Source organism: Hyaena hyaena, unplaced genomic scaffold (genome assembly GCF_003009895.1).
Source record: "Hyaena hyaena isolate Hyena2069 unplaced genomic scaffold, ASM300989v1 scaffold_455, whole genome shotgun sequence".
Taxonomy (NCBI): Eukaryota; Metazoa; Chordata; class Mammalia; order Carnivora; family Hyaenidae; genus Hyaena; species Hyaena hyaena.
In genome coordinates, this window is record NW_024081089.1 from 1,383,813 (window position 1) to 1,455,901 (window position 72,089).

At 38.7% G+C, this 72,089-nt stretch overlaps 1 protein-coding gene and 1 pseudogene across 6 annotated transcripts; both read left to right on the forward strand.

Moving 5' to 3' along the window:
* The first annotated feature begins 17,930 nt into the window (after positions 1 to 17,930).
* On the forward strand, positions 17,931 to 44,501 carry SLC35B3 (solute carrier family 35 member B3). Of its 6 annotated transcripts, none has more exons than XM_039253660.1 (11): positions 17,931 to 18,011; positions 21,901 to 22,037; positions 23,559 to 23,852; positions 26,269 to 26,390; positions 29,747 to 29,901; positions 31,151 to 31,258; positions 36,192 to 36,289; positions 38,714 to 38,806; positions 39,218 to 39,329; positions 42,496 to 42,565; positions 43,873 to 44,501. In XM_039253660.1, exons 3-11 carry the CDS (start codon positions 23,652 to 23,654, stop codon positions 44,021 to 44,023), a joined length of 1,110 nt encoding a protein of 369 aa, XP_039109591.1. In that variant the 5' UTR covers positions 17,931 to 18,011; positions 21,901 to 22,037; positions 23,559 to 23,651; the 3' UTR covers positions 44,024 to 44,501. The 6 variants fall into 6 exon arrangements, with proteins under 6 accessions (XP_039109591.1, XP_039109590.1, XP_039109594.1 ...); XM_039253659.1 differs by having other exon boundaries at positions 17,937 to 18,087; XM_039253661.1 differs by lacking the exon at positions 17,931 to 18,011 and adding an exon at positions 18,106 to 18,217.
* Positions 32,271 to 33,302, forward strand: LOC120246217 (annotated as a pseudogene).
* Positions 44,502 to 72,089: the final 27,588 nt, after the last annotated feature.

The window sequence follows — 72,089 nt, forward strand, 5'->3', positions numbered from 1 at the left end:
TGATATATATTATGTGTGCACATATAGTCTCACATAGAAGTTAACAGCTATGCATAGCTAGTATTAAGTGTTATTCCAAACCACAAGTCCAATACAGCTTATTTATAATCACTTTGGTGCTGAAAGCTTATTAACTAACCAGCTGTCAGACAGCGTTGCTACAAAACTCTTATCCCGGGAGAACATGTAGATTAGAAGCAAGGATGAATCTTTTCATTATTGCTGTGTCTCTTATTTAATGGAATGTGTTTCAGAGAGATTCTCTGGTTTAATGCAGCTAATTCAATATAAAACTGAGTTGGCTACTTGGAATGTCCAAATAGCCTCTTCTCGTCAAATGTGTGCAAAGCAGTGAAAACCTCTGTTATGTTTGATAAGAAGTGAAGTATTAGAGCATGCCACATGTCAATTCCCAACAGATAGCAAAAGACCAACTTTGGTCTTGGTCTTGGTCTTGGTCTTGGTCTTGGTCTTGGTCGATGTAATAGATAACTTTTACGCTTTCAGATAACTGAAAATACCATGGCAACCCACTAGCTTTAAAGGAATAATGATACTGTATTCATGTGCTGAGCCGATAGTAATAATAATGACTAAGGATCAGTATTGCCACCCATTGTAATGAGGAGATGCAGTTTGTACACAGCTATTGGTATTCTCAAAGCCCCTATCAAGAATGGCCTTTAAAGACAAATACCATATGATTTTAATTCTATCTGAAATTTAAGAAACAAAACAGATGAACATAGGAGAAGGAAAAAAAGAGACAGTGAGAGAGGCAAACTATAAGAGACTCAACTACAGAGAACAAACTGAGGGTTGATGGGGGCTGTGAGGGAATGGGCTAGACAATGTGATGGGCATTAAGAAGGGCACTTATTGGGATGAGCACTGGGTGTTGTATATAAGTGACAAATCACTAAATTCTACTCCCAAAACCAATGTTGCCACATATCTTAACTAACTAGAATTTAAATAAAACCTTGGGGGGGAAAGAATGGCTTTTAAGGACATTTAAGTATTATTTGTTAAAGTGATGTGGACTACATCTTCCAAGAATCAGATATTTGTCACAGAGGTTCTATTCAGCAACGTGACCTTGGAAATAAAGCTTGTGTATAATGTTTAAGTACATCATGGCGCTAACAAGGCTCATTCCTCAGTTCATCAGCCTTTTACACTGTCACACGTGCAGATGAAACTTCTCGTGTCATCTAATGAGCCTCGTTTTATTCCATCATCTTGAGGAAATTTAAGACAAACATCAGGGGAACAACAGTAAGGAAAAGCACTCTATTCTACATCACAGTGTGCTAGAGTACAATAAACCAAAATGCTATAATTTTTCTCCAAGCTGTGTTGGTCCCCAGCCTTATTTATTTGGTGGATCCAATAGAATATGGTCACGAGAAGCTCTCTAAGTAAATTTCTCTTTTTATATTAGTTCAGTTGCAGATAATACTACAAGTCTAAATGAATGAAAGCTAGCCATTTTATTTCTAAAAGAGTTATATTACTAAGACCTAAAGCACATTAAAATAATCATACATGGGATAAGCAGAAAAACAGAAATAAATACACAGGATATATATGAAATGAAAATTTAGCTCGTGAAAAATTATTGTGATGAAATCAAACTCAGGAATCACATATGACTTATTTGTGATGAAAATTGATTCAGAGGCTCCTGAGTGTCCCAGTCAGTTAAGTATCTGACTTTGATTCAGGTCATGATCTTGAGGTTCATGAGTTTGAGCCCTGCATTGGGCTCTGTGCTGCCAGCTCAGAGCCTGGAGCCTGCTTTAGATACTGTGTCTCTCTCTCTGCGCCTCCCCTGCTCATGCTCTGTCTCTCAAAAATAAATAAATAAATAAATATATAAAAATCAATTTTAAAGAAAATTGATTCAAAGAACTTCAGATGAAGGGAGGAGATTTGCTAAAAGGGTTATAAAAAAATATCTCAAATAGTTGTTTAAACTCAATAGTCATGTTAGCAATTTATGGACTGGATTATACTTTCAAAATGAACAATAGCCCAGTAACAACTCTCATAGAAGGAAACTAGATTTTTCTGATATGGGGTAATAAGATTGGCAACCATACATAATAGACTTGATTCAAAGAAAAAACAATACATGGTAACAAATTTGTTATAGGAAAAGACAAACTTTCATTTCTAAGACTAATTCAAATAACTGTGAAAAGCAATCATCACATTAAACCTCATCGTAGCATTTCATTCTTACTCTGTTTAAGGATAATAAGAATTTGGAGCACCTGGGTGGCTCAGTTGGTTAAACATCTGACTTCAGCTGAGGTCATGATCGTACAGTTTGTGAGTTCAAGTCCTGCATCAGACTCTGTGCTGATAGTTCAGAGTCTGGAGCCTGCTTTGGATTCTGTGTCTTCCTCTCTACCTGCCCCTCCCCCACTCACACTCTGTCTCACTCAAAAATAAATAAACATTAAAAGTTTTTTTGAAAAAGATTAATAAGAATTGGTATGAATATCTTTTTTTTTTTTACAAATAGTTTATTGTCAAATTAGTTTCCACATAACACCCAGTGCTCATCCCCACAAGTGCCCTCCTCCATGCCCATCCCCCCTCCCCCCCACATCCATCAGTCCTCAGTTTTTGTCAGCATTCAAGAGTCTCTCATGGTTTGCCTCTCTCCCTTTCCCCCACCATTTCCGCCCTTCTTCTCCCCCTTGTTCCTCCGTCAAGTTCCTCCTAATCCTCCTATACGTGCAAACATATGATATTTGTCCTTCTCTGCCTGACTTATTTCGCTCAGCATAACACCCTCAAGGTCCATCCATGTTGCTACACATGGCCAGATTTCATTGTTTCTCATTGCCATGTAGTATTCCATGGTATAGATAAACCACATCTTCTTGATCCATTCATCTGTTGATGGACACTTAGGCTCTTTCCATGTTTTAGCTATTGTGGAGAGTGCTGCTATGAACATTGGGGTACATGTGCTCCTATGCCTCAGCATTTCTGTATCCCTTGGGTAAATTCCTAGCAGTGCTATTGCTGGGTCATAAGGGAGTTCTATTGTTAGTTTCCTGAGGAACCTCCACACTGTTTTCCAGAGGGGCTGTACCAGTTTACATTCCCACCAACAGTGTAGGAGGGTGCCCGTTTCTCCACATCCTCGCCAGCATCTAGAGTTCTCTGATTTGCTCATTTTAGCCACTCTGACTGGCGTGAGGTGGTATCTCAGTGTGGTTTTGATTTGTATTTCCCTGATGAGGAGGGATGCTGAGCATCGTTTCATGTGTCTGTTGGCCATCTGGATGTCCTCTTTGGAGAAGTGTCTGTTCATGTCTTCTGCCCATTTCTTCACTGGGTTGTTTGTTTTTCGGGCGTGTAGTTTGGTGAGTTCCTTATAGATTCTGGATATTAACCCTTTATCTGATATGTCATTTGCAACTATCTTTTCCCATTCCGTTGGTTGCCTATTAATTTTCTGGGTTGTTTCCTTGGCTGTGCAGAAGCTTTTAATCTTGATGAGGTCCCAACAGTTTATTTTTGCTCTTGATTCCCTTGCTTTTGGGGATGTGTCAAGTAAGAAGTTGCTGCGGTGGAGGTCAAGGAGGTTGTTTCCTGCTTTCTCCTCTAGGGTGTTGATAGTTTCCTGTCTCACGTTCAGGTCCTTTATCCATTTTGAGTTGATTTTTGTGCATGGTGTGAGAAAATGATCTAGTTTCATTCTTCTGCATGTTGCTGTCCAGTTCTCCCAACACCATCTGTTAAAAAGGCTGTCTTTTTTCCATTGGATATTCTTTCCTGCTTTGTCAAAGATCAGTTGGCTGTATACTTTTGGGTCCACTTCTGAGTTCTCAATTCTGTTCCATTGGTCTATGTGTCTGTTTTTGTGCCAATACCATACTGTCTTGAGGATGACAGCTTTGTAGTAGAGGCTAAAGTCTGGGATGGTGATACCTCCCATTTTGGTTTTATTTTTCATATGGGCTAATATTTTTCTAAAGTTGTAAATTTATCATTATATTTTTTGGACTGTTTTTCTGGTCATTGATTATGAAATTTCATTTAAGCTTTTAAGCCAAAAGAAGTAATTATTTCTTTAAAACTTACATATAATACCTTAAAATACTAAGGAAAATAGTCATGTCACAGACCTCTCCAGACTTCATTTAATTATATTTATTTAACTATAGAAACTTATTGTCTGGAGTATAGAGAAAATAAAAGTAAGTAAAAACATATCTCTCTGTCATGAATTGGTCCAATTAATATTAGCTCTGAACAGAAATAGTATAGAATAGAAAAAGTTCCCCCAGCTCTTTGATTCTTTGTTTCTTTGAATTGCAAAAAATGCAGTGTATTTATAAAGTAGTTTTTATGTCAATTATACATGGGTATTATTTAATATATTATAATATTAAATGTATCTGTATATTATACTATTAGTTTCTTGGCAGAGCTTCAGAATGCATTTTGGATGCTGATTTAAGACTTTTACTTATTTCTAATATTAAATGTAGCAAATTGCCTCTAACCACAATTACAATTAGCCAAATATGAGTGTGACTTCCACAAATCAGGCTAGTATCACAAAATCTTTCAGCTTATTTATTACAGAAGTCAGTAAAAAAAAACCCTAAAATAACAAACTATGATAAATTTTATAGAGAAATCAAAGCTTTGATATGAACTATAAACTTTTACTTATTCAATTGTATCAGTGAATCAAAACTTACCATTTCCCTAAACATCTTGGGAGACATTTGTTGATAAAGATCCCCTTTCAATAGTTCTCCCTTGAAATAGGTATAAGACTAATTTGCCCAGCACTAGAGTTTGCTAAGCAGTGACTATTTTAGCCCTGCTGTGATACTGTCTCCTAAAACAGCAACATATGAAGCCTGGGAGTTGTACAATGTGGTTCAGGGCATATCCAAAACTCTAAGTTCTTTATATCTCATGAGGACCATTTCTACTGAACTCACTTGAAAATAGAAAGCAATCGTTTTTGGCCAGAAATTTAAGTTTAACTTGTTTGAAAAAAGTGTAGCTTTCTATTGTTGAATGGTCATGATCTGTGTCCAAAATATATAGCAGCAATAAAAAACAAAACTCCACAAGAATAATGTCTATCTTCAGGGTGTAGAATTACAAATTAAATACTTCATTTGTAACTAATTCCTTCCAATGAGATATTTGATTTGTTCCCCCAACCCCTTCTTAGCCAGATCACCCTGATGATCCTCCCTTCAGCTTGGATCTGTGCTCCTGAATTTTCCCTAGCACTCTAAACTCGGTTTCCCTCCAAATATACCATCAGAATTCACTAAAATGCTCTAAAACTGCTCTAATATGCTCTAATAGCCAGTGGTCCTATGCTACCTGAAACATGGCTAGTGTGAACTGAGATGTGATGGAAGTGTAAAATTTACACTCAATTCTTAAGACTTTATGTAAAAACTATAATACTAAAACACCTCATTGATAATTGTTTATATTATTAAAATAAAAGCACAGGCCCAAGATGGAGTCACTTATGCTAGGCCAAGTCACCAAAGTGGGGCTTAATACCTAAGCTAATTGCAGTTTCATCCTCCCCCAGAAGTGGACTTTGAACTGGTCAGTCAGGATTTTTCTGGTAAGTAATCTGACACATGGGCCCAATCTATCCCTCAAAGGTAGATGAAGCAGTCACCTAATCAGACCCTCTGTTCTTCCCCCTAAGGGAAGGTGACCTTGTTTGAACCCATCCTTTCTTTTCTTTTGCTGATAACTTCTTGCCCCACCCTCCTTCCTATAAAAACCTTCATTTTGTACAACTCCTCCAGGCACTCCCTTCTAGGTGCTGCATGGGATGCTGTGTGATTCATGAATGGCTTAATATAGCCAAATAGATCTTCAAATTTGAAATTTCAAATTCAAATTTGAATTTCTACTAAATTGAATGTTTGTTCCACAACACTGACTACAGGTTGAAATCACACTCTTTTGCCTATATTGGGTTCAATGAAACATTATTAAAATTAATTTCACTTTTTCCGTTTTACCATTTAGTGTAACTAGCAAGAAATTTAAAATTGCATATGTAGGGCTCCCTGGTGGCTCAGTACGCTAAGCATCCAACTTCAACTCAGGTCATGATCTCATGGTTCGCGGATTCAAGCCCCGTGTCGGGCTCTGTGCTGGCAGCTCAGAGTCTGGAGCCTGCTTTGGATTCTGTTTCTCCCTCTCTCTCAACACCTCCCACACTCGCACTCTGTTCTCTCTCTATCTCAGAAATAAATAAAGATTAAAAGTTAATTAATTAATTAAAAAACAAAATTGCATACATAGTGTTGTATTTCTAGTGGCACTGTTCTAAGAAGTAAAAGAAACTGAATATTAAAAAGACCAACACCTCGGGGCGCCTGGGTGGCTTAGTCGGTTGAGCGTCCGACTTTCGCTTAGGTCATGATCTCGCGGTTCGTGGGTTCGGGCCCCGCGTCGGGCTCTGTGCTGACTGCCAGCTCAGAGCCTGGAGCCTGTTTCAGTCTGTGACTCCCTCTCTCTCTGACCCTCCCCTGCTCACGCTGTCTCTCTCTCTCTCCTAGAAATAAATAAAAACATTAAAAAAAAAAAAAAAGACCAACCCCTCTAGGGGCACCAGGGTAGCCCAGTTGGTTGAGCCTCTGACTCTTGATATCAGCTCAGGTCTTAATCTCAGGGTAGTGAGTTCAAGCCCCACGTTGGTCCCCCACATTGGGTGTGAACCCAATTAAAAAAAACAAAAACAAAAACCGCAAACCAACCCTACACAGAAAGCATTTTAGGAATAATCTTGTAAAAGGCTTATCAAATTACTCATTATAAAAAAAATTTTTGTCCAAAAAGGGATTCTCAAACTAGGGACTAAACAAGTAAAATATTTCTCCATCTCATTACACATGCGAATTCTTCATGTAAAATTTTGCACCACTCAAATTATTAATGCTGAGAAAGAAGGGGTGTGGGGGCTAGTATCTACAAGTGGCCCAGCTCTGTGAACCTCTGCATTTGGGAGAGAGCAGAGCAAACCTGTAGCCCTGGAAGTCAGCCGTCCTCCAGGGGAATTGTGTGGATAACCAGAGCCTTATTAGCGTAGCCTACAGTTCCCGTCACATCCTATAGCTAATTCTCCTATCATTAACACTAATCACATTGTAATTACTTGTGCAAGTAACTGTCTCCTGCACAAGACTATGAGCTTTGTGAGGGTAAGAATCCACATCTGTCTTACTCGCGGACATGTCCACAATGCCCAGCAGCATGTATAGTAAGGATTCAATCATTATTTACTAAATAAATGTTCAATAAAAATTAAATCAACTGGTTTTTCTGTCCGGTGCACTGGGAGCCACACATCTACCAATGAGTGGCTTAGCTTGAAAATGCTATCAAACTTTTCTTTTAGCAGAGATAGAAAAGGGGCAACTGATAATAATAATAATACATAAATGATGATATAGAGCAGGCAGCTAGCTAGATATGGGTGGAGAACTGGATTCTCTGACTATGAAAAAGAAATCACCAATACCTCCTCACTGTACTCAGGGAAAACCTGGGGGAGCTCACATGCGCCCTTCCCTATAATCGCTGCCCTAAAGTAACCAAGAACTTCATTATAATACATTTACAATGGAGTTTTGACTCTCCTCTCAGGAAATGACTGCCATGACAATTCCAACAGAGGACCATGAAGGGCCAAAATCTCCCCCTCCCAACTAGTAGGAGAGATCTCTTAGATGATTGGAGGCAACCTCAGTCAGAGATAGCCCTAGCTTGTACCCATAACCCATACAAATATTAAAAAACAAGACAACCCTGACCCTGACCCTCAGCTTCCACCTCTGGGTCTGCCCATCCCCTACCTTTAGAGCGCACTTCACTCTCGCCACTATCAAGGGATTCCTTGCTTGTGAGTTTGGCTCTAAATTCTTTCTTGGCCAAACTCAGGAACCAACGCTGGACAACAGGACTCACTAGTAACAATGATATTAATAATTAACAATGTAATATTTAATATAATATTTATATAATATATATCAGTATAATTAATATAATAATAATAAAAGTGCTTTTAATAAAAATGATAATGGGGCGCCTGGCTGGTTCAGTCAGTTGAGCATCCAGCTCTTGATTTTGGCTCAGGTCATGATCTCAGGGTTGTGGGATCGAGCATCAGGCTCCAAGGAACCTGTCTGGGATTCTCTCTCTCTCTCTCTCTCTCTCTCTCTCTCTCTCCCACTGCCCTATTTCCCCATTCACTCTCTCTCTCTAAATAAAAAATTAATAATAATAATAATAATAGCTAACATTTACTGAGGGCTTACCAGATGATATCCATTGTGCTAACCATTTGACCACATTTAATCCTTTTTCATTTAGTACTACACTGGATAAGTACTATTATCATCCTCATTTTACACACTGGAAGACTGGAATTTAGAAGATTTAAATAATTTGCCCAAAGATATCCAACAAGCAAGTACTAGTACAAGGATATAAATTTAGTTTGAGTCTAGAACTTAAGTATTAACACTATGCAAGATGATTCCCAAGGACATTTGAGAACCTGAAGAGCAAAATGTCTCCCAAAATTGTCCTGAGGGGTAGAATGCAGGAGGATTTATCCATAGGTGTCCATCTCCCACAGAGGGCCATTGCTCTGTCAGGCCTCCACAGCATGAGAAAAGCAGAAAGCAAAAAAACACAATGCAAGCATGAGGCCAGACCCTGTCAGCAAGAAGTAATTGGGTGAGATTGAGAACTTAGAGATTCATCTCTACAGAATATCTAATTCCGAAAGCTTAGTAGAATCAGTGAAAGAGCCAGCTGCTGCAACATACACTAAGGCCATAGTTGACAGCCATCTTCTTCCTTTTTCAACTTTCATTCTAGATATACTTCACCCTTGGCCAGCACCACAGCTGACTGCTTGCCTAGTGGGGTGACTGAGACATTTGAGCCCTTAGTTTTTTTGCCCTCCTCAGGCTACTGTTGCTGCAATTGCCTTTACCAACATGGAAATACCAAGAGACACCTCCGTGAATCCCCTAGCTTTGTAGATATAGGTTTTCCTTGTCCTTGATCAATAGAGTAGCATTCATAATGAACAGGTCTTAGAAGAACCCAGGTCTCTTCCCTACCTGCTTGCCTCACTAGCATGAAGTACCCACTAATCAACCTGTAGTCATAACTCCAGTTTCAGTGGCTTCTCCTATGGTCCCTGGTGGAAGAGTTCTTCCATGGAGATCAGAACCTCTAGCAGAAGAATAGGAAGCAGAAATTCTGCAGTTAAGTCACTGGGAGACAGTGTGAGAAAGGCCAATATTATTTCCACATCTTCGTTCCCAGACTCATATATTCTAGCTCTTTGGGGCACAAGATCATATCTATCAGCTGTTTTTGCTTTGTGTATGTAAGCATCCTGGATGATGGCCTTCCAACTGGAGCAGGGTTCCTGAGCAGGAGATTTAATGTTTGTTAGACCATGCCAATGTCCTATTAGGCCAGCTGCCTCCAGGAGATGCAATATACAGTAGAGCCCACAGAACCCATGATCATGTATCCATTGTGACACCTCCTTACCATAAAGTGGGTCCCTTACTCAAAGACAACATGTCAGAAAATCAGGTATTTTGTAAGTCCATCATATTGTAGTGTTGGCACAGGCACTGTGAAGAGGACAAATCCATAACAAGGAAGGTGTCAATTCTGAAAGGACATATCACTTCTCTCTCCAGGAAAGATGGGCTCTTCTGTAATCAGTCAAGTGGCTGGCTGCTCTTCTTTCAGCATTTACCATCCATCTTTGCTGCTAACACACTGGACATTCCAAAACTTATACTAGCTTTAGTAAGCAGGAGCTTTAGCTGCTGAGCCAGACATGCACTCCCTCCCTAACATATGGGTCCTCTGTTTAGGAGCATATCAGGCAAGCACTGAAGCAGCTGAGAACAAAAGCTAACTAACACACTGGACTTGCTTGCTGAGTGCCTCCTCTGTGATAAAGATTCTACATGGGGCATACAAATAAGATACAAAGATTCATGAAGTTTTGTGTAGACACCCTCAGATCTATCCATAAGCCTTCTCCAAAGCTCCTTGTCTCCAATCTGCCAAATTTGTACCTTCTTGACCCCTGACCAGAAGTAGACACTAATTAGGAGGGAGAGGCCATTTTTCCCTCCATACTAGGTGAACACTCAAGTGCTCACAGCTCTGTTCAAGGGGGAAATGCCACCCAAATGTCTTATTAGGGCCATCCTTGAGTAGGGCTGCAGAGAAGCAATAATACCTTTTCAGACCAAACCAAACTATTCAGCCAACCAATGCTTGTATAAGGTCTGTGTTATTGCTGTTGCTATTGTTATCTCTTTCATTAATTCATCTTGGGAAACCTGTCCTAAGGCCATAGATGTGAGCTGGCTGAGAGGCACTGGGAGAACAGAGGTAGGTGCCATCCAACTTACTTTGCCCTCTGGACCTGCTCAGGCCTGATCCTTAATGTACCATTTTCCTCTTACATCAGAATTGCCATTCTACTTGTCCAACCTTATGACTCAGTGGGTCTGAATTTGACAACAGCCAGTTCATGATGGGCACCAACCAGTGCTTTCATAGCCTCTTGATATCCCTAGTTAAAACCCAGTCTCTACTAGGCCCCAGGAGCATTGCAAGAGCTTATCAAAATCAAGCAGGTCTCTTCAGTCTACACCTTGATTCTTCTACTGCTGTTCTCCAGAAGTTCCACTCAACATCGTTATCTACGATAGATGCTTCCAGTCCCAGGGAATCTACTGGGTCATATAGCTCAAGTGCAGAGTAGTTTATACTCCAGGACTGCCTGGATATGCTACAGGGTAGACCTGGGCCACATTCAGAGCTGAAGGTTTTTTTGAGTCATCTAATGAATGGATTGAAGCAGATTTCCTAAATGTGGCATACATGGGCTCCAAAATCAAGGTGTCATCAGTGCAATTTCTGTCTCTCGCTCTCCAATAGGTACTGCAAAGTGCAATCAATTTTCCTTCACTTGAAAGGATGTAGCCAGTACTTCTATTTACACGATGTAACATCCTGTCAGCAAATCTCTGACTTCAGCCACAGCTCTGGTGAACATGTTTGTGGGAGCTCAGATCGAGTTTGCATCTGTAATGTTTCAGCTCAAGCAGACACTGTGATGCTCTCTGCTTCCTGTCCCACTGTCTCCTTTGATATGACAGGTGTCTTTCAGACAGTGCTCATGTTATGTTCTGAAATTTGGAGGAATGGGAGCTGTGGATAAAAGAGCCAAACTCCAGTCCTTAACACGTTCCATCCCTGAGAGAACTGAGTGCTGTTGCCCAGAGCAACCACCTCTATATGAACCCTAGTACTAGTACTGCCTCTCCTCACTCTCCCTCTTTCTCTCCTTCTTGTTTACCCTCTACTTCCTTGGATGGCTTTCCAGACGAAATACCTGCTCACAAGCGCTTGTCTCAAGGTCTTATTTCAGGTGAAACCAAACTAAGAGAGGATGCCACCGATGTCATTAGATGCCCCCAAGTCAGGCAGATTCTAAATCCTCATAAATGTTATCTCCCATTCTGTGGCACTCTTCCTAAAATATCTTCCTAGAACATCCAGCACTTGCCTCCTTTTATCTCTGCCCAACGAGCATGATGTCAATGATATAGAGGACTTCATGACAGTCGAAGTTCCTTCAGGACTCGATGCTGACAGAAAGCAGGAAGGTCATCCTAACCCTAAAGAAAGACAGTGAATGTGTACTGACATCCTTTTCACAAAGGAGTGAAATGCTTTTGTTTTGCTTTATGGATGGAACATTTGCCAGCTCAATAACCAAACAACAAGTATGAAAAGCTGTTTTCTATTAGCTATTTTAATAAAAATATCACATCTGGCACAATAGCAGCTGTTATTGGAGCTACCGCTTGGTTAGGTTTACAAAATCTACCAAAATACACCTTGATACTACTAATTTGTTCAAACACCAAAAAGATGAAATAAGTGGGTTATAACAGAGATCATCATCTCTCCATTTTTTAAGTGTTTACTGGTGCAATCTCTACAATCCCTCATGGGTGCAATAAGCTTCTGTTTTATTATTCTGGTTCAGGGAGGCAAAATGATTTCAGGAGCTTTAACTTGGCCCTTCCCAGCATAAGAACTCTTACGACAGGTCAGAGAGGGATCTATCAGTTGCTAAGCATGTCAGTACCAATTACACCTGGGGGAGTCCATAGACGCACTGGACACACCATGACACAGATTTAGTCCCTGTGTAATTCACTTTCCACAGTGTGCTCCTCCTTGGACAAATGGCTTTTGGCCCCTTGGGGAATGTATTGGGAACATTTATTGTAGCTAATTTGTAGTGGGATTGCAGGGTTCTTCCTCAAGGGGCCTGGCTTCCCCCTCACTTGATGGGTCTGAATGTGAGGTTACTTGTATTAAGGCAGTTAATGTCAGCCTTTTGCTCACTACTTCTTCTGCTTGTTTTTATGACTACTCAAGGCAAACAATATGCTTAGCATACACATCTCCCTTTCCATTAGGAAGACTTTGTGAGCCTGCAGACCAAGACCACTCTGGCTTTGCCACTAGTTTTAGTAATTGCATCCCCCTTCTGTTGGCTAAACGCTGCCACAGAGCTTTTGCACTTCTGGAATCCTATTGTCCCTGTCATCGCCACTGATTATTAGGGATCCTAGTTCTATGGAAGCATCTCCCACTTCAGCGTTGGCTTACAGGGGACCCCAAGCTTCTCAAAGAGTACTTCTGATTGCTTCATTGAAGGCAGTGCTCACCCAGCCTTCCCAGGGAATACAGTCCCACGTTGGGTTCTTTGCTCTCCCATAATAAATTCATTCCAGAAGGACTGTCTCCCTGATTCCTTCCTCAATATTCTGTCAAGGTCATTTTGCCAACCCTATTTCATTTCCTTGGGCTTCCATTGCATTTAAACTTCCATGAACCATCTGAGCAGGACATTGGGACTGCCTCTAGGTGACCTCGCCCAGCTATTAAACTGAGTCATGGAGATTGCTACTATGTCATGAAATCTTCCCTGGTCCAGCCTGATATTTTGCCCTCTTCCCCTACCCCACCAAGTCCAATGCCTACAATATCCAATCCCGGAATCTGGCCTGTGTCCTCTGGACTATCAGCTAGAGCTAATGGTTCTTTGGGTGGCAAAACCATTTCCTCCCAGAGAAGGGACTGCATTTGCCCACTCAGGCTATACTAAGACCTCACTCTAATTTTTAGTCTGGAGGCAATGAGGGGCAGTTGGAGCAGATCTTGAGGATAATAAGCATGACCCTGTCAAGCACCTGTCTCTGATGAGGTCTTTTCATGGTCTTCAGGTGGGGGTGGGAGTGGTTCTCCTTGAACAAGGAGTGGGGGACTGGGGGGGCTGCTTTTACTAGCCCAAAGGGATCAAGGGAGTTTCAAGGTTTAAGTTTCTTAAGATCACCCACAAAATTGTCTCCTTCCTAGTGTCAGCATCCTTCTTCTCCCCTGACACTAGCATTAGAGATCTTCCAAAGATACACATTTGATCACCAATCAGCTCTTCCACCCTTACAATTCGATCTTGAACATGATTTTTAGCACCCCGTCCTGTGGCTACAAGAGATGCTGGTCTCTTTAAATGCTGATACAAAGGTTTCCTACATCACACGGTGAGCCCTGAGCTGACAGTGGGCTGACTATGAAAGTTAAAAAAAAAAAAAAAAAAAAAGCCAGCAAATTCTGCCATCTTTATAAGTGTCCTTATCTCTTCCCATTCAAGTGCTAGAGCTCCCATGCAGACTAGTGTTTTATCTTCAGCTTCTGTCCACCACAGGTAAGAAGAGCCTTAGTGATTAGCGATTGTGATACCTAGGGCACTAGGACATATCTGCGTTGCCATCTGACCAGTGAGTCACCAGAGAGGCTGCATTTGAGGCTTTTTTCCTACACTAACTTTTATACCTTGGTTTCCCTCAAAAGCGTAACCTAAGACAGCTACACACGTGTGGCCAGGTCATTTGGAAGACGATGCCAGTGAGAAGCTGTGTGGGAATGAAAGAAGGGTATAGAAAATGATACAGGAACACAGTGTGAAAGTTGCTGCTATGAGCAACCAGGACACAGTTTCCCCAGGACCTCTTGAGAAGCACACAGAACAGCCCTCCCGAACTGCCTCACTAAAGGGTAAGAGGCAGGAGGCTTTCTCCATTGGGTACTGTCACCTGTTGGTTGAAGGCCAACCCAAGAGTGAGCTGCTGTCATGGGAGACAGCAAACTTTCAAAGGAGCCTCCAGGCAGAAAACAAAGAATGATAGAGAAAGGAAGCTGTCAGGGAAAAGTGACAAATTTGCATGACACCATCCCCGCAACCAAGTTCAAAATCGGAGGTGATGCTCAGAACATGAGTCAGGACACCACAGGCTTTTGACACACTAGGACTATGAATTTCTTAGAAGCCAATAGTCAGTTCATGGCCACACACCTTTAGTTTCCCACAATGGTGATCACTGCGGTATCACAGGGATGTAATGGGGTCAGTATTTATTAAACACTGACTTAGTAATAAGTACTACTCAGATAGTTCATATACTTCACATCTGACATATGAAGATATTGCACTGACTGTATTACTTCGCTAGGGCTGTCATAACAAAATACTAGAGCCTGGGTGGCTTAAGTCACAGAGATTTATTTCCTCAGAGTTCTAAATGCCAGAAGTTCGAGATCAAGGTATTGGTAGGGTTGGTGTCTTCTGAGGCTTCTCTCCCTGGCTGTCTTCACATGGCACTCTCCCCCCACCCCCTGCTGTACATGTCTGTCCCCAGAGTCTCACCTTTTTTTTTTTTGACAACTGCTACATCTCACCTTTTCTCCTCTTTTCTGCTTTCTGTTAAATGATTGCTGTTCTAGACACTTCTCCAAAATGGACATCCAGATGGCCAACAGACACATGAAATGATGCTCAGCATCCCTCCTCATCAGGGAAATACAAATCAAAACCACACTGAGATACCACCTCACGCCAGTCAGAGTGGCTAAAATGAGCAAATCAGAGGACTCTAGATGCTGGTGAGGATTTGGAGAAACAGGCACCCTCCTACCCTGTTGGTGGGAATGTAAACTGGTGCAGCCCCTCTGGAAAACAGTGTGGAGGTTCCTCAAAAAGTTAACAATAGAACTCCCCTATGACCCAGCAATAGCACTGCTAGGAATTTACCCAAGGGATACAGGAGTGCTGATGCATAGGGGCACATGTACCCCAATGTTCATAGCAGCACTCTCAACAATAGCCAAAACATGGAAAGAGCCTAAGTGTCCATCGACGGACGAATGGATCAAGAAGGTGTGGTTTATCTATATGATGGAATACTACATGGCAATGAGAAACAATGAAATCTGGCCACATGTTGCTACATGGATGGACCTTGAGGGTGTTATGTTGAGCGAAATAAGTCAGGCAGAGAAAGACAAATACCATATGATTGCACGTATAGGAGGATTAGGAGGAACTAAACGGACGACCAAGGGGGAGAAGAAGGGGGAAAATAGTGGGGGAGAGGGAGAGAGGCAAACCATGAAAGACTCTTGAATATGGAGAACAAACTGAGGACTGATGGGTATGGGGGGGAGGGGGGAGATGTGCACGGAGGAGGGCACTTGTGGCGATGAACAGTGGGTGTTATATGGAAACCAACTTGACAATAAACTATTTGAAATAAATAAATAAATAAATAAATAAATAAATAAATAAATGATTGCTGTTCTTTCTTTGAGTGTGTTTAAGTGATTCCCTGGACAGTCATCCAGGTAGATAATGTGCAAACCCCAGTTTGTTCAAGAAAAGAGCTCTGGGTCCTCCTAAGGCTTCCATAGTCAGTTGGAGGCCGACTATGGTGAAATATTTACATGTGTAACTTTATTCTTTAGTTAAACATTAAATTCTGGTTTTTTTTTTTTTTTGAGGATGCCCATCTGATTAGATTAGGGCCCACCTCTATCACCTCACTAGTTCCCTCTTTAAAGATCCTGTCTCCAGGAAACTGTCAACACCCTAGAGGAGAAAGCAGGAAACAACCTCCTTGACCTCCACCGCAGCAACTTCTTACTTGACACATCCCCAAAAGCAAGGGAATCAAGAGCAAAAATAAATGATTGGGACCTCATCAAGATTAAAAGCTTCTGCACAGTCAAGGAAACAATCCACAAAACTAATAGGCAACCAACGGAATGGAAAAAGATAGTTGCAAATGACATATCAGATAAAGGGTTAATATCCAGAATCTATAAGGAACTCACCAAACTCCACACCGGAAAAACAAACAACCCACTGAAGAAATGGGCAGAAGATATGAACAGTCACTTCTCCAAAGAGGACATCCAGATGGCCAACAGACACATGAAACGATGCTCAGCATCCCTCCTCATCAGGGAAATACAAATCAAAACCACACTGAGATACCACCTCACGCCGGTCAGAGTGGCTAAAATGAGCAAATCAGAGAACTCTAGATGCTGGCGAGGATGTGGAGAAACGGGCACCCTCCTACACTGTTGGTGGGAAGGTAAACCGGTGCAGCCCCTCCGGAAAACAGTGTGGAGGTTCCTCAGGAAACTAACAATAGAACTCCCCTATGACCCAGCAATAGCACTGCTAGGAATTTACCCAAGGGATACAGAAATGCTGATGCATAGGAGCACATGTACCCCAATGTTCATAGCAGCACTCTCCACAACAGCTAAAACATGGAAAGGGCCTAAGTGTCCATCGACGGACGAATGGATCAAGAAGATGTGGTTTATCTATACCATGGAATACTACATGGCAATGAGAAACAATGAAATCTGGCCATGTGTAGCAACATGGATGGACCTTGAGGGTGTTATGCTGAGTGAAATAAGTCAGGCAGAGAAGGACAAATATCATATGTTTGCACATATAGGAGGATTAGGAGGAACTTGACGGAGGAACAAGGGGGAGAAGAAGGGTGGAAATGGTGGGGGTAAGGGAGAGAGACAAACCATGAGAGACTCTTTTTTTTTTTTTTAATGTTTTATTTATTTCGAGGAGAGAGAGAGAGAGAGAGACAGCGTGAGCAGGGGAGGGTCAGAGAGAGAGGGAGACACAGAATCTGAAACAGGCTCCAGGCTCTGAGCTGTCAGCACAGAGCCCGACGCGGGGCTCGAACCCACGAACCCTGAGATCATGACCTGAGCCGAAGTCGGACGCTTAACCGACTGAGCCACCCCGGCGCCCCTAAATATGCCGTTTTGAAGGCTGGTAGAGCTACGGGATGTATTCTGAGCAGTAAGTGACAACTTTCGTGTCACGTTGGAAGGCCTAGGGTTGCTGTAGCTACAAGGAGACTTAAAACGTCAGAAGCAATCCAAGTGCGACTTCAGTCCACCTTCACCAGAAAGCAGGTGCGAGTTGGGCAAGAACATAAAAAAGGAGACAGGGTGACTATGCCCATCTCATTTGGATCAAGACGAGGGAAGAGGGAACTCCAGGGTTTCTAATTCCGGGTTCAACATTCTCCAGCAGTCTTCTTCCCCCAATTTCAGGGCAGGGCGACTGCAGTGGAAGTGGCCCCCAGTGTGGTGGCCCACGTAGGGGGAGCGGTGGGGGCGGGGGGAGGGGAGGGGCGGACCAGGGAGTCCGAGATCGAAGCAACGCGGAGGCTACAGAGGCTCAGAGACCAACAACAAGCAAGACCGATCAAAGGGTGAGAACACTCGGTCCGCCGGAACGCAGTACTGGCACGTCTGTACCCAACTTGGCTGCGCTGTACCCACTTTCCTGACTGGAGAGAGCATGCGCGAGAGGTAACCCAGGCCGGCGAGGAGGCGGGGCCGCGCGACTGCGCACGCGCGGGGGACACGTAGGCGGAAGCAGTGCGCGGGCGCCGGCGATGCGAGCACCTTGCGAGGAGGTGGCGACCGCTGTGGAAAGTGCCCGAGTAGGCGGAGAGGAGAAGGAGGTGATGGCGACCGACCTGGGGAGGGGGCGACCGCTCCGTCTGACTGGCGCCACCCGGGCTGGGGTCACCCTTTCAGGTGACTTACTGGCTCTGGAGTGGACGTGTACCCCCAGCACTTCGCCGTGTTTGGGACCCAGATCCTCCTCTCCCCAGAGACCCTAGACACAGCTTCTCTTCCTCCTCTATTACGAGCGTGCGGCGAGGGGGTGAGGGCAGGATGGAGGGCACGGGTGACTTCCTTTCTTAAAGAACGGAAATCTGCTGGCACGGTTTCTAGGGAGGAGTGTGTGCTCCTCCTCGCCCCCTTTCCGCCCTGCGGCGGGCTGGAGCGCCCTCGGGCCCCGGTCTAGGCGGGAGGCGCTTCCAGGAGGACCTTTTAGGTTCGTGGGGGTCCTCTGGAGGACTGTCAGTCGACTGGGTTCCCAAGACTGCTTTTGAGTTAAGAGCTACTTCCGGGTTCTGCGTTTAAGTACTTAGGGTCTCCTGCTGTCCTTGGATTTGCAATGTAGGGTGATTGTTCTTGCCAGGTTATTAAATTTATGCCCTAAACTCACTAGAAGCTATGCAGATTCTCCAGTCCTTGCAGCTTAGTTTTCTCCTCCGCCTTAAAAAAATTTTTTTTTTAATTTATCTATCTGTTTATTGAAAGAAATACTGTAAGGAGGTGGAATGCTTCACTGTACTGACAGTGGGTTTTTTAGTGTTGGGCATATGCATTTTTTCCAAGGTAGGATCTCAAATGTGATGTCGAGGATCGATTTTTGGATTCACGTTTGCCTAAGTGAATTGGGATAGTTTGGGCCTTGGAAGAGAGATATGGGCAGCATTTGAAAATAATTTGGATAAGTATTATTTGTACTTAGTTTCTTTATATTAAATCCAAAGCTTAGATTTATCCCTTGGGAAAAATAGAGTAACTATCCAAAGTGAGCACGCTGTTTGAGCTTCGTGTAATGAAGTGTGTACAAAGAAATGAGACAGTCTTTTTTTTTTGTCGTTTTATAACCATAACTCGTAGGTGAACAATTAATATTTAGAGTCCAGTTCATGTAGGTACAATGGTAAGATTATTTTATTTGTAACGTCGAGTGTGACAAAATACAGAATCAAATTTGTTCGGGTTATTTATACTGTAATGACATGATTTCCTCATATTCTACCCTCTAGTAGTGGGTGACTTTTCTTCTAAAGGTTGGAAAAAGCTAGATTAAGAAATGAACTGAAGGAATTTTAACTTAAGTAGGTCATTGCAAACCAGTGTTATTACCAGTTATTTATAATTTTTAGACGTCAGTATATGCTGCCTTTTTCCATTTTAGCAGTTACTTTGTACCATCAAATAACTAAAGTTAAATATCTGTGTTGACTTTAAGAAGAGGTCTCAGGCACTGATTCACACCCTTGGGGTTTTTTTTCTTCCCTTCAAGGGTTACTGTGAATTTCTAAAGCAGAGCAAAATGCTGATTATTTAATTTGAAAACAGGTTTAATTCTGTGCTTGATATTATTTTTACTGCATGGAAAGGACACTGACCTAATTTCTGTAGATGTTGATTAATATCCATCATTAATGTCTGAAGCAGAAGGCATATGGCAAACTTTCAGGATCACTGTTACTGGGTTTCAGACTTTACAGTTTTCCTTCATCAGTCATGTGATCTGACCAGTGAAGTTCTGATTAATAAAACTGCATCTAGATGCACAGCCCTCCAAGGCAGATTTTCTGGAGCTGGTGCCTCAAGTAAGCAAAGGAAATGAATTTATTTCCATGTTCATTTCAGATGCTTTGTGGGAAATTTCAGTGGAGATGTCAATATTTTGGCACAGAGGTCCAAGAAGTGACAGTGCCGAAGGGTTTAACTCTACATGTCTGGCACAGATCTGCGGCTCCTAAGATTGCCACTAGCTGTGTTAAAAGCGGCAAATTGTTGGAAAGAAGCAGAATTCTGTTGCTAAAATGGTGCTTACTAGAGTCCTTCATTTCATGTTTTACACTTCTGTTTTGTCCTAAAACATAATGAAGATGATATCTTCACTTCCCCTAAAGATTTCTTAAGCTTCTAAGAGAAGCAGACATAAAAACAAAACGTTTGTTAGGCTGTTATGATTTAAGTATTTGTAAAAATTTTTATAAAATGCTAGGAGAGTCCAGAGAACCACCCAGCTTGTAATTTATAGGGCGTTAATCAGAAGTATAGCATAGTGGGCATTCATGTTGAGCAATGTGAAAGAGGGATCAGATAGGGAAGAAAAGATTATAGACAGTAATCCAGTAATACCTCGTAATCTAGGCACGAGAAGACAGCCCCTAATGGTGGGTTCAGAAGCATATTTTAAATGTATTTATAGATGTAGAGTCAACAGGAACCTTGGCAAAATATAAATTTGAGGAAAAGGAAAGAATCTAAGATTTTTTTCTTTGTCTAAAATTTACAGATTTTCTGCTCAATACCATTAAATGAGATTGGGAATATAGGAAGGGCAGGGGTTTTTTGGAGACGAACATAGTGAGTTCAGCTTTGGACATTTTTTTTTAAGTTATTTGAGAGACAGAACATGGGGGAGGGGCAGAGAGAGAGAGAGAGAATTCCAAGCAGGCTATGCACTGAGAGTGTGGAGTCCAATGCAAGGCTCAAACTTATGAACCCCTGAGATCATGACCTGAGCCGGAGGTCAAGAGTAAGAGGCTTAACCAAATGAGCCACCCAGGGATCCCCAGCTCTGATCATTTTTTAAATGAAGTACCAATGGAACTCATGCATAGAAATGCTTTCAAAGAAGCATTTGGAAATAGAGATCTTGATTTCAGAAGAGAAGTCTGGGTTGGAAGTACAGATACATATTTCCAACTGCACTTCAAAGGGGCAAATCTCCATCAGCAGACCATATCGCACTAGCAGTAGTTCTAAAAAGTTGAATAATAGTTAACATATGTGGTCATACTATATGCCAGATGCTTTTACATTTATTTCATTTAGTACTAACAAAAATTCTATGATAGGCACGTTTTTTACCCCGCCCCCCTTTTAAAGGTGTACATCCTAAAGTTCAAGAAGATTAAAAGAATTTGCTCAAGGTTCTTCAGCTAATCAGTAGCAAAGCTGGGTCGTGAACTCAGATCTGTCAAAATCCAAATCCAAAGCATGGGGAAAGCATCATGCTGTCCTGCTTTTTCATAGCTATAATTTTTGAGTCATTGCAATATGCCAGGCATTCTGCTAAGTTATAGACATCTCAGCAGAATGTGATTTGGGGAAAAATTCTTGATACTAATAAAAGCAGCAAGGAGGTCTTCTAGAAGCTTTATTCTCTCCGTGTAAATATATAATCATTATTTGTACATCCCACTCGACCTCTGTTTTCCATAAAATATTTAGATTTGCTCACAAAGTTTGCCACCGCCATAGTATATTGGAAAAATCACATTTAGGTAGACAGAGTGATTGCAAGCTGAGGTTTGAGGGCAGCCAGAGGAAGGGCCAATGTATTTGGTTCCTCTGACTATTAGGATGCCGAGTATGCTAGAAATCAAGAATGCAGAGATAAGTAAGATTTGAGTCTTGCCTTTCCAGTTCTGTTCTCTCCCAGCTGGGGAATTAGGAAGGGTATCACAAAGGAAGGTCCACTAAAGCTTATTTCAAATCCTGACCTAGAGAAAGAAGACATCAGGCTGAAAGAGCATCATTAACATAAGGCAGAGGTGTTTGAAAGTCCATGGTAGATTTTTTGGAATGAAATAGTAGTCGATTGTGGGCAGTTTAGGGCCTGACTGAAAGATGTGGAGGGAGAAGAAGGTTACGTGGGACCAGATTTATTTGAATGGTACTCTGTATCCATGTCTATACATATGGAAAGTAGTTACTCAGGTTTTTGTTTCTTCTACATTCAAGATCATTTAAAGCATGATTTATAAAGAAAGTCAAATCGCAAGGGTGTCCTGCAAGATGACTTAAAGTCTTAACTCAGAGATGGGAGTGATTGAAACATAGTGTGGAAAGGAAGAACATATATAAAGAAGAAGAAACAGGTAAAAGAAAAGAAATAACAATAAAACTTTTTAAAATTATGCTTTTTTTCCTCTCTAGAAATTTGGCAGGTGCCCTGTAAAGTAAATGTCCTTTGTATTGCCTGAGTACTGTTAGTTACAAATTGTATGCAGACCCTTGATCCATATTTAAGTTACTGAAGATGGCTTGCTTAATCTCTGTGATCAGCAAAGAACTGATCAGGAAATGACGAATTCTTGCCATTTTAAACCATCATGACAGTTTATTTTAAAGAGATTTCTAAATCTGTCAGAATTATCCTTATCCATCGTCTTTACTCAACTAGTCTAAAGTTTAGTCCCCACTCTGGGGTTGTAAAAGACAGTCTTTTCGAGGAAGATAATTTCTTGATCAAAAATTTGTTCTTTAGTTGTCCTAAATCTACTCTCTCCTCAACCTTTATGTGGAATTCATTTTGTTTAGTTTATATAAATCCAAAGAGCAACTGACAGTCATCTACAAAGTCCTCATGACCTTTTTTTCACAGACTAACAAAAAATGATGTTTCCCAGCTTTTTATAATCCCAAAAACTTCTTTATTTCTTTTTTTTTAACAGCTGTATTAAGGTATAATTTTCATACAAAAAAACTACATGTTTAACATAACATAATTTGATGAGTTGGGACATATGTATATACCTATGATACCATCACCTAATAATCAAGGTAATAAACATATCTGTCACCGCTGCAGGTTTCCATGTGTCCCCCTTGTGTGTGTTTGTGGAGGGGGGTTAAGAATGTATAACATGATATCTACCCTCTTAACAAATTTTTAAGTGCACACCTCCATGTTGCTAACTATAGGCACTATGTCCTACAGCAGGTCTCTAGAACTTTCTCATCTTGTATAAATAAAACTTGATATCCATCAAACAACTCCCCAAAGACTTTTAAAATTAAAATGATTTTTTTCTGAAGGAAGAAAACATCTCCTTTTAACCTGAGAAATGCCAAGGTTAAAGCATATCATCCTTCCTATGGTCTCTGATAAATCTAGCTTTTTTTAAAGTAACGTACAGTTGTTTGAGTTTATTTTAAAACATCCTTAGCAAATACATTTTAAATTGTGTTAGTATTTAAGGGAGCATCAGTTCTTTGGTGCAATTAAAGGTCGACCTTAATGTGGAAGATGTTACTCATAGACTATCATGGGCTTTAAAAATTATATTCTTAATATATATAAAAACATAATAAAAGCATATTTACTTCTTTGATAGACACGAAGATAAAAAAATAAACACTAAGTTAGCTTTTGGTTCTTGCTGTGGAAGTGAGACTGGCATTATATTTACTGATGTATTGGTCTTTACCAGGCAAAGAAAAATTGGAGAATAGACATTGGTTTTGGTTGTTTAGAAGTTTGAATAGAGGAATTACTATATTAATATCTAGAGAGAAGGAGATTCGCCTTTATAATTTTTCAAGTGTGATGTGAAATATTACTTGGAGCATCGTATCTTATCCAAATGTTTGGGTTTAATTCTAATTTCCTTCTTTAGGACTTGGCTCAGCAAGCAAAAGAAACACAGAACAAAGGAGAGGAAACCAGCAAAGATAATTTTGGAAGCACTGAATGCAGCAAAACAAGAACAATGGATCTCAAGTTCAACAATTCCAGGAAATACATTTCTATAACTGTCCCTCCCAAAACACAGACAATGTCACCACATATCAAGTCAATAGATGACGTCATGGTGCTTGGCATAAATCTCAGCAGATTTAACAAACTTACTCAGTTTTTCATATGTGTCGCTGGAGTTTTTGTATTTTACCTAATTTATGGATATTTACAGGTAAAAATATTTATTTACAAGATGCCATTAATTTATAACAGTTGAGGTCAATAAGAGCATTACTGATACTTTTGTCCAAGGTAGTTTTCTCTACAAGATACCAATTTATTCACATTTTTGAATTTTTTAATTATAAAAAAAGGGTTTCTAAAAGTTGGTGTGCTCCTTTTATCAGGGATCAGAATTTCACAGTTAAATATTTCAGATGGGACAGGATCAGAGACCATCTTAAAAAATTAAAATTATGAACGAAGTTGAACTGTTTATTGTGTTTAACAAAATGTAGGTAATGATTGCACCCATGTGTTTCTAAAACAGTGATTCAAGTACTCACTGATATTTTGGAACATAATTCTCTAATAAAATTGAAAAGTAACACAAAAGCCATATTCTGGTCCATGGTTGATTCTTGAAGCTCAATGATAAAAAGTCATTTTTGCAAAAATATATCAGGATGTATATCCGGAGTAGCTCTTTAATCCTGTAATACCTGAATTGTTCATTTTATGAAACACCTATTGTGTTCTCATTCTTCTGGCTTTCTCCTAATTTTGTCGGAATCTTATTTTTCTGTGATTTTCAGTTGTACAAAACACTTCCAACATTGCCACAATTTGTCTTGCATTATATTATGGGATAGTTATACACATTTGACTGACAGCAAATTCCTGACCTTCAGGGACATGGGGTGGATGGGTGAGGAGCCAGGCTAATGTAAACAGTGTTTAAATGGGGACTAATATTCTTGATGGTCAGTTAATTAGTGAGTATTTTCAGCCAATACCAACTTTGCTTTTTTTTATGCAGCTTTCCAATGTGAGAAATCCTTTTATAAATCAAGAAATGGAAAGAAATGTGTTTTGTTGAAACAGATAATATTTCTGGTATTGTTTAGTATTAATTAGAGTGATCTTAAAAATTATTGTATTCTTTTTTATTATCCTATAGAGATGAAATATAAAAAAAAAGTATAAATAAAAAAGATAGTAGAATTGATTATTCCTTACCTTGTAAAAATGCTCTGAGGAAGATTAGTGTAAAACAAAAACATGAATTAAAAATCTTAGTATTTATAAGTAATTTTCCCAGTAGAAGATGATACAGAAATTCAGATATCACAGTGAAGAACAGTGAAAAATAGTACATTTTATCAAATGAAGCTTGCAATTTCTTGTTGAGAAACATTTTTTTTCTTCTTCAAAATACCTTTTTACCAAATAGCTTGGGAGCCGAGTTAGTCATTAGAAAGGAAAATGAATTAGAAATTTACTATACACATTTATATTAATCTTTTTCTGTTTGATTAATGATCAGAGACTTTATAATATATGCAAAACTTCTTTTAAAAGTGGATAAAGATCACTTTCATTTGTGAAAACTGACATTGCTAGCATATGAAAATAGTTTAGGAGCGCCCGGGTGGCTCAGTTGGTTAAGTGTCTGACTCTTGATCTCAGTTCAGGTTTGTGAGATTGAACCCCACATCAGGCTCTACGCTATCAGTGCAGAGCCTGCTTGGGAATCTCTCTCTCCCTCTCTCACCCTCCCTGGCTCATGCTTTCTCATTCTTGCTCTTTCACTTTCTAAATTAAAAAAAGAAAACTTTAAAATAAAGAAAATGGGGTTTTGTAATTAAGTCATTTATATATATACAGTATAGTGGAATATATCTGAATGCTAGCATACTTAATAGAGCTATTTTCATATTTTATAGTTCATATGCCAGAAAAATCCTAACTACCTTAAAGACATACTTGAACATGAAATCTAAAGTTGGGAAATTCCACAGTATCTAGTTCGGAGTTTATGAGGGAGGGGGTTTATTTATTAAGAGAGATAACTTTTGGTATACCTCTTAATGACTTGTTAATAATGGCTTATTAACAATATAAATGTTACTTTATGATACAGTATTATGTTTAGACAACCATTTACAAGGAGAAATTTTATAAAATCTGTGGCACAGAAATTCCAAAAATTAACACTGGTTTAAACTGATTAAATTCCCATAGAAAAAAACAGGTATGAGATAATAAGCTTCAAATGAAATATATTTATTGTATAGTAAATAAGTTCTTGAGCTGTGACATTTCTCAACGTTTGGGGTAAATTTTTAATTTTGGCAATTTTTTTTAAAGACTAAAGTATAGGATAACATTGCTATAGTTATCCTTCCCTCCCATTACTTTTTTCACTCAGTTCTTTGGAAAGGCCTCCTGCATGGACTTCTCTAATTTTACCTCTGAGATGCCTTGTGATTTGGGTGGTGTTACAGTTTTTGATGGTTTGTTGTTGTTGTTGTTGCTGTTGTTGGGGGCGAGGCTTGGTTTCTTTTAAAATGTTGTGTTTATAGGAATTTGTTGTGAAGTAATTGGTTTGCCCCAGAACTTAATAGTATTCATGTATCTCTTGACAGGAATTAATATTTTCAATGGACGGTTTTAAGTCCTATGGCTGGTACCTTACTTTAGTACAGTTTGCATTTTACTCCATATTTGGCCTAATAGAACTGCAGCTTATTCAGGACAAAAGGAGAAGGTATGTAGTTTGTTTTTGTTTTTCTAAGTTAAATTCATTAGTAGTAGTTAAATTTTTTCTCTTGTGTTTTGGGAATATGGAGTATATTATACATACAGTATATATATTTCCTATTAATACATACCTAATACCCAAGAATTTTTATCAGCATCATCAACTTACTAAAAAATATTAAATATATTTCTCTTGTACACTGAAAAAAAGTGGTCTCTCTTACAGTGTAATGTTATCAGAAAAATGTAGTTTAGGGTCAACTTACGGTGTAATGTATCTTCTTAAAACAGGAGAAAGTATTCAGATGTACGTACATGTTTTTATAAATTTCACTGAAATGAGTGTGATTACTGAAAGATTTATAGTGCTGCTGAGATCAAAGTGGTGAACTATCAATGCCACTTCTTTAGTGGTCTTTAAAATGTACAGTCAGTGTTTGGTGGGGTGTGTTCCACTCAATATTGTCATATGTGTAATGTCAAGTAGCCCAGACTGCATGTTTAGACATCAGGGAAATTTCATAACATGTGTTTTCATCAAAACCACAGGAGCTTGTTTAACAGCCTATTTTAAATTGACCATCTAGGCTTGAGAAATATCTCAAAATATCTTTAATGGTATACTGAATAAGGTGCAATAAAAACCTGAGGATAAACAGGAGGAGGTTAGGAAATTGAATGTAACTTCTGTAAGTGTGGTTATCCTGTCCTATTAGACTTTAATACGTGAACATTTCATGTATATATCGGGCAGTTTAAATGCAGTGAGGAGCTATAATACTGACATTCAGTCTTCATTGATATAAATATTCAATTGTTCAGTAAAAATAGGATATTTTCATAGCTGTTGTTTTTCTTAACAAAAATATTTTTGATATTTGTAAGAAGATAACTATAAAATTTTAAATATTTAAGTCTATACTATCCGTATTTCTTCATAGTTCTAATTTTGCCTCTCAACCTCTCTTTACTGCCAATAAACTTATAGAGCAGTCATAGTAAAAATGTTTGAGTCTGAGGATAGCATCTGTATTCTTTTCATGCTCTAAGACTGCCATTCTCAGCCACAGGTGATAGAATAGAAAGTAATTAAATGTATCTGTCAAGACTAATATGTAGGAAAGCTTAATGATTCATTACCAATTGCAAACCGCTGGATGTCTGTTTTCAAAGCAAAAGAATCTAACACTATCTTTATTAAATGGAAAGTGACACCAAGATATGCCTCCTCATCCACCCAAATGAGAGAGGGAGTGGCTTCCAGCCATGTTTATCCCTCCCTTTAAACCACATGACCATAACATGCTTAAAGATAAAATAATTTGTGTTTGATTTAAACATAAATGAAGGCGTATAGGAAAAGAATTTACAGATGAAGATAATTATGAGTTGAAACCTTTTCATTTCCAAGCACACTGAAAACATTTTTAGAAAAAGTCTTTAAAGGTATGTTACAATGAAAATATGCTCAGTCACATATTTTTTAATTTATTTAAGTGCCACGGTTCTCTAAACCTTAAGTTAGCCAGACGCTTCGCTTAGTTTTTTGTGTGTGTGTGTTATTTTCCCCCTTTCTTCCTGCGTTTATATGAATACCTGTGTACTTGAAAGAGGAAAGGATATGGAGTCAGAAAACATGTATTTGAGTCTTGGCGTGGCCTCTAATTAGCTGTCCTAAGACCTCAAGGGAGTTTTTTAAGATCTCTGACCTTTGAGGACCAAACCAGGTAATGTGTGGTGAAGCGTAGTGTAAGCTGTAATACCCTGACCACGCTGCCTGTTACTTTTCACCAAAGATTACCTTGTAACTTTATTATTACTTTATGTGAGTTTTTAACCAAGAAGACCTGTCAAATTGGTTTTGAAGGGACTACTGAAAGGCACGATTTCCCCACCATGTCTAAAGAAGTAAGAAATTGAGAAATTAAATAAAACAGACCCAGCAAGCACCCGAGAGGCACAGTGATGAATCTGACCTCCTGGTCTCGCCAGTGAGCGAGCACACCCCGGGGAGGCTGGGGTCTTCATGAGTCTCTACAGCAAGTTGCTGTCAGAGTTGTGGCCTTCTGAATGTCGGTCTCCCGAGTTTGGGGCTGGTTTTCTTTCTACCCGTGTTACCCTACTTTTGTAATCCTCATTCCTTATGATTTGCCTTATGAGTTTTTTTAATTTCCGGCCACTGTTTGCAATTCATCTCTGAGGAACTTCTGTCATTACCTGGAGGAGTGGTGCTGTCCTTCCCTGATGGTGCCTCGCTGAGGGTTAGACCCCACAGACAGCATATAAATCAGTGTTTGTGGTCTACCCTGATGCACGTCTGCGTGCCAGGTTATTCCCACGTGGACTTCACATGTTGACTACTGTGCCAGCAGTTGAGTAGGAAAGGCCTCAACATTGCAATGTAGACGGAAAAGATTCATTTTAATTGAATTTTCCAGTAAATTATTTTGCCTTATATCCAGCCAAATAAAAAATATGGAGGAGTTTTGTTGCCTTGATTTAATCCCAAAATGGAAGCTACATCTAAGTATGCAGCATAATCTAATTATGCGCATAGTGCTTCACGTGTTAGTCACACCCGTGTCTAGGGTTATTTTAGACCATTAAATACCCAATCAAAGTGAGCATATGCTCGCAGTAATAGTGCAAAATTCTGAAAATGCCAAATTAAAATTCCTCTTTAGGAAATCCAAATAGAACCCCAAGTAGTGATTTGGGATCGTGAGGAGAGGAATCAGATTCCTCATCTTGACGTTAATTATTGCAACATTTTATGGAATAGAGCTTTAGAGCTCACTCAAGACATTGTGGTACTAAAAACCACTTTCAGCGTTTTAAGCCACTGTGTACTTTTTCCTAAGGTTCTCTGCTCAGGTTATTTTAGCAGCAGGGCTGGACGTATTTTTCCTAATGCTAGATGGGAACATTAGGAAACAACAACAATTCAGAAGTCGAAAATTAGTTAAGGTGCCATATATTTTACCATGATGAAGGTCAATATTTTTCAAGACTTTTTTTTTTTTAATTTAGTCGAGATAGTTTTTATACATAGGTAGAACTGCTATTAAAAAACGTCTTACCAGCATTTCCGCCCATCCAGAAGAATCTGTAGAACTCTGTGGTATACCATGTTTCACACAGTTGAAAGTTCTCACTTGGGATCAGTCAAATAAGGGTAACTTGTTGCTTTTACCAACATTCTTTTATATGAGTACAGTGTGATAACTTTTAAAATAGTGGCATTTCACCAGTATTTCTAGAAATATTCATCAGAAATTAGCCATTTACACATTGTAAACACATTATCGTACAATAGTGTGAATTGGGTCCCAAAATGAAGATTTTAAAAATTGTCTTTTACAGAATACCAGGAAAAACCTACATGATAATAGCTTTTCTAACTGTGGGTACTATGGGGTTATCAAATACTTCCTTGGGCTACCTGAATTATCCCACCCAAGTCATCTTCAAGTGCTGCAAATTGATTCCTGTTATGCTAGGAGGAGTTTTTATTCAAGGTATAGTAATGATATGTTTTCATACTGTTTGAAACTAATAGGCTCTGTTATGGCATCTAGCATTAGGAAAAACCTGAAACTCCAGTTAATGTTTTTAATAAACATTCTAAATATTAGAACAATTCTGAGTGACATCTTAGCAAAATAAGGTATTATAAAAACCCTGATACTTCTGTGATATCTCCTAGTATTTGAAATTGGTAATTTGGACTGGGGAAAAATAAAAATAGTACTTTTTTAAAATTATTTTTTTCTTTTAATCGGGAATCCATCACATTTCCAGAAATACTTCATTCACCTATTGAAGGCATAGCTCAGAAATACCTGGAAACCCCCTTTTTTGGGTTCTTTCATTCTTCTGCTCCTCAGGGCTCCTCTCTCTACCCTCATCCTGCACATGGACAGTTCTCACACCGAATTAAAGCTTAACCTGAGCAGAACTGCCTTTTTACCAAACCTGCTGGCTTTTTGACTTTCTAGAACCCTGGTTAAGTTACAAGCTATGTGGAAATAGGAGTGAAAGAGGAAGCAAGAATAGCAAGTGGAACACATTTTTGTTGTTTATATAACAGTCATGGCAGGATATTCATGTTTTGATAATCAGGTGTTTCTATTTCATGACTTCCTTTTTTATATTAGAGGCCTTCCCACAAAAGCCCTTTAAAATTTTATGTATGTCCACTACTTCACATATAATTTCAGGGTAGCTGTTGATGCAGGAAAAAGTACTGATACCAATCCCTATTAAAACCCACGTGCATGTATAGTACTTCCTTAATAATCCTTACCAAAAAGTTACACTACATGATTTTATTATTTAAATGTGGATATACTAAAATAGGTTACTTTGCACCAGTTCTGATTATGGTAGTTGCAAATTGAAACCTGAATAATTAATACTCTGGTTACTTTGTAAATGGATAGGCCGTAAGAAAATTCAGAACCTTATAATATATATGAAGTAAAAGAGGCACGCATGTCCACAAACTTTAAACGTTCACATTTCCTCACTACCGTAACAGATAAGGTAGGATCTCATATCTGACTTCTAAGGACATGTTGCTGCTCATTGGTCATTTACTTTTCTGAAGCCCTTCTGTGACTATCTCAGGCATTGATCTAAGCGTTCTTCGTATGTTTTTGACTTTGGATATGAAAAGCAGATCCTGCCATACTCGGTTAGACATATAGTTGAAAGTGTCCAAAAGGGCATGTGCATAATGAGGTTGCTTACATTTGTTTCACGCAGGGAAGCGTTACAACCTTGCAGACGTGTCGGCAGCCCTGTGTATGAGCCTGGGCCTGATATGGTTCACCCTGGCTGACAGCACGATTGCTCCAAATTTCAACCTTACAGGTAAGGAAATTGTGCCACTCAGATTTTGCAGGCATTTTGGTTTAGAGTAAGAACTTTATCATTTCGTAAGGATTTTACATGATAGTGTGACATAGTGTGATTTTCGTATCTGATATAAAGCTTTCAGACATTCTGAATAAAATGTAGTAAAAATATGACAACCCTGGCAATGTAACAACTCTTTTTAGTGCTCTTGCATCTTGACGTGACTAGAGGCTGTTTGGCCAGTCAGAATCTTCTGTGATCAAGTACATGATAGATGAGTTTCCCACAGGCTGAATTGGAAGTATACACATTAGTTACAGGAGAATCACAGTAGAAACTTTTTATTCCTTTTTTTTTTTAAATTGAAATTGCACATTTATGGGGTGCCTGGGTGGCTCAGTCGGTTAAGTGTCCGACTTCGGCTCAGGTCATGATCTCATGGTTTGTGAGTTCGAGCCCCGTGTCAGGCTCTGTGCTGACAGCTAGCTCAGAGCCTGGAGCCTGCTTCAGAATCTGTCTCCCTTTCTCTCTGACCCTCCCCTGCTCATGCTGTCTCTCTCTCTCTCTCTCAGAAAAAAAAATTTTTTTTTAATTTTTTTAAAAAAAGAAATTGCCTATTTATTTATTGTCTTAGCTAAAGAGGGAAAGTTATGCTGTACATTAACATAGAACTGTGTGCTCTAAATATGTTTATAGCCTTACACTGCTTGAAGTGTCCACCATGAACATTTTCCTTACAGTGTATCACGTGGAATTTTGTAAATAAAATTTAGGTTTTTCACAGGCAAAATTAGATATTCTAGTATACTTAGAACTAAATAAGAATAAAAGGTGTTATAATATTGTTTTTATCCTAATGACTGTGAAATTATTTATTACATATACAGTATTATAATTCTTATACTGTTGAGTTTTATTCATAAGCTTCGTATCATCCCATTTCCTAGCCTGACAGAAATAGTATTTAAAATACTTACGTGTTCAGGGCGGGTCTCGGTGGCAGAAGGAGGAGTAGGTGCAAGGGAAGATGGTGGCAGCGGAGGCTGTAGACTGCATCATGGAGGTCTCCTGGGGCCAGGCAGAAAGCAGCAGGAAGCCCACTGCTGACATATAAAGATTGTACTTTATTACTTTGATTCCTGTGCTCACTAAGGCATTCACAAAGAGATGCTGAGAGATGAAGTGCTCACCCTCACATACCAAAACTCCATGTTTCATCACTGGCACCTCTTTGAGGACAGCATGGTATTGGACGTGGGCTCAGGCACAGGGGTCCTCTGTATGTTAGCTGCCAAGGCTGGAGCCCACAAGGTCATTAGGATCAAGTGTCAAGGATCTCGGATTATGTGGTGCAGATGGTCAAAACCAACACGTGTGGTGACCATCATCAAGGCGAAGGTGGAGAAAGTAGAGCTTCTGGAGATGAAGGTGGACATCATCATCAGAGAGTAGATGGACCACTGCCCTTTCTACAGGTCAGTGCTCAGTATGGTGCTCTTTGCCCCAGACAAGTGGCTGACACCCGATGGCCTCATCTTCCCAGACTGAGCCGTGCTCTACGTGACAACCATAGAAGACCGACTGTATGAAGACTATGAAGATCCACTGGTTGGAGAATGTATACGGCTTTGACAGGTCTTACGTCAAAAACATTGCCATCAGCGAGCCCCTGGTGGATATGGTGGACCCCAAGCAATTGGTCACCAATGCCTGCCTCATAAAGGAGGTGGACATCTACTGTCAAGGTGGAAGACATAACCTTCACCTCCCCCTTCTGCGTACAAGGGAAGCAGACTTGCTGGTGGACTATTTCAACATCAAGTTCGTTCACTGCCACAAGAGGATGGGCTTCTCCACCAGCCCTGAGTCCCTGCAGTGGGAGCAGACAGTGTTCTACATGGAGGACCACCTGACAGTGAAAACGGGCAAAGAGATCTTTGGTACCATTGGCATGCAGCTCAGTGCCAATAATGATTGCGACTTGGACTTCACCATTGACCTGGACTTCAAGGGCCAGCTGTGTGAGCCGTCCCACTCCACTGACCACTGGATACACTGAGGCAGCACCTGGCTTCTCCCACAGGCCCAGGGGCCACAGCGTCTTGGGCAATTCTTCTCTTCCTTCCCTCAGAAGGGATTTTTTTTAGGGCCTGGGCTGGGGGGTTGGGGCACATCGTGACTGTGTTTTTCGTAATTTATGCTTTTATATGGTTGTATTTATGCCAATAGATCCTCAACCAGGGAAAGAAGTAAAAATAAAATAAAATACTTAGGTGTTCAGAGGAACTCTGAAGAATGGGAAAAAAATGTATTCATGAGAAAAAAGTACTACATAATGAAGAAAATTATTTACATCAGCTTTGCTATTTCTGAAAATCAAAATTTTTCTTAATGTCTATTAGTCAGCCATCTTTATTTACTAACCTGGTTAACCAGGCTAAGTTAATGGATTTAAATGTAACCAGTACAGCCTCTTGGAATCACCCTTCAGCAACCCGAAGGAACCTTTTACATCTGTTTCAACTTTCCTCAGAATACAGGTGACCATTATTTCAGTGAGTTACTCTGAGAAAGAAGCTTGTAGTTACAGATATGTCTGCATTGGTATAGATTCTTCAGGAATGCTTCATGTCAGCAACTCTAAAAGGAAAATTATATATGAAAACTGGGATAATTGACTCTTTTACTTATGAAAAAGCAGTTTTAGAGAAGGCACAATTTGCAGCCAGAGACATGGCTTCAAACTCCTCTCAGATCACTTAAAAATTATAACCGCGGGTGAGGTGCCAGACCCCTTTGTACTCTCCCTTTAAACCAGAGGTAATGATGATAGTGCTCACACAACGGCGGTGGAAGGGCTGACTGCGGTGGTGGAACACTGGATATGAACGAAAGCACGTGCGCATGCTGAGGGTGAGGGTGACGATAACAATGGGATGACGTGTCAGTGATGTCGGTGGTCTCGCCACTTCTCAAGGTGACATGAGCGCTGACCTTTTGTAAGAGATATTTTGTAAGAGAATTAGAACCTGGGGGTTCCTGGGTGGCTCCGTCAGTTAAGCGTCCAACATCAGCTCAGGTAATGATCTCACGGTTTGTGGGTTCGAGCCCCGTATCGGGCTCTGTGCTGACAGCTCAGAGCCTGAAGCCAGCTTCAGGTTCTGTGTCTTCCTCTGTCTCTCTGTTCCTCCCCTGCTTGCAGTCTCTCTCTCAAAAATAAATAAGGATTTTTTTAAAAAATTTTAATAAAAAAAAAAAAAAAGAATTAGAACCTGGCAGTACTTCATCATTAAGAATAACTGATGAGCACTTATCACAGTCTCTGATCTATAATAATATATTATCTAAAGGAGATTAGAATAGCTGTTAAGGTAGTTATTTAAGATAGACATACATAAAACTTTGAATATATAAAGTGAATATATCAGAATGTTCTTATGCAGATAAATGGCTACCTTTAAATATTTCCCTTAGAACGAAGTTCAAGAACTTTCATGCTGTGTTGCCTTTGTTCAGAACAGTTTTGGAATGTCTTTGAATAGCCTGTCAGGAGCTAGGATATTGTATTCAAGGACTTCAACAGTATCTTGTCTTTTTGTTTCAAGAACAGATTTCATATTTGAAGTACATAAGAGAGCATTCAGAATCAAGCTTGGCAAATAAAAATGTATGATTAGGTAATAAATACCACAAAGTTAGATGGTGAAAAGCCAAATTGAAAACTAAGTATGAAAACTTGAAAGTTCTCAGTTAAGTGCACACACACGCACATATATTTTTCTGCTCCCTGTGATTGCTTCTACATTGTTTAAAAAAATGAAAAGGGGAAACTCCCTTACATCATCAGACTCAGATGTAACGAAGGCTGCTTTTATTCTCTCTGTAAAGCACATGGCTGGTGACTGGTGTCCTAAACACTTCCAGGTAACAGCCTGCTTCTCAGATAGACATGCCCATTCGCATCAGTGTGTTCATTTCTAGATTTGTACATACCAGTTGTACCTGTTGTAGCCATGTAATAATATTACTTAAATTATGCAGAAATGAGGGTACCTGGGTGGCCCAGTCGTTGAGCGTCCACTGTCCGCTTAGGTCATGATCTCATGGTTCACAAGTTCGAGCCACACATGAGGCTCACTGCTATCGGTGCAAAGCCCACTTTGGATCCTCCAGCTCCCTCTCTCTGCCCCTCCCTCACTTGCACTCTCTCAAAAGTAAATAGACATTTCCCAAAAAATTGGCCAAAAATGAGTTTGAAGAGAGACAGAATTGTTTCTGATGATTGAAACAATATGACTGACTAGTCAATAAAATCACCATTGAATTAGGTATGGAGGAAACAACTGTAAAAATAGCAGGGTATCCTAAAAGTGTGAAGGGATTCTGCACCCTGACTGTTTCAGAAGTTCCTGTGTTTCCTGCGTGCTTTGTAACAAAAACAACTGAGAAATTACTAAAAATGTGTGTTATGAGTATGGTTTTAGTTAGGGCCCATATTCAAAGAAAAGACCTTGGCAACTATATGCATGTTTATGTGTTTTAAATGTTTTAGTAATATAGGTAATTTTTTTTATGATTTCCATCCTCATCTGATCTTTTCAGTTAACTAACCACCAGTCCCAATAGAGCGCCTAAGAATTTCTTCTGTATTTGTTTAATACAGTATTCTTTTAAGACATTTAACCTAAGCAGAACTATTATTTTATATAATAATGAAACACAGCAAGGTGGCAACTTTAATGTAGTTTATTAGCGTCCATTACTTTTTTTAACATCCATCTATGAGCCCATTATAGCTGGTTGTGGATGAAAAAAATCAGATTTTACTGAGCAAATGTGATTTTAAGATCTGCTTTTGTTTTTCAGCCCAGTTAAATCTCTGGTGAATCTTGAGTGCTGTTCCCATATTTAAATAAGGAAGTTGTATTTTTCTTGCACTTTCTTGAAGGTGTGATCCTTATTTCCCTGGCCCTGTGTGCAGATGCCGTCATTGGAAACGTTCAAGAGAAAGCCATGAAACTGCATAATGCTTCCAATTCAGAAATGGTAAGTGCTTTCTCCCCATGGCGGACAGACTCTGAACTGGTGATGTGCTTCACTCTGTGAAATAGTTCTGGTATTGAAGACTGGTGTGGCATTTTTCAACTGGTTTGTCATAATTAGTTTAATAAAAGTAATCCATGCCAACATCATGGGACACGAAAAAATAAAAATACCATTGCCCCTGCAGAGCTTATCATATAATATTTGATATATATTTTTTCTTATTTATAGGTTTTTTTTACATATTAAAAAAATTCTTTGTTACATCACTTTTCGCTTCTCTTTGGCACTATTTGCCATTTAGAAGTTTGTAAATTTTCTGTGGTTGATCCTTTTCTTCATGGCTTCTGGCAACATATTATGATTGAAAAGGGCTTTCCCAACTCTTAAGATTTAAGAATTTTACCCAGGTTGCCTATCCATTTTATGATTTCTTTTTTAATTAAAGCTTCGATCCAGCCAGAGCTTCAAAAGAGTTTTCTTCCATATGGCTATCCACTTGTCCCAATGCCATTTATTGAAAGATTCATTTTCCAGCCTAAGCGCCTTCTTTTTATCATATTGTATTATACTGTAGGATTCACAATTGTATTCTTTTGGGTTTATTTCTGCACCAAAACCATATAAGGATAACAGCCTTGTCGTACATTTACCATCTGCTGGGACTAGCCAGCAATGCTCCTTTTGTTTTTCAGAATATTACTACCCTAGTTATTCTTGGGTGTTTAGATCCCCAAATAAACTAGAAATCCCATTGCTTTTGTGATTGGTATGACATTAAATTAAAATTAAATTAGGGAGAATGGCATCTATAAACTTGACTCTTTCTGTCCAAAAATAAGGAATGACTTTCCTCTTATTCAAGTGCTTTTTTTTTTAATGTCTCTTAGATTTTAAGGTTTTTTTTCCCATATAAATCCATATTTCTTATTGAAGTTGTTAGGGATTTCATCTTTTTGCTGTTGTTACTGCAAATAATGCCCATTGTTTCACTGTATCTTCTACCTGGTTGGCATTTATATATAGGAAAGTTACTATATGTATACGTACATTAATTTTATAACCAACCCCTTGCTAGACAGAGTGTACTACATTAAGAGCATATAGAAATGGTCTTTCCTCATCTTCTTGATCCATTTGTCCATTGACGGACACTTAGGCGCTTCCCATTTATCTATACGATGGAATACTATATGGCAATGAGAAATAATGAAATCTGGCCATGTGTAGCAACATGGATGGACCTGGAGGGTGTTATGCTGAGTGAAATAAGTCAGGCAGAGAAGGACAGATACCATATGTTCGCACGTATAGGAGGATTAGGAGGAACTTAACGCAGGACCGCGGGGGAGAAGAAGGGGGGAAATAGTGGGGGAGGGGGAGAGAGGCAAACCATGAGAGACTCTTGAATGCTGAGAACAAACTGAGGACTGATGGGTGTGGGGGATGAGGGGGGAGATGGGCATGGAGGAGGGCACTTGTGGGGATGAGCACTGGGTGTTATATGGAAACCAACTTGACAATAAACTATTTGTAAAAAAGAAAAAAAAAGAAATGGTCTTTCCTGTTACTTTGTCAGCAGAGTGAGCATCTTTAAAGAGTCTTTAATCTCAGTCAGAAGTTTTCTTGATGTTCATCACCGCTCTTCCTGGGTAAGGTAAAGATCAGAGAATTAAGGAAGTGTAAATAGTTAGAAGTACAGTGTTTAAGAGCTTAGGCTCTGGACTAAGATCCCCTCAGTTTATATCCCAGCTTTACGAGCTCTCTTATTTGGGGAAAATGACTTACTATGTCTAAGTTTTAATTTCCTCATCTACAGGTTGAGGAGTAAGTGGAATTATTCATATAGAGTGTTGTTAGCACAGTACCTGCCGAATCACAGTCCTGTAAATTTGGTGACGATGCTGCTGCTGATTGTACTTTTGAGAGTAAAATAAACCGGAATAGGAAAATTGGTAGGAAGACTGGGAAACGAAGCAATAGATATGCCAGATACTGCTTATTTTCGTTATACTTTAATGTCTTTACAAATTTAACGTCTGGGTTTTTTTCATGTTTCATAAGTAGCTTTAAAGTTATTGGGTTTTGTTTTTAGAACCTCAACAATAAAACGTGGTTTGAATTCAGTAATAACGCCAGGCAAAAGAATGAATGCTGTGTAAGAATGTAGCCGTATATGTGAAAGGATCAGTACTGCTGTGTTATGTTGTACATAAAACAAGCTGTAAACTTCAAAATAGCATCAGTTGTCATCAGTTGTCCTCGCCAGAAGGTTAGGCCACATGGAAACAATGATGTCACTTAAAAAATGGTCTGTTCTTGAGATTTAATTGAACAGATTAATTGAACGATATATTGAAAACCCTTCATTTTCTGCATTTGGTTTGATAGCGTTTTTTCCACTTTTTTCTCTTTTATCTACTGTAGGTTTTGTATTCATACTCCATCGGTTTTGTGTACATTTTACTGGGACTGACGTGCACTAGTGGGCTAGGCCCCGCAGTAACATTTTGTTCAAAGGTAAATACTAATCACGTTTTTAAAAATAAACATCTTCCACTAAATAGTTTCCTCTGTATTTCTTGTTCAGAAAGATTATTTTTTATGTAATTTGATAACTCCTTTAATATAATATATGCAGATCAGAAATTATTTCAGAAATGAAATGATTTATATTTAAATTTATTTTATCCTTGCTCTACCCTATAAGTTAATTTTTAAGCGATGCATAATGTGTAAAAGTTGGGGATTTTTAATTTCATCATTGTTTTTCCATTAAATCAGAACTAAATAAGAATCTTTGCTTCACTGCATTGTTGAATGGCTTATTACTGCTCAGGAGGTTGATTAAAATCTGTAGTTTTATTTCATTTGTAATACCTCAGGGTTTGTTTTGCATTTTCCTAACAGGCTTTTTTTTATATGTTGCAGAATCCGATTCAGACCTACGGTTATGCTTTCCTTTTTTCCCTCACTGGGTATTTTGGAATCTCCTTTGTTCTGGCTTTGATTAAAATTTTCGGTGCCCTTCTTGCTGTAACAGGTAGGAATGATATACTTGTGTAGATTATGAAATGAGCATTTAAATTTTCTCTGATGCTCGTTTTCAAAAGATACAGGCAGTGTCTACTTTGCGTTAAAAAGAAAATTGTCATATTCCATCAATTGATTTTTTGGCTTCTGGTGTTTCTTTAAAATTCTAAAGAAAATGATGTTTCCTCATAATTTTTTATTTGAAGGTTTAATTTTAAAATCAAATATATACATTTATCTAAATAGTAACTTTTAAATGCATTAAAAAAATTTTGTATTAAAAAGTGTGATGAGCTCTGGGGCACCTGGGTGGCTCAGTCATTTGGTCGTCCGACTTTGGTTCAGGACATGACCTCACAGTTTGTAAGTTTGAGCACTGCATTGGGCTCTGTGCTGACAGCTCAGAGCCTAGAAACTGCTTCTTCAGATTCTGTATTTCCCTCTCTTTCTGCCTCTTTCCCGCTCATACTCGCTCGCTTGCGCTCTCTCTCAAAAATAAAATAAACATTAAAAAATGTTTTTTTAAAAGTGTGATGGGTTGAATACCTTCAGAGAAAAATCCTGCTTTTATATACACTTTTACTTAGAACCAAAAGTTCTTGTTTTGATGCACTGAAAATATGGCAGCTATATTTTAAACAAAACTTTTTGGACCTTCATGCATACCCTTTCTAGGGCATTAGCCAGATTAGCTTCTCTTGTCACTGATAAGTATTATACACCTGCTCTGTGCAGGGACTTTGCTTGGCAGTTTAGAGGAATGGAAGTTCTATTTGTTTCTCTCTGGAGGAGTCAGGAAGACAGATGAGAGGCTACAGGTGAGGCCCAGTGAGAAAGATGGATGTCTCCGTGTGCTAACCTTGTGCCATTTGCCAAGCGAGTGCTCCAAATGACAGTGCACTCAGCATCTCCCATATGGAGAGAGCGCTGAAAGGAGCCCAGGATTGGAAGCAGTGTGGCTGGTTGGGGAGGTCAGAGAAGGTAGAACGCAGTCCCAGCTCTGATGCTTAATGGCATGTGGGCTGGAGAGTAACTCCTTCCTCTTCTCTGGGCTTCATTTCTCTCTTGTGAAGAGACTGGGTTGGACTTGACCGTTTCAATCGGAGATATGTCCAGTTTCCATCATAATGCACACATACATTAGCCATTTACCTGATTTTAACATTTTGTAGTTTTAGGGGAATACTTATTTTAATTCTGCAGAATAAATTAAGCAAATGAATAAATACCACTCTCTTCCTAAAAGTATAGTTGCTTCCTAAGGTTTCTCTTTATTTGTTCACATAGGACTCCCCTTTCTAAAGTTTGTTTTGCTAATGGTAAACAGAGGGCATTTAATTGTAGGTGAGGCCATATCCATAATCTGTCGGGTCATCTCTACTACCAAGACGAATTGCAGATTATATACTTAGCTCGGGTTCCAGTTTCACTTGTAAGATAATAACTGTTCAAAAAGGGTTTGATATCAATTGATATGTATTATCTAAACCCTGTGGTTGGTATAAAAAAATCTGAGATGCAGTCCTTGTCTTAAAGGTGCAGACAGGTTTATTTTTCTCCTGTGGTAATAATAATAGCCAGCACGTATATAACCTTTATTATGTACCAGGAGCCGTTTCACATGCATTATTCATCTTGATCTCACAATAATCCTGTAACTAAGTAGGCACTATTACTGTTCCATTTTACAATTGGTACACAGAGGGACGGAGAGGTTAAGGGGTTTGCCCAGTGGTCAGCCAGCTGGTAAGTGGCAGACTCAGTATTCCCACTGAAGCAGTCTGGCTCCTGACCTGTGCTCTTAACCCATGGGTGACACTATCTCCTGAACTGGCGTGGTGGCCCCATGCTCATTAGGAAGCCAGATGCCTTCTGTCTTCTCTGCCAACTTGTCTCCATCCTCATCCCGGGCAGTGGGATGAAGAGAAATGAAGGATACACCTTTCTCTTCAGAGAATCTTCCTAGAAATCACACTTCTAGAAACTCACTTTTCACTGGCCCAAACCTAATCACATGACCACACCTAACTGTAGGAAAGGCTAGAAGGTATGCCCAGGTAAAAATAGAGCAGAAGGAATAACACAGAAGGAAAAAAAAGATTCAGGGAGTCAGGCTCTGACACATTTCCAAAACTGTTTCTTCATTTGGAGTTCATTTGTTCATGCATTGGATATAGAGTGGCAGGGACTGGGGTCTAGGGGACATCAAGATGAGTAACACAGGGAACTAAGCAAGACACACAGTCCAGAGAGGATAGCAAGTGAGAGTGCAAAGCCGGGAACAAGGCCGCCATGGAGGTACATGCCAAGTCCTACCTCCATCTGGCTGGGACAGGGAGGGGGGGGGGTTCTCAGGCCTTCCAGCAGACTGAAGGTGGTACAGCCATGTGAAGAGGATTGTAAAGATTATTCATGCTCTTATCCAGACATGACCACTATCAAGATACTAGTGTGTGCTTTAGCTTACTACTTTTATTTATTTATTTTTAACATAATTTATCGTCAAGTTGGTGAACATATCGTGTATACAGGGTGCTCTTGGTTTGAGGGATAGATTCTCGTGGTTCATCGCTCACGTGCAACACCCAGTGCTCATCCCAACACTGCCTTCCTCCATGCCCATCCCCCATTTTCCCCTCTCCCCCGCCGCCCCATCCACCCTCAGTTTGTTCTCTGTATTTAAAGTCTCTTCTGGTTTGCCTCCCTCCCTCTCTGTTTGTATCTATTTTTCCCCCTTCCCTATCCCTATGGCCTTCTGTTAAGTTTCTCAAGTTCCACAGATGAGTGAAAGCAGATAGCACTGCTAGGAATTTAGCTTACTACTTTTAAAGAATAATACCTGTTCTACCTAATCATACCTTCCTTGTGAAAGCCTTTCTTTCCTGCCAGATTTAGCATCTCTAAGGGACTGACCTGCCTCCCTGGTGTTGTGGCCTTTATCAAGCACTTATTACAGCTGGACTTTTTTAACTGTATGATTTAATGTCTATACTCGCTGCCAGACTGTTAACTCCATAGGAGCCCCAACAATGAGTTTCCGTTTGTTTTTTGGTTTCTGTTGTTTTCTTGGCCTGTTATGTAGATCTCGGCACATAGCAGGCTCAGTAAATAAATGATTTCCAAAATATTACCGAGATAGTAGGCACATTCTAAACCAACTTTTTTTCTCCCTACAGTGACAACAGGAAGAAAAGCAATGACTATTGTGCTTTCATTTATGTTCTTTTCTAAACCATTCACATTTCAGTAAGTACTTTCTAATTCAATAATTTTCTCTACTTGTAGGTACCTGGGTTCACATTTCACATTTCCTTAGTTCCTTTATAAAGAGCCAGTTTTATCTGGAGCCATACTTTATTCTGCTGCTTCAGAAGTGCGTGTAATTATTTGGAAGAAATCATGTTGTTCACTTAAACTGCCTAACTAGGGTCCCAGTGCAAGTGAGACCCTGTTTCCAATATAAGTGAACATGAGCAATGTCTTGAGACACAGGGATTCTGTTGCCCTAGTACAAAAATATAAATTATATGTGTGTTAATACATAAGTTTTATATATGTGTGTGTGTGTGTGTGTGTGTGTATGGTTTTTAAAGTTGCAAAGTTTAGTGGCACCTGGGTGGCTCAGTTGGTTAAGTGCCCGATTTTAGCTCAGGTCATGATCTTGCGGTCCGTGAATTCGATCCCTGCATCAGGTTCTGTGCTGACAGCTCAGAGCTTGGAGCCTGCCTCAGATTCTGTATCTTCCTATCTCAGATTCTGTATCTTCCTATCTCTCTGACCTTCCCCTGCTCACACTGTCTCTCTGTCTCAAAAATAAACACTAAAACAAAAAATAAATTAATTAAAGTTATTAAGTTTATTGTCCCCCTTTCCCACAAAGGATTTGAGGTAGAGATCTCTTCAGTAAGTTCTTGTAAAGCATTTACTGTTTTCTTTACTGCCTGGTATGCGTTTAAAATTAGTATCCTTTCAATTTATGCTGCTTAGTAATTGAGAAGATTCAAAGCTAGAAATTATCAATGTATAAGCTTAGAAGATAACCACAGATAAATTGCAGTTGGTATATTTGTTTTCTATAAATTAGTTTATGTTTGTGCATGCGCTAGGTATATATTCTAGCAACCCATGTAATTCCCCTACTTTCTCAGGACATGCCCTTTTCTTTTTTATCTCCCAGTTCCACCCAGCTGGGATAACTGGTTGGACTGCTGAACTGAATTCCCAGGATGACCACTGGCAGCTTCACATATTCAGTGCTTAAACCCTTAAGACTGTTGGTTAGGACATGGACTTGAATTTGCTATTATTCTCAAAATTCAAATGAACTACATTTAATATTTTGTAGCATAACCTCTATGTATATACTTAACATAAAAAATATGGAATTCCATCTAATCTGATCTAAAAATACTATTTTTTTAATGCCATAGTAAGCCTCCAGTAGCAAAATTTTATTTTACTGAAGAATTATTGTGAACTCACCACCAACTTCTGTGGTTATCAATAAGTTGTTGCCTTGATATTAATATTTTTTTCCTTCTTTCTTTTCTTAGGTATGTCTGGTCTGGTTTGTTAGTTGTCCTTGGTATATTTCTCAATGTTTACAGCAAAAATATGGATAAAATAAGACTACCAGCACTATATGATCTCATAAACAAAATAGTGGAAATGAGAAAGTCAAGGACGTTGGCACAAACTGTATAGAGAGTGATTCACCCTGTTTAAAATAGAATTCTAAGGGAGTAATCATCAAGTAATTAACTTTCCGAAGGCATTATTATAAAAACCAAAGGATCTGAAGGCATGCTACCCACTTGTGGATGGGTCCCTATGAAGTCAGCCTTTTCTTCAGGACACTTGCTTAACTTGTTTGACTTCAAGAGAAGCAATCAAGAGAGCCGCGTCTGGCACGCCTTAGAATGAAACGTCAGTGTGAAGGACTAATTCTCAGCAACCTGTTGAGAATTTTACTGGAAATGGACCATGTTGCAAAACTAATTGGATATCATTATGACGTATCATAGAAATTGATATAATAATATCAGTTAATAGATTGTTTTGTCTTCATTCCATTTTGGTGGTGTTATTTAAATGATTCTCTGTTATAAGAGTGAACTGTTGATTTAAAGTCTAGAAAGAATAACTTCATTATAAATAAAAATTATTCTGTGATTTTTTTTAATAAATGTGTTATTAGAATTTTGTTATGAAGAGGGAAGTGAAGGTTAGAGTAAGGCTTTACATAAAACTTAAAACTTAGGCTTTTCTCTGATAATTTAGGAGTATTCTTTACAGAAAACATGCTTTAAGTTTTCTGTGGAATATAGACAGCATTATAAACAGACTCCCCCTGCATCCTGTAAGTATGTGGCACAGAAAAATTAGCTACTGTTCATCAAAGAAGTGCTAAAAGATTTAGTGATTTGGATTTTTTCATTGAGGAGAAAATGATGCATGTCTTAAATTATAATAAAATAATAAAATTATAGTTTTTCTCATAAAAGTGAAATTTAATTTGGCAGCGTAAAGATTAAATGGGGTAAACGAAAAACACAAGTAGATTTTAACAAATTTGTACAACATCTTGTTTACACAGTTTTGAGTGTAAATGCAAAGATTTTGGCTCTTGCAGCAGTTGAGTTTTGGAATTGCTTCCACTGTATTGAAAAAAAATCCAATCTTCATTTTCAGTATAAGTAATGCTAGTTAAAACAGCTTACTTTCTGTGTTATTGGTGATATCACTTATATTTTGTGAGTGTAATGTACTTGGAATATTTCATCTTGTTCTTAAAATTCCATTGTAATCTGCTGGTAATTTTAACCTGTTATGTGCACATGTGGGTACAGCAAAGCCCATGATAATCTAAGGATCTAGCCATAATTTAAGGAATTCTGACTGAAAGTCAGTCATATGTTAAAATACTATGGGGGTATTTTTCCCCAAATGGTAATCATTGTTTAAGTTTTCATATTTTAAAATGAAAAGAATCTTAATTTGTATTTCATTATGCATTCTTAAACTCTTAAGACAGTAAGCATTTGTGCTATAAAAAAATCAATTTTCCCAAGTTCTTGATAAAAGATGATAATTTTAACTTTTCAAAGCATCCTTTTATGTACACACTTTTCTATTTTTTTTTTACCTTTTGCCTGTTAAGAATTCTTCACCCCACACCCCCAATTTTAAACAGTTTAGCACTGTGTGAAAATTGATTTGCCAGCACAACCCTTTTACCCGTTTCCTTTTTTTTTTCACCTGCTATCCGATGGAGGCAAACTTCATCTCACTTATTTGTGTGCGTAGAATACTCTTAATGAATAGTGCAAATTACAGAAGACTTTCTATAGTAAAGGAAACCAACATTTGAATGTATACTTTGTGTCAGGTTTTATAATAGCATTCATAAATATTATATGATCCCAACAACTCACATATAAGTAATATAATTAATAAAGGAATTAATAATTACTAAGATCACTAAAATTTAAGTGCTTATTGGGTGCCAGGCACTATTTTAAGTGAAATACTCAACAATTTATTTAATCCTCACAACAGCTCTATGAGGGCAAGTATTATCTTCGTTTTACAGACGAGGAAGCTGTGGCCAGAGAGATCAGGTAAAATTCCTAACCTTGTGTAGCTGGAAAGAACCAGAGGTGTCTGTCCAGCAGCCTGGTCCCAGTCAGGGACCTCTACTTGCCTCTCTAAGTAGATGTGATTGTTTATGTTCATGTTTTGCAAATACAGATGTTGAGGACCAGCATAAGTACTCACTAGCTCACAGTTAATTGGATTTCAAGCCCCGTTCTTCATGCCCCAAAGCATATTTTCTGCACCCCGCTATGAGCATTTAGGTAACAAGTAACATAACGATGAAGTGTTTGTTTGTTTTTTTAAGTTTATTTATTTTTGAAGGAGAGAAAGCATGAGCATGAACAGGGTAGGGAGAGAGAGAGAATCCCAAGCGAGCTCAGCATGGAGCCTGATGTGGAGCTCGGACTCACAAGACGTGAGATCATGACCTGAACTGAAATCAAGATTTGGACTCTTAACCAACTGAGCCACCCAGGTGCCCCAATGATAAAATATTTTTTAGTAAAGAATTTGTGAGACATACTTTAATGAATAGGCAAGGATCATATGATCGGAACATTATTTCAGTGCAGATCGATGTATTTGTTTTAAACAGTATGTAAATATAAATTGTTTCTTCAGCTGTGTTCACATTAGGTGTCTGTCACATAGTCAGCACTCAGTAAATATCTGTGTCATCTAAGACTAGTCCTCAAAGAATACCAGGAGGCCAAAAAATATATTGGATAATGTAAGTTCTGAATTCTTCCAGCAGATGTCCCCTTTTTTAGTATAATAACAGCAGAAGAATCTGGCCAACTCGTGTGGATCACTCTATTAGATTTGATACACAGGTAAGCCAGCCTAGCCAGAATCCTTAGTAAGGCCAATTTATACAATAAATAATTTGGCTGGCCTTTTCCTTGGCTCCTCACAGGAAGCTTCTAATCTTTGGGATTTCCCAAGTGATGGGCATGTCTTTGATATTCATGGTAGGTCCTTCAGTAGTTCCAAGGTAGGGGCTGGCCTTGCTGGGATGACTGACCATGTAACTGCCTGTGGAGTTGGGTTTTGGAGCCCCATCATATCAGCCCAACCTCCAGGGATGGGAGAAGATTTGGAACTTGAGTTCAATTGTATAGTCAGTGATTCAGTCAATCATGCCTATGTAGTGAGGCTCAATAAAAACTACACACGAAAGCTTGGGAGAGCTTTTCAGGTTGGAGATACACATGGATGTGCCAGAGGAGGGTGCCAGGAGTATGTGCCAGAGGACATGGGAGCTTAATGTTTGTCACTTTCCCAGACCTTGCCCCAAGGGTTTCTTCTTTTGTCTCATCCCGATTTGTAAGCTTTATAACAAAACGAATGGGATGTATAGCACTTCCTTGAGTCCTGTGGATTGTTCTGGCACACTCTCAAACCTGAGGGGATAGTGGGAACTGCTGAATTTGTACCCGGTGGGTAACGCATACAAGTGGCCTAAGGTCCCCAGAGCTTACAGCTGGTGTCTGAAATGAGGCAAGTCTTGTGGAGAATGCCTGTGAAATGACCTAATAGGGGTTGTTACAATTCCACTGCAGGCTTTATTGCTGAACAAATGCTTTTAAATAACTATGAGCATCCTCTGGATAGTTTTCAAAGTCTGAATTTTCTCAAGCAATTTTAATTTAACCCACTTTACAGTCTAGATTCTTCCTTGGTCAACGAGCATAGAGTTCTAGTAAAAATTGACCAAGATTTGGGGACAATAATAGGGCTTAGCATAATGAAAATATTTTTGCATTCCAATATCACATTTATCCTTTAAACTATAGTTTTCAAGTTACCAAGTGCTCAAAACCTTTGTGTGCTTTCTTCCTAATTAAGCACATGACCTTTTTTTTTTCCATTGTGTGAGCAAAAAAAAAAATTTCCTGTTTTTACATACTCTGCTTTTTGAATGTCCTCGTTATTGCCCATGGGGCCAACCATCTTAACCTTTTTAACAAATTGTGTAGCATCACTCATTTGACTACTCTATTTTTACTTTAACATAATTTCCTCATCCATTCTCACTGGCCAGATATGAGCCGGGCATTATACTAGATGCTGAGGATGAGAAAAGGAATCAAATAAACCCTAACTCTTAAGGACCACCTACTCTAGAGAAGATTTGCTGTGATTGCTATATAAAAATACATGAACCTCCAGTCACGGAGTAGTTTATTAGCCTGAAGTTTTCAAAATAACTCCCCACAGTGGTGGTGCTTCTAAAAATTAAATGTGGGCATGAGTCACCAGAGGACCTTCTTTTAAAAGATTTTAATTTAATAGGGTTGTCTTGGGGCTGAGACTTCACTCTAACAAGATGCTGGTGCTGCTGGTCTTTGGACCACGTGTGCGTATCAAAGTCTTAGAATACCAGATCTTTGTCCTCTTCTCGGGGTCCAGACATCTTAAACTATTGGAATAACTTCCACCTCATTCCCATCCATTTGCTTTTCAAACTTCCCATTCTGTGGGACCTGACGCTATTTAACATCTCTAAGTCTCTTTTTCTTCAAACTGAACAGAAATCTTACCATGTTGCAGAGTTGCTAGCATATGTGAAAAGAGTTCTTTAATCATTGTAGGTGTATGAAAGATTTAATATTCATTACTTTCTCCATAAATGTTACTTTTTTTTTTAATCTTCACAAAACTAAGATAAACCCATAATTTCCTACCAGTCATGGTCTGTTGTTTTAATTTCATGGCATGTAGTTAGAATGCTTTTTATGCTATTTTGTAGTGACATTATGAAGAAAATGTTCACTTCAGTGATTTGCTCTGGCTTCAGAATGAACTGTGTATTATAAGAGGTTCAGGAAGTAGGACTTAACACTTAAGGGATTCTTTTGAGACTTTAATCACAAAAAATGTGTTTTATTAAATATCTTAATCCTATGATATCCCCCAAATTTCTAAAACATAATTAGTCCATTTTAATCAGTTTAACACAATTGATAAGATTTAAATAGATGAAATAAGTAAAATGTGGATAATTACAATAGATAATGATAGAAATGAGACTTTGGAGTCTGATTATTAGAGATTTCCTTACAGTACTCACCTCCCATTTTTCTTCTAATGCCAGTCATAATGAAAGGACTAAAAAGCATATTTCTGACTCAAGAGAAAATGAACATTTGGGAAATAACTTTTTTGTATGTTCTGAAAAATTGCTCATTCATATATATCATTTTTTTTAATGTTTTATTTATTTCTAGGAGAGATAGAAACAGCATGAGCAGGGGAGGGTCAGAGAGAGAGGGAATCACAGACTCTGAAACAGCCTCCAGGCTCTGAGCTGGCTGTCAGCACAGAGCCTGACGCCGGGCTCGAACCCACGAACCGCGAGATCATGACCCAAGCGAAAGTCGGACGCTTAACCGACTAAGCCACCCAGGCGCCCCATATATATCATATTTTAATCGTGTAGGAATTGTGTGTGTGTGTGTGTGTATACATACCTAGAGATGACTCATAAAGGCAGGTAATCATCTTTTCTCTGTTTCTAACTAAATATTGACATAATATTAATCTATAATATATGTGCTAATCTCAAGACTGTTTTGGTATTTCGGTAACTCATGAAATCAAAGAAGTTGATTGAAATGTCTGCCCCTAAGAAGGTTTGATCTACTAGTGTGGGGTGAGGCTGGGGGTGATTTCCTGTAAAATGCCTACACACCCATCCACAGTCAGTTCAAGCCTGTCTTTACACCACTAGGAATCGTTGCAGGATTCTGGAGATGCTGACACCAGAGGAATGCAGTGCCTCATGGAGCTAGTGCACAGTTACGGGACTAGTTCAAATGCCTCTACACTAGCTGACAGCCACACACTGAATAAAGAAGCTCATTTTTTTGTTCCTTTAAGGTTTATATATTTTTGAGAGAGAGAGCATGCACGCAAGTGGAGGAAGGGCAAAGAGAGGGAGACAGAAGATCTGAAGCAGGCTCTGCACAAACAGCAGAGAACCCAATGCAGGGCTCGAACTCATGAACTGTAATATCAGATCCTGAGCCGAAGTCAGGCACCTAGAGGAACTCATTCTTTAAGATCCCAGTTAGCTCAAATTCTCAAACTTAGTCTTACTAAGCATATATTTAATTATTCATTCAATTCTCAGCTGTTGGCCATTCTCATAAAACTGAGCCAACGGGTAGTTTATTTTATTTCCCCCCCTTAATTCTCAGGGCTTATCTATCTACAAAGTTTCTAAGAAGTTCAGATTAGTTGTTTTGTTTTGTTTTGTTTTGTTTCCCCTTCCCTCCAGGACTCCTAAGAGATGTCAATTCTACTTTTGCCTCACATATCCCTGAGCTGTTCTTTCATGGTTTCCAAGTCTTTACTATGTTCTTTTTTGCTGCTTCTTGGAGAGTTTCTCAGTCTGATCTTTCCACTTGTTCCTCATCTATTCAACCTACTATTTATCCCATTCAGTGTAGTGTCATTTTTTAATATTCCAGTTATTACATATTCATACCTAATATTTCCACTTGCATTCTTCTAATGATTTCTTGGTTCTGCTTTATGTTAACTATTTTCCCTTATTATAGTTATTATGGTTATTTTAAGTTCCTGAATTCTCTATCCTAATCATTCTGTTTCTGATGATAGATGTTTTTTAAGTTGGCTGCTTTTATGTAATTACACACCTTTGTGTAGACATTAGCAGTCCCCCCCCTCCAGCATTCTCACTGCCTGCTACAACACATTCCCCCACATACCTCCCTCCCACCCACACCATGCCCTCCCACACTGTGCCTCTCTAACACCATGCTCCCCACACACTGTCCCCTCCACACATTGTACTCCCTTCTCCATGCTTCAAGGCTTAAGACTGTCTTGTGCTCCCCAGGATATTTCACTTTTCTGTTTTTCTAGAATCCATATGTCTGTCTGCCTATCTATCTTTCTCTCTCTTCAATAATTTCTCTGGGATTGTTTTAGAAGAAGCCAGAAGCCTATGCCAGTTCACCATCTTGATAGGAGCTAAAGTTAATTAAAAAAGAAGCTCTCTCAATTCTTTCTCTTGGTGATTCACACTATGACTCTCTGATTTGCCATTCCAACTCATATAAATAATAGTTTGCTGGCTGTTAGTTTGATTCAATTTATTTTACAAATACTGATTTGTTTAAATTGGTAAAAATTCAAATTTAAGCAGTAAGATTTATGATATTCAACCATTTGAAAGATTTCGAATCTTTTGAAAAGGAAATTAATGGAAATATAAAATAGAATTCAGTCATTACAATAAACTTAAATTTTATATTATCATTAACTAGATAAGATTTTTAAAATTATTTATTTTGAGAGGTGGGGAGGGGCAGACAGAGATGGAGAGAGAGAATCCCAAGCAGGGATTCTGACAGCGCAGAGCCCAACATGGGGCTCAAACTCACCAACTACAAGATCATGACTTGAACCAAAATCAAGAGTCAAAAGCTTAATCGACTGAACCCTAGGTACCCAAAGACTGTTTTAATACATCTGCATAATTACTTGAGATTGGAAAACTTTACTACACTTAAAGCTTTAATTATTTGAGATGATACTGATTCATATACCTTATAATATCCTCCAATTGTGCTGTTGTCTAATGCACAGTGAAGTAATCATGACTCATACAAAATTCTGGGAAACAAGAAAGGCAAAAATGATTTCTGCTGTACAGACATGGAAACAGTCCCCAGCAAGACAATGTCCCTAAAGTTCACATGTAGTAAAGAGGCAGAATGGACCCAGATCCAGTGTCTTTCACTATGATCCTAATACCTGTCTGATAAGCCACCATTCCTGAACCTTCACTCTTTCTAGCCACCACAACACCAGATTCAGATTGACATCCTCTCCATTGTTTCTATATTCTCTCAAAGGACTTAATGCCACCTTCTTACACTTCTGTCCCACTTACACTGAGCGATACTTTTTCCAAGGAAGGAATTTTATGGACAATTCTGCTGGTATATTACCTATTAACATATCTCAGGAGACTGGCCACTTCAGCCAGATTTTAGGAGAGATGCTCAGACAGTGATGAAAGAAGGGATTTTCTGCCTTGTGTCTCTGAACAGATAAATCAACCTATGCATCAGTGAGGTGGCTCATTTTACAAGTAGACACTTAGAGAAGGCTACCAGCAGGTAATGGAACCCAACCAGAAGAGAAGTTTTAGGGACAAGTGGAGGTGGGGATAGAATTAAAGGACTAGTCAAGGGGCACCTGAGTGGCTCAGTCAGTTGAGCTTCCAGCTCTTAATTTCTGCTCAGGTCATGATCTTGCGGTCATGAGATTCTCTCTCTCACCCACCCCCCAACCGGAAGGAAGGAAGGAGAAAGAAGAAAGAGAGAAAGAGAGAAAGAGAGAAAGAAAGAAAGAAAGGAAGGAAGGAAGGAAGGAAGGAAGGAAGGAAGGACGGACGGAAGGAAGGAAGGAAGGAAGGAAGAAAGAAAGAAAGAAAGAAAGAAAGAAAGAAAGAAAGAAAGAAAGAAAGAGAAAGGAAAGAAGGGAGGGAGGGAGGAAGGAAGAAAAGAAAGAAAGGACTAGTCAGAATGTGAGTTTCAGCAGAAATGCTGAGCCAGAGCTCACGTGTGGTCAAGGTTGAGAAGACGTCACTGGAACAGAACACTTGGCAGAAGCTTAATAACAAGGGAAAAAATAGAATAGGTGTCAGAGTCAGAGGAAAATGAAATGGAATCTGGCTCGCTAAGCTGTGAACTCCACAGTCCATTTGTCTCCTCCAGCAAGAGATCCAGAAGGAACTAAACCTAAAGATGAAAGGTCATTCACAATGGAGATTTCAAAAATATGGCCTGTAAGACCCAGATCAGAAGTTATGCTTAATGATTTTATGTGACTCTTCTAGGATTGGTCAAGACAATGTTACCAGCATAAGAAAGGGGGAGAATCTAGAATTAGGAATCACTACTCCTGGTCTACGGCCATACCACCCTGAATGCGCCTGATCTCCTCTGATCTCGGAAGCTAAGCAGGGCCGGGCCTGGTTAGTACTTGGATGGGAGGAGTCAATACTCCTAACTTAGTGTCAGTAATGCAATGAGACTTAACATAAATTGTTTGATTTTTCTGTATTTTATCTGCTGCTTTGAAAAAGTGATAATTAAAAACACGTTCACATCAGAAGTGAGATTTCTTTCTTATGATAGTTTTGTTAATAAGTGGTATATAATTGGAAATTATCATTTTCAAAACTCAAATTACATGATCTAAGCTTTTCTAAGCATACAACTACAATAGTATTATGATTTGACTATTATCTTCCAAATAGACATGAATATTCAAATGAGGCGGCTGTAATGTCAGAGGCTTCATTACAACTACACGAACACAGACTTTTCCTGGAGAGCAGAGATGGTCATAAATGGTTCATGTTCTATTTTAGAGAGACATTGACTCAAATTAATACTGCCATCTGAACCAACTAACTTTTCAGAAAGGTTAATAAATAACTATCCATAGACCCACATGGCCCCTCCACTAAGAAGTATGAATTATCAGCAATTGTAATAAGCAATGAAAAAATAGTAAGCTTTTCTGTTTTGTTTTTTGATGAGATTCATTGACCCAAATGTCACGTTGTTTCACCTATTCAACAAATGTGTATTGAGCAAGTTGAGACTCTCAGAATATATATTAGGATATATATAAATACCATACCACCTTCCCTCAATTATCCCACAGGAGAAAGGCAGGCATAGAGTTATGATAATAATTTCTATAATGTGATAATAATTTCTATGATGCGAATACATATAAATGTTTAGAAAGACTTTCTAAGAGGAGGTATTTAAACAAGTCCAAGTAAGAAATTATGAGGACATAAAAAAGTACTTGGAAATTGGTGCTGGAGAGAATGGAACCAATATCAGAAATACTTAGGAGGTGATTAATATGGGGGTGGAAGGAATGGAGGAATTTCAGGAAAACTTTTGAGGTTCCCTCTACAATAACTGACCAGTTGGTACAAAGGTCATGAAGAACACTGAAAGACTGAGAAATTACCAGAGGCTGAGGGAAACCCAGGAGACAGGACATGCATCATGGTATCCTGAATTGGATGCCTGAACAGAAAAAAATACAACAGTGAACAAACTGATGAAATCTGAATAAACTGTAGTTTAGTCAATATATCATACCAGTGTTAATTTCAGAGTTTAAGTGTTTTGTTTGATAAATATGTTAATGGCAGAAGAAGCTGGATAAAGGACGTATGAGAGTTCTCTATATTCTAACTCTTTGTTAAACCTGAAATTAATTCAAAACAAAACTTTAAAAATAGAAAGTTCTTATTCATCAAAAGATACCACTAAGAAAATAAAAATACAAGCCGTGGAGTGTGACAGTGAATGGACCACACACATAACCAAAAAAGAACTTGTACCTAGGATATGAATAGAGGTCCTATAATGAACAAGAAAACGGATAAGCCAACACAAAAACTGCAGCCACCTACAGTAGAATGGGAAAACAAAACAAGATCAAAACTTGGTATAGACATATAAATGGAATGAAAATGAAGGATAAGAAAAAAATTTCATATTAATGATATTGGATGAAAAAACATAGTACAAAAGAATAGAAACTCTGATTCCATTTATACCAATTTCCAAAAAAAAAAAAAGACAAAGCAAAATTGGAATACTTAAGGGCACATGTTTTGGTGGTAAAATTATCTAAGAAAGGCAAAGAAGTGATATAGACTTTGTGGGGCACCTGGGTAGCTCAGTCGGTTGAGTGTCTGACTCCACTCTTGATTTTGGCTCAGGTCATGACCCCAGGGTTGTAGGATTGAGACCCATGTTGGGCTCCACACTCAGTGTGGAGCCTGCTTGAGATTCCTTCTCTCTCTGCCCCTCTCTCTCATCCCATACTCTCTCATAATAAACAAAACAAAACAAAGTAAAATAAAATAAATACTACTGCATTTGGGGGGTAAGGAAGGGAGGAGGAATGACAAGAGGGGGTCCATAAGGTGCTTGGCAATTCTCTATTGCCCTGTGTGGTAAATTCACTGTTGTGCCATTTCAGATAAAGCATTGGGCTTTATATTTTTTGGTACAATTTACCGTATGAGTATTACATTGCACAATGAAACAGTTCTCTAAAAGAGGAAATAGGGGGAGAAAGAGAAAATACATTATTTAGAATACAAGATGACTCAACAGCTCTCTAAAAATGCGGAATCTTAGACCAACCCTAGCTTATTTCTATGTCTTAAGTCTTATTTTCCTCCTTCACTGAAAAGATCTATTCCTTCATTTTGGACTGAATCAGACATTTTTTTTTTCCTAGGGGAGAGAGAGAGAGAGAGACAGCGTGAGCAAGCGAGGGTCAGAGAGAGAGGGAGACACAGACTCTGAAATAGGCTCCAGGCTCTGAGCTGGCAGTCAGCACAGAGCCTGACGCGGGGCTCGAACCCACGAACCGCGAGATCATGACCTAAGTGAAAGTCGGACGCTTAACCGACTAAACCATCCAGGCGCCCCTGAATCAGACATTTTTAATAAAACATTAGATTTTCTTTTAACAATGCCTCCCCCTTGTCAGAGTATCTTTACCAAGCTAAAGGTGTGCCTGGGAAGAGTTGTGGTTCCTTGCTTAATAACAGCAGCTGATTAAATGGATGTAACTCACACACACATGCCTACCTTTAAATATGTGTTTTATTTTGTCAACCCCCCTTCAAAGACAGTATATTTGACTTGAAGGGATATATTCAGTCATTAAGATACTTTTTCATCACATACTGCATTAAGTGTTTTCCATTTAGAAGACAGATCTAAAACACTAGTCTTATCATTCTTCTGTTGGCAATTTAAGTATAAAATCCTGCCAGTGTCGCATTCATTAGAATAAAACAGTCTTGGAAATTAAGCACTAATTTCCCCCTCAAATGGCCATTTCTGGGTTTTTTTTTTTTCTTTCTAATTACCACTGTAATGAAGTGGCCAGTATTGTGGTAGGAAGTGATTTCAAAGGCAGCAATTTCTTATTATGAATCATATACTTTATTTCTTCCCTAATGTGAGTCAGCCCCAGTTATAGAAAATGCACGTGCAAACTCCCATCTCTGCTGAGACTAAAATTGTTTTGGAATAGCAAATCATACTTTCAGCTCAAAGAGTTAGGCTTTCAAGCATTCCACTAAAGCAAAGAGGAAGAAAAAAGCCATCATATTTTCACTATGGGATCATTTCTGATCACTCTAGTCTATTGCTCTCAGAAGCAGATTTTCAGTATCTTAAAACACTGCTATGCTAATAACACATCTGGTAAGGCTAACTTGTATCAAAATAGATATGAGAAAAGGCACTTAGAAAACTATAAAGCACTATAAAAGTATTAATTTCTGTTAAGCTATTAGTCTGAGCACATTCTTCTTTACCATTGATCCTGCCATTCACTCTGTTATACAGGTTCCCCTTTTTGCTTTCCTTAAAAGTGAGTCTTCCCCAAAATATCTTGCCTTCACAGTTAAAAAAAAGAATTTCTCTTTGGAATTTGATCATATCCCATGTAGACTTCTGATAGTTGTATGTATGTCCCCTTAAAGTTATTTTCCATCAAATGATTAAAATGTGGTCAAGCAAAGGTCAGAGTTTCTAGCCTATGAATTGCACATGGTAACACTCATATTCATGCACCGAGCTTTTAGCTGCTCTATTAAATTGGTGTTGTGATCATTTCCTCCAAAACAAAGAGTGTTAAGTATGTACTCCATTCTTTGGTATCAGCACTATCAAATTTCAAAGGGAGTGTCATCTAGAAATAAGTTAAGTGTGTCTATTTGAAAATAAGCAATGCTGAGCTTTGAACTCTCACAATTGAGATTTTTCTGATGGAAAAACATAGAAAATAATAATAATGACATATGGCTGGGTGCCTGGGTGGCTCAGTGGGTTAAACATCCAACTTTGGATGTTGACTCAGGTCGCCATCCCAGGGTTTTGAGATTGAGCCCCGTGTCAGGCTCTGCACCGAATGTGCAGCCTGCTTGGGATTCTCTCTTCCTCTCTCTCTGCCCCTCCCCCCTCCTGCTTGCTCACTCTTTTTCTTAAAATAAATAAATAAACATTAAAAAAATAATATGATGGCAATTGCCTAGATTGTGCATCAGATTATTTTATCATTGCCACACGTTAGAAATTGATAAACTCTTACCAAACTGTCACACAAAGCTGGTTGCATTTTGGTAATGGATAAGAGAAATCCGTGTCCCTCATGGGCATTTCTGGGTCTGTATGGACCCTCATTACTTTCCCAAGGTCGTTCTTCTTCCTATAGCTTTCATTGATCAACAGTGTATTCATAGGAATAGAAAATGCAACCTGGTTGGTCCATGAAAAACCTCTACTGGAACTAATAAAAATTCAACCTGTGAGTATTTACTATTTATGCAAAATAATTTAAATTTCATGAAGATATTCTTTCTTTGTTTTAAGAAAACAGAGGGCTGCCTAAAAAGAAAAGGCAATTTGAGCAATGTTTGGCTCAAAAGATGATATTGGAGGACAACTATAGCAGCAGTAAAAAAGATGAGTGGCTGAGGAGGAAGGGAGGGAAGGGAAGGAGGAAGAGATGAAGCACAAATGAAGGTATTCTATGTGAAACTGTCATGTTGAATACATGTCATTACACATTTGTCAAAACCCATAGGGGGCGCCTGGGTGGCTCAGTCGTTAAGTGTCTGACCTCAGCTCAGGTCATGATCTCCCAGTTTGTGGGTTTGAGCCCCGCATCGGGCTCTGTGCTGACAGCTCAGAGCCTGGAGCTGCTTCGGATTCTGTGTCTCCGTCTCTCTCTCTGCCCCTCCCCTGCTCGTGCTCTCTTTCTCTCTCAAAAATAAACATTTTTTTTTTTAAAAAACCCATAGAACTGGACATCACAGAGTGACCCTTAATGCAAATTATATGAACTGTAGTCGATAGGAGTATATCAATATTGGAACATTAATTGTAACAAATGTACCTCACTATGGAAGGTTGTTAATAATAGGAAAACTATGTGTGGGGGGTGGGGGGTGAGAGTGGGACATGGAGGAGGAGTGGGGTGTGCATATGGAATACTCTATACCACCCACTCATTTATTCTGTAAATCTAAAACTATACTAAAAATAAAGCTATTAATTAATTTTTTTAACATAAGAAAGAAGATAGGAATAAAGAAGCACACCATGGTAAACAAGGAGCTCAGATAGCTGCATGGAGGTCACTGCAGCTGAAACTGGGATTTCAATTCGGGTTAAGCTGCAGAGGGAGATGGGGAAGGCTTGGAGTTGGGTTTTGCCCTTTGGGAGCGGGAAGCCATTGTGGGTGTCACAGCAGGAAGCAATATGACTCCCTCATAGTGTGCCTCAGGAATGGCTGGAGGACAGAGCTGAAGCAGAGGCAGGGGACTCATGAGGTGATGTATCAGAATAATGCAGGCTGGACTTCATGAGGTCTATAATGAAGGGATATATAGCGGAGGGGACCACTTTGAGAGCTATAAAAGAGGCAGCACAGTAAGACAGTGGCAGCTTGGATGGAAGGAGCCAAGCACTTGACCTGGCCCCCAGGTGCCATCTGTGACAGAGGAGTCTAGCAGGAACAGGGGAGGTGCAGAGCACGGTGTTGGGAAAGCACTGAATTTCTTGCAGGGCATAGTGAGATGAAGTTTTCTGTGGGTCATCTGGGCATCATTGTCCAAGAAGAAAGAAATGGGATTTATGCCAGTCAGAATGGTCTGTGCCAAAGATGAAGTCATCGGTCTACAGATGGTAGTGGGAATTGAATGCATGAGATAGCCTAGGAAATGTCATACACAGTGAGAGGGAAAGTTGCCCAAGGACAGAACTCCTAGAAACACCCACATCCCATAGACAAGCAGAGGGAGGTGATACCACCAAGGGGTCTGCAAAGAACTGGAAAGGAAGAAAGAACCAGTAATGCAAGAGAAAAGAAATGTTATTCTCTGGTGAAGAAGGTTACCAAGTATTTTCCTTCAAGATGTTTTCTCATTGCTAGAACATTTTGAAAAGTCATAAAAGAAAATGAAATTTTGTTCCATGTCTCCTAGCTCTAAAATACTAAAAATATAGCTCTGTTGGGATGCACACTGGCTGTTATATGTAAGTGATGAATCACTACATTCTACTCCTGAAATCATTATTACACTGTATGTTAACTAATTTCGATTTCAGCAAAATTTAAAAATTATTAAAAAACAAAAATGTAGCTTAGTTAAATCAATCCAATCATAATGGAATGCCAAGTATGATTTAATTTAAAAATGGTTGTATTCAATTTAACAGCACTAGAGACCAAGAGAGGAAATACTGCTGGCATCTCTTGGTATGATCTACCACTCCATCATGGCTTATACACTTACTGGACTTTGAAGAGAAAAAGTAAAGTAGTATCAATGTGCACTGGCCTTCAAGTAATATGACCTGAGTTTAAATATGATTCCTGTCTCTTATCAGCTTAGGCAAATCATTTAACCTATTCGAGGTCCAATAGAAGTGGCAGCAAATTCTGGAAATTTAATGCTTTGAGTATTTTTTTAATAATTGAATTCATATTCCTCATATTTTCTCATTGCGTACTTTCAAATACTGAAAATTTGGTGGTGTTCTAGAGATTAGCTAATATTCTCTTTCAGCGTAATTCCTGCTTACAGGCACACAGGGACCCCTGAGGTCACAGGCGGCTCCTTCTCTCTTCCACGAAGATTCTGGGGCAAATGCCATGCAGGGGACCACTAGCTGTGCCCATTTTTTTTTTTTAGTTTATTTATTTATTTTGAGAGAGAGAGAGAGAAAGAGAGTCTGTGTGAGTGTGTGTGTGTGTATATAAGCAAGTGGGGGAGGGGCAGAGAGAGAGACTCCCAGGCAAACTCTGCACTGTCAGTGCAGGGCCCAATGTGGAGCCCAATAAAATCCATGAGAACATGACCTGAGCCAAAGTCAAATTCTTACAGACTGAGCCACCCAGGCCCAACCATGTCCATTTTAAGTGCAAACACTGGTGTGCAATTTACCATTTTAATTCAAACCTAAGATTTTTTTTAATGAAGTTTCTCCAAAACATCTGTAGGTCTGTTGAATTTTTTTTCATCCTGTAGGTTATCTGATATATAGTAGAAACATAGCAAAGGCCTTCATCTCCCCCATCTCTCCCAGTGTGTTAATACCTCACTGCAGCTGCACAAGCACTTCCACGTTGTATCCTAAGCCTGCACGGTACATAATGGTAGAGCTGAAAGTCCCTCCCCACAAGCAGACTTCTACACAACACCCCTCCTTCTCCCAATTACCACAGCAAGAAAAGACTAGCAGCCCACTTATTACCTTAGTCATTCTGAGGAAAAAGAAAGATAATTTGGCTCCTAAAATGATGGAACCAAAACAAAATACATATTTCTTGATACACTCAGCTGGAATGTTGCTTGTTTTTATTTTCTTTTTCTTCCTAAACAGATTTACTGATGCATCATTTACCTATAATAAAACAAAATAATAAAGTGTGTCCTTTCTTATATACAGTTCTATGAATTTTGCCAAATACTACAGTAATGTAACATATAGTTTAGAAGAGCCAAAAAAATCCTCCCACCCCCAAAATTCCCTCCTGTTCTTGTGATAGGGATCTGCTGTAAGATGGCCAACAGGACTAATAAGAAAACACCTGTCCCTGATTAATGAGGAATGTGGAAGTAACAGCCTATAAATCGTTCCCTCTGCTAATGCTCTGGGCTCAGACCTCTGGAGAATGATCTCCTCTGAGCCCACTGGTTGTAAAATAAACCTCCTGCTTTCCAAAATCTCTGAATGCTGCTTGGTTCTTCCACTGGGTGATCCAGACCAGATTTCAAAACACCTCTTTTCCCCTGCCCATCCCAGCTCTTGGCCAATGACATGTTTTCTGCCTCTATAGTTTAATCTTTTCCAGAATGTTGTTTAAAATGGAATCAAGGTGTCTGTATGACCTTTTGAGTCTGGCTTCTTTTACATAACCTAATGCATTTGAAATTCATCTCTATTGTGAACATGCAAGCTGTCCCTTTGCATCACAGTAATATTTTATTGTATGAATGTGCCACAGATTATCATTTCACTTGTTAATGGACATTTGGGTTATTTCCAATTTTGGTGATTGTGAATAAAGCCACTACAAACATCTATATTTAGGTTTTTCTGTAAATAAAAGTTTCGTTTCTCTTGTGTTAATAAGTACCTAGGGGTAGGATCTTTATACTGTATGGCAAGTGTATGCTTAACTTTATAAGAAACTTGGAGACTATTTTCCAAAGTGGTATTCCTATCAGCAATGTATGACAGTTACAGCCTTTCTGAATCCTCACCAACACAGAGTATTGTAAAGTTTTATATTTCAGCCATCCTAATAGGTATATAAATGTATCACATTGTGATTTCAGTCTGCATATCCATAATGATTATGACATTTAGTATCTTTTCATGCATTTGTCATTTATATATCTACTTTAGTAAAAAATTCAAATATTTTGCCCATTTTTTATTGGCTGTATTTTTCATTATTGAGTTTTAGGACTTCTTTCATATTCTGGACGCACATTCTTTATCAGACACATATTTTGCAAATGTTTTCTGCCAGGGTGTGACTTGTCTTCATTTTCCCAACAATATTCTTCCAAGGGTAGAAGCTTTTAGTTTTGATGACATTCAATTTAACACCATTTTCTTTTGTAGATCATGCATTTGACCATTTCCAATAAATCTTTGCCTAACCTGAGATCACAAAATTTTTTTTCTATGCTTTCTTCTAGAAGTTTTATAGTTTCAGGTTTTACATGTAGGTCAGGTTATTCTTTTTGAGTTAATACTTGCTGATAAAATGAGGCATGGTGTCGAATTTCATGGTTTTGCATGTGGATATTCAATTGTTCCCACACCATTTATTGGAAAAAAGTTTCCTTTTCCATTAACATGCCTTTGCACTTTTGTTCAAAATCTGTACATGAGTCTAATTATGGACTCTCTATTTTAGTCCATCAATTTCTATGTCTGGTTTTGTTTTGTTTTTTTTTTTTCCCAGTATTGCATGGTCTTGATTATTTGAACTTTAAAATAAGTCTTAAAATCCAACAATATGGATCCTACAATTTTTTCTCTGCTTTTCCAAAACTGTCTAGTCTAATCTAGATTCTTTGTCTTTCCATTTTACAATAGGCTTGTTAATTTCTTTTAAAATTTGCTTCTAGAATTTTGATTGGGATAGAGTTGAAACTATAGATCAACTTGGGAGAATTATATTCAATCAATATTAAATTTTCTAATCCATGAATATTGTATATATCTCCATTTATTTAGATCTTTGCTTTCTTTCCCTGGTATTTTGCAGCTTTCTGAATGTATACTTGTATGTGTTGCTAGATTTATATTAAATATTTTGAATTTTAAGTGCTATTGTAAATTTCACTTTTTAAATTTTCTTTTCTAGTTGCTCATTGCTGATAGATAAAAATACAATTAGAGGGCCCAAGATGGTGGAGCAGCATGGAAGTTTTCTGCTTCTTTGGTCCCTGAAATTCAGCTGGATCAACACCAAACCATCTTGCACACATAGAAAATTAATCTGAGGTATAACACAAAAATATTCATAACTTGAACCACAAAAAGCAGGTTAGAGGCTCAGAAGGGAGAACTCGGGGAGAGAGAAGCTGCAGAGGGTAGGAAGCCATTTTTGCTCACAGAGAGAGGATGGAGACAGGGGAGAGAGTACAAGAAAAGCACGCCTCCAGAAAGCAGCTGGAGAGATAGAGAAAGAATGGAAAGACCCATAAGGGACTAAATAAGAGAGAAAGAAAAGGATTTAAATACGATTAAGACTATAAACAAGGAAAATGATCTAGTTTCATTCTTCTGCATGTTGCTGTCCAGTTCTCCCAACACCATCTGTTAAAAAGGCTGTCTTTTTTCCATTGGATATTCTTTCCTGCTAGATCATTTTCTCACACCATGCACAAAAATAAACTCAAAATGGATAAAGGACCTGAATGTGAGACAGAAAACTGTCAACACCCTAGAGGAGAAAGCAGGAAACAACCTCCTTGACCTCCACCGCAGCAACTTCTTCCTTGACACATCCCCAAAGGCAAGGGAATCAAGAGCAAAAATAAACGATTGGGACCTCATCAAGATCAAAAGCTTCTGCACAGCAAAGGAAACAATCCACAAAACTAATAGGCAACCAACGGAATGGAAAAAGATAGTTGCAAATGACATATCAGATAAAGGGTTAATATCCAGAATCTATAAGGAACTCACCAAACTCCACACCTGAAAAACAAACAACCCACTGAAGAAATGGGCAGAAGATATGAACAGACACTTCTCCAAAGAGGACATCCAGATGGCCAACAGACACATGAAAAGATGCTCAGCATCCCTCATCATCAGGGAAATACAAATCAAAACCACACTGAGATACCACCTCACACCAGTCAGAGTGGCTAAAATGAGCAAATCAGAGAACTCGAGATGCTGGCGAGGATGTGGAGAAACGGGCACCCTCCTACACTGTTGGTGGGAATGTAAACTGGTACAGCGCCTCTGGAAAACAGTGTGGAGATTCCTCAGGAAACTAACAATAGAACTCCCCTATGACCCAGCAATAGCACTGCTAGGAATTTACCCAAGGGATACAGAAAAGCTGAGGCATAGGAGCACATGTACCCCAATGTTCATAGCAGCACTCTCCACAATAGCTAAAACATGGAAAGAGCCTAAGTGTCCATCAACAGAAGAATGGATCAAGAAGATGTGGTTTATCTATACCATGGAATACTACATGGCAATGAGAAACAATGAAATCTGGCCATGTGTAGCAACATGGATGGACCTTGAGAGTGTGATGCTGAGCGAAATAAGTCAGGCAGAGAAAGACAAATATCGTATGTTTGCATGTATAGGAGGATTAGGAGGAACTTGACGGAGGAAAAAGGGAGAGAAGAAGGGGGGAAAGGGGGGGGGAGGGGAGATGGGCATGGAGGAGGACACTTGTGGGGATGAGCACTGAGTGTTATGTGGAAACTAATTTGACAATAAACTATTTGTAAACAAACAAAAAAAAAGACTATAAACAGGGGAATGGAGAGTCTGAAACTCTGTAGCTCGATACCTGGCAGAGCTCTGGTGGAAAGGGCGAATCCCCAGGAACAGTGAGGTCTAAGGAGTCCTTGGGCCACAGAGGGAGAGGTGGTTCCCCTGTTGAAAGGACATTTGATAGAGGCTGTGCAGCGTCCCCACAGGCAAAGGTCCCAGGAGACCCCAGAGAACAGCCATATTTGCAGGTGTTGGAACAAGGACACTAGGGACGGTGAAACTTGACACCAGATTTGTGTTGTGATTTATCACAATCCCTTAAACACCGCTGCTTATACGACCATGCAAACCTTTTCTGAGGCAGAACGGCACCCAACCACGGTCTCAGCATTGCAGCAGTGCGGTCACATGAATGTTCCCGAGAGTGGGCCCACACCTGGCCATTGCTCGGCAAGATCCTCCCTCAGAGGGTTGGAGTGGGTCAAAGCCACAGGGCCCTCAGAAGTGAGGGATTTGGAAACACAGCCCCATCTGAGATAAAACTCGGGAGGGAGGTGCCGCCTGGCAGGCTGATGGCTTGGTTGCAGACAGCATAGAAGCAGGGAGTGGACAAAGCCAGAGACGAAAGAGGAGTGCTTGATTGCCAGTAGGCAAGAGCACAGAGTTCTGATGCTAGAGACTGGGTAGCTGGGGGATGACATTTTCACCTCTCCCACACATGCACTTACCAGGGAACATGCGTTGCAATGATCCACCCCAATAAGCTAAGTAGTGTCATCTAGTGGAGAATGGAGCCATTACACCAAGCCCCATCCAACTGCACCAGCAGAACTCTAAAAGAACACAAGTCTCTCCACCTGCTTAGTTTAGAAACTATAAAGTGCTTTATAGTTTGACTTTTAGGAGAAACTGGATATAATTTCAGTCATATTTCATTCTGTTCGCTGGTCCATCTATTCCATTTTTTTCTTTTCCTTTTCTTATTCTTGAATACAGAAAGAGAAAAAATATTTTTATTTTCTGTTTTTATATAAAAGATTTTTCTTTCATTTTCTACTATATTTTTGTAAATTTTTATTGTATTTTACTTTTAACATTTGATTTTAATCTATTTTATTATAATCATTTTTTTAATTTCAAAAGTTTTCCTACTTTTTTCTTCCTTTTTTTCTTTTCTTTCCCTTTTTTCCTCTGGATTACCAAGCTTCTTTACCAGACCAAAACACATCTAGGATCTAACATCCTTAACTTTATTTTTTGTGTTGTTTTAAACTTTTTTAATTTAATTTTTTTATTTTATTAATTCTTTTTCTTCCTCCAAAATGACAAAATGAAGGAATTCACCCCCAAAAGAAAGAACAGGAAGAAATGACAGCCAGGGATTTAACACAGATACAAGCAAGATGTCTGAACCAGAATTTAGAAACTGAGAATCTACTAAGAATACTAGTTGGGGTTGAAAAAGCATAGAATCTCCTTCTGCAGAGGTAAAAGAAGTAAAATCTCATGAGGACAAAATTAAAAATGCTATAATTGAGATGCAATCTCAAATGAATGCCATAGTGGCAAGGATGGAAGAAGCAGAGCAGAGAATCAGCTATATGGAGGAAAAACTTCTGGAAGATAATGAAGAAGAAAAAAAAAGAGAGAAGCTAAGGCAAAAGAGCACAATATAAGAACTAGAGGACTCAGTAACTCATAAAAAGGAATAACATCTGAATCATAGCAGTCCCAGAAGGTGAAGAGAGAGAAGGGGTAGAAGGTTTATGTGAGCATATCATAGTGGAAAATTTTCCTAACCTGGGAAAAGACACAGCCTTTAAAATCCAGGAAGCACAGAGAATTCCCATTAGATTCAATTTAAAAATGACCATTAACAAGGCATATTATAGTCAAATTCACAAAATACAGAGACAAGGAAAGAATCATGAAAGCAGCAAAGGGAAAAAAGTCCTTAACTTACAAGGGAAGACAGAGCAAATTTGCAGCAGATCTATCCACAGAAACTAGGCAAGCCAGAAAGTTCTGGCAGGATATATTTAATGTGCTGAATTGGAAAAATATGCAGCCAAGAAGTCTTTACCCAGCAAGCCTGTCCTTCAAAATAGGAGAGATAAAGAGTTTCCCAAACAAAAAACAAAAAACTAAAGGAGTTTGTGACCGCTAAACCAGCTTTGCAAGAAATTTTAAGGGGGACTCTCTGAGGGGAGAAAAGACGAAGCAAAACAAAAAAGACCAAAAGCAAAAAAGACTAGAAAGGACAAGAGAACAGCACCAGAAACTCCAAATCTATAGGCAATACAATGGACAATGAATTCATATCTTTTAGTACTTACTCTAAATGTCAATGGACTAAATACTCTGATCAAAAAACATAGGGTAGCAGAATGGATAAGAAAATAAGATCCCATCTATATGCTATTTAGAAGAGACCTATTTTCCAGATTGAGAGTAAAGGGAGAGAGAACCATCAGTCATGCTAATAATAGTCACTAAAGAAAGCCAGAGTAGCCATACTTACATCAGATGACCTAGATTTTAAAATAAAGACTGTAACAAGAGATAAAGCATGGCATTATATCATAATTAAGGGGTCAGTCCACCAAGAAGACCTAACAATTATAAACACTTATGTCCCTAACATTAAAGAACCCAAATATATAAATCAATTAATTACAAACAAAGAAACTCATTGGCAATTATACCATAATAGTAGGGGGCTTCAACACCCCACTTACAGCAATGGACAGATCAGCTAAGCAGAAAATTAACAAGGAAACAATGGTTTTGAATGACACATTGTACTAGATGGACTTAACAGATATATATATTTAGAACATTTCATCCTAAGGCAGCAGAATCCACATTCTTCTCAAGTGCACATGGAACATTCTCCAGGATAGATCACATACTGAGACACAAATCAGCCCTTAACAAGTACAAAAAGATTGAGATTATACCTTCCATATTTTCAGACCACAATGCTATGAAACTCGAAATCAACACAAGAAAAATTTTAGAAAGACAACAAACACTTGAAGACTAAAGAACATCCTACTAAAGAATGAATGGGTTAACCAAGAAGTAAAAGAAGAAATTAAAAAGTGCATGGAAGTTAATGAAAATGATAACATCACAGTCCAAAACCTCTGGGATTTAGCAAAGAGGGAATTATATAGCAATCGAGACCTTCCTAAGGAAGGAAGAAAGGTCTCAGAAACACTACCTAATCTTACACTTTAAAGAGCTGAAAAAGAACAGCAGATAAAACCAAAACCCAGCAGAAGAAGGGAAATAAGGGGCGTCTGGGTGGCTCAGTCAGTTAAGCGTCCGACTTCGGCTCAGGTCATTATCTCACGGTTGTGGGTTTGAGCCCCACGTCGGGCTCTGTGCTGACAGCTAACTCAGAGCCTGGAGCCTGTCTTTGGATTCTGTGACTCCCTCTCTCTCTGACCCTCCCCTGCTCACGCTGTATCTATCTATCTCTCAAAAATAAATAAAACATTTTAAAAAATGAGAAATAATAAAGATTAGAGCAGAAATCAACACTATCAAAATAAAAAAGTAGAACAGATCAATAAAACCAGGAGCTGGTTCTTTGAAAGAATTAACAAAATTGATAAACTCATAGCTAGTTTGATCAAGAAGAAAAAGAAAAGGACCCAAATAAAGAAACTCAAGAATAAAAGAGGAAAGGTCACAACCAACAATCCAGAAACACAAACAATAATAAGAGAATATTATGAGCAATTATATACCAATAAATTGGGCAATTAACTAGCAAAACTGAAATAAGAAGAAATAGAAAACTTGAACAGACCCATAACCAGTAAAGAAATCAAATTAGTAATCAAAAATTTCCCAAAAAGCAAGAGTCTAGGACTGGATGGCTTTCCAGATAAATTCTACCAAACATTTAAAGAAGAGTTAACACCGGTTCTTTTGAAGCTGTTCCAAAAATTAGAAATGGAAGGAAAACTGCCAAACTCATTTTATGAAGCCAGCATTAGCTTCATTCCAAAACCAAAGACCCCACCAAAAAGGAGAACTACAGACCACTTTTCCTGATGAGCATGGGTGCAAAAATCCTCAATAAGATACTAGCCAACTAGATCCAAAAATATATTAAAATAATTATTCCCAATAACCAAGTGGGATTTATACTTGGGATGCAAGGCAAACAATAAATGTGATACATCTATCAATAAAAGAAAGGACAAGAACCACATGATCCTCTCAATAGATGCAGAGAAAGCATCTGACAAAATACAGCATCTGTTCTTGATAAAAACCCTCACAAAATTAGGAATAGGAGGATCATACCTCAAGATCATAAAAGCCATAAAAGCCATAAAAGACCCACCACAAATATCATCATCAATGGGGAAAAACTGAGAGCTTTACCTCCAAGGTCAGGAACATGACAGGGATAGCCACTCTCACCACTGTTATTCAACATAGTACTGGAAGTCTTAGTCTCAGAAATCAGAAAACACAAAGGAATCAAAGGCATCTAAATAGGCAAAGAGGAGGTAAAACTTTCACTTTTCACAGATGACATGATACTCTATCTAGAAAACTCAAAAGATTCCACCAAAAAACTGCAAGAACTGATCCATCAATTCAACAAAGTTGCAGAATATAAAATCAATGCACAGAAATCTGTTGTATTTCTATAAACCAATAAACAAGTAACGGAAAAAGAAATCAAGGAATTGATCCCATTTACAATTGCACCAAAAACCATAAAATACCTTGGAATAAACCTAACCAAAGAAGTGAAAAATCTATACACTGAAAACTACAGAAAGCTTATGAAAGAAAATGAAGAATACACACCAAAAAAGTGGAAAAATATTCCATGCTCATAAATTGGAAGAACAAATATTGTTAAAATATTGATACTACTAGAAGCAATCTACATATTTAATGCAATCCCTATCAAAATAACACAAGCATTCTTCACAAAGCTAGAACAAGCAATTCTAAAATTTGTATGGAACCAGGAAAAGACCCTGACTAGGCAAAGTAATACTGAAAAAGAAAACCAAAGCTGGTGGCATCACAATCCCGGACTTCAAGATGTATTACAAAGCTGTAATCACCAAGACAGTATGGTACTGGCACAAAAACAGACACTTAGAAAAATGGAACAGAACAGAGAACCCAGAAGCAGACCCACAAACATATGGCCAACTCATCTTTGACAAAGCAGGAAAGACTATCCAATGGAATAAAAACAGTCTCTTCAGCAAATGGTGTTGGGAAAACTGGACAGTGACATGCAGAAAAATGAACCACTTTCTTACACCACACACAAAAATAAACTCAAAATGGATGAAAGACCTAAACGTAACACAAAAAGCCATCAAAATCCTAGAGGAGAAATCACACAATAATCTCTTTAACCTTGGCTGCAGCAACTTCTTATTCAGCAAGTCTCCAGAAGCAAGGGAAACAAACGCAAAAATAAACTATTGGGACCTCATCAAGATAAAAAGCAGAGTGAAGGAAACAATCAGCAAAACCAAAAGGTTAACAACAGAATGGGAATAGATATTTGCAAATGACATATCAGATAAAGGGTTAGTACCCAAAATCTATAAGGAACTTATCAAACTCAATACCCAAAAAGCAAATAATCCAGTGAAGAAATGGGCAAAAGACATGAATAGACACTTTTCCAAAGAAGATATCCAGATGGCTAACCAACACATGAATAAATACTCAACATCACTCATCATCAGGGAAATACAAATCAAAACCACAATGAAATGCCACCTCACACCAGTCAGAATGGCTAAAATGAACAACTCAGACAACAACAGATGTTGGCAAGAATGTGGAGAAAGAGGATCTCTTTTGCACCACTGAATGTAAATTGGTGCAGTCACTTTGGAAAATAGTATGGAGGTTCCTGAAAATGTTAAAAATAGGACTACACTATGACCCAGCAATTGCACTACTAGGTATGCATCCAAGGGATAGAGGTGTGCTGTTCTGAAGGGATACATGCACCCCAATGTTTATAGAAATGCTATCAACAATAGCCAAAGTATGGAAAGAATCCAAATGTCCATGGACATATATATATATTATATATATTACTTGACAATCAAAAAGTATGAAATCTTGCCATTTGCAGCAGCATGTATGGAACTAGAGAGTATTATGCTAAGTGAAATTAGTCAGAGAAAAACAAATATCATATGACTTCACTCATATGTGGAATTTAAGATACAAAAAAATGATAAACATAAAAGAAGGGAAAAATAATATAAAAACAGGGAGGGAGCAAAACATAGGAAACTCTTAAATATAGAGAACAAACTGAGGGTTGCTGGAGGGGCTGTGGGAGGGGGATGGAATAAATGGATAAGGGGCATTAAGGAAGACACTTGTTGGGATGAGCACTGGGTGTTATATGTGGGGGATGAATCACTGGAATCTACTCCTGAAATCATTATTGCAGTATATGCTGACTAACGTGGATGTAAATTAAAAAATTAAAAAATAATTGATTTTTCTATATTTAGTGGCATTTTATTTTCAATTAAAAATTTTCCCCTGGTCATTATATATATTCTAGAACAGTGGTCCTCAATGCTAGATGAGGATCAAAATCACCTATGAAACTGAACATATACAAATTCCCAGACTTCATCTCCCACACATTCTTATTCCAGTTCTGGGACAGTCCTAGGAATTTATGCTTAAAAAGATTTCCCAGGCAATTCTGATCTCAGTGATGTTTGGGAATTACTCTTAAGTGTTTGTGGATATAAATTAATCAATACACAAATATGATAAGTAACAGTGTTTTTCCCATATTGACACTACTAACTTACATTCACTAGACATTTTTAGTTGGATTTCTGATGATGAATTTGCAGTGGTAAGTCTTTTCAGAAAATTAGTTGCTCCTTTTTAACCAATGGCATGTATTTGCTGGAAATTGTGCCAAATCACTAACTGGCACATTAAATTGCAGTCAGTAAATGACGCATTCAATTTTTTAAATTTCTGTCTGTGGCCATGCTTGGCCAGATTAGCACAATATTGCTAACTACTTGAGCAAACTATATACAATTTGGGGAGAAGAGAAAGCAAATAAGAGAAAACTGACTGAAAAGGCAATAAAAACTTGGTTAAATTCTAGAGTGGTTTGCCAAAATCAAGTATGGGAGGAAGGAATTATTGAGTGCAAGTGCTACAAAGTCACATATAATTAGCCTTATCAAGAAAGTGGGAGTGGATTTATCACCAGGACATTGCTGTATCTCTTAGAAAAATCCAAGAGCAAGAATTGCGAACTGGACTCCATCCAAAGAGACTGGAAGAAGGACAAAGAAAACCATCAGGATCCAGGTCATTCTGTTCCTTCTCTTCACATCACCATTTCTTGCATCTCTCTTGTTTTGTTCCTGTAAAGCAACTCTCTCTATTTCCTCTTAATCAAGAATATCCCTTAAATAGATCCTGCCTTCTATGTCTGCATGACCCAGAAGTCACACCAGCATCTAACTAACCAAAAAACTCTTAGATGAAGTTATGAGTTTGACCTAAATTATATTATGTAACCACCTCTAAATATTGACTGATAGAGGCACTGATAAATGACATTCTGAGAAAAATAATGAGAAAGGTATAGAATTTTACTAACATTTGCCATGTATGGAAACTCTTAAAAAGTATGAAAAATTATAGTGATATGATGTGTTTCTACCATGTCATTCTATGGTGATGATGATATAGCCCATGCAAGTGTAGATATTTTGAATTGTCTAATAAACTAAGAACAGCATTTGTCCAATAAAACGCTAATGTTTGTTAAAAAAAAAAAGAAAAAGAAATTCCATTCTCAACACATAAAGCTTAAATTTAATCTATCCTTTTAAACATGAGTATTACAAAAACAGAATTGTGGTAGTTAAAATGAAATTACTTCTAAATAAATTAGCTAACTACATAACAGGGCCATGGAAATAAGGCCATTTACTTGGATTTTATACTATGTTTTTTGTCTCCTTCCTCCATACTTCTCGGACTACAGTGATTTCCAGATTGTACCTCAG

What these genes read in the sequence shown, in the direction of transcription:
- SLC35B3 (XM_039253658.1), top strand. Translation starts at nt 17,943, where the DNA reads ATGCGAGCACCTTGCGAGGAGGTGGCGACCGCTGTGGAAAGTGCCCGA. An exon ending in ATTCAGGACAAAAGGAGAAG is followed by an intron (nt 26,391 to 29,746) that starts GTATGTAGTTTG and finishes TGTCTTTTACAG; the next exon opens with AATACCAGGAAAAACCTACA. An exon ending in TGCCCTTCTTGCTGTAACAG is followed by an intron (nt 39,330 to 42,495) that starts GTAGGAATGATA and finishes TTCTCCCTACAG; the next exon opens with TGACAACAGGAAGAAAAGCA.